Here is a 72,089-nt window from a genome sequence, read left to right as displayed (position 1 = left end):
CATTAGTCGAGTTCATCGGTTCGCCGGAAATCGCGGTTCTACGCGTCCACACGGGCGCAGAGGACACGTTTTCAGAAATACACATTGCTGCACGCTCGTTCGTGTGCTTACGGCGCGTTGCGAATTCATTCGTTCATGCTTTTGGTCTATATATATATATATATATATATATATATATATATATATATATATATATATATATATATATATATATATATATATATATATATATATATATATATATATGTATATATATATATATATATATACTTATGTAAAACCATCTCTGGCTCTCAATGTACCGTATCTTAACAAATATCAGAAGCAGGGTATTCATTTTAACAAAGTCTGTAAAAAAGAGTTGCGCGACTCTTTTATGTCTGAACTGTACAAACAGCGCTATCTGTTCTTGCCACGACACATTTCTTTCATTGTAGCACTGAATAATTGTTTAAATACTTTTGCTGCAACTACGTATCGATACAAACCTGTTAAAATCAGGCATGTTCAGGTGTACGTATTGCGACCCGACGTCATTATTTTAGATGCGAAGTATCTTAAGGTCGAGCTCAATCCGGCGGTGGTGGTGGTGGTGGTGTGCGGCGCGACCACCCTTACTGCGCATGCGCATACCCTCTCCACACACCTCCTCTCCACTCACCCTCTCCGCTTCCCCTCTCCACTTTCCCTCTCCCCTTCCCCTCTCCACTTTCCCTCTCCCCATCCCCTCTCCACTATCCCTCTCCACTTTCCCTCTCCCCTACCCCTCTCCCCTACCCCTCTCCCATACCCCTTTCCACTCTTCCTCTGAAACGCGGGCTAGACATGCCGAAATTCTCTCCTGCGCAACGCCGCGATGAGCTCGAGCACATGCGCGTCCCCTCCCCTTCTCTCTCCTCTCCTACGCTGCCCCCCTCTCGCCCGCCTGTCGACCGCGTTCCCCGCTCGCCCTGTGAGAATTAACGGCCAGGCTAGATGGAAGATACGACGGGCGTAGCGTCCCTCTTCGCGTTCCACGACGCGAGGTCGGTAGCATGCCCAACGAACGCCAACGGAACGCGATCGTGCAAGTGCTCCGGCTTCGCATCGCCTCATGGTCCCCTTTAGCGGGAGATGGTGTAATTTTTTTTAGCATACTTACCTTTCCGTTTATGTATGCACGTGTATAGAGTGCATATATGTATGTCTTACCTTTACCGCTGTTCTATGTCCTTACTCTGTTTCTACACTACTTTAAATATCCTTTGTTCATTAAGTACGCTCATGTTGCCTAAAAATGCATTTTTACGCTGCCTACGGACCCCTAGGCACTTTCAAGCTGCATTTCGCCGCTTTTCGCGTGGGCGACCCCCCAACTATTTTGTCGGAAATAAACTTTCTTGATTCTTCGTCTTCATATACACGGCGGTTTTCGGTTCCTGTCCGCTAGCTATACACGCTTAAATGTTGAAATTTCAGAAGTTGTTGAACTACTTTAAACGTATGGATTCTACAGTATTTTTTGCATTTCTGAATATGGCCAACACCTTCTAGACTAGCTAAGGCCCATATGGGCCTTAGCTAGTCGGCTTTGCATGAGAGTGCCACTCGAAATTGAGCACCGCAGTCCAAATTTTAGAACCTTTTCAAGTTCTTAAAACTTCTACTTCTAGATTTCAAGTTTTACTCACGAAAATTTTCAGTTTTTTTTTATTTCGACGAGTCTGTGGTGTCCGTACGTATTTGGTATGATTTTTATATTTAGTGAATACTTATTAAACTGCTGTTATGCGTCATTATTGGTGATATTGGTGAGATGCATTTTGCTTTGAATTTGTATTATTGCGTTTCACATAGCACGTGATTTCATTCAATGTAGTGACTTCATAACATTGTGTGATTGACATATTATATAACCGATTGTATAACACATAACACATTGTATGGTATCGTATAACACTGTACAACACTTGTGTGAATTTTATGCCGTAACTGCATGTGCCTGAATTACCGAAGAGAAGTTGGGCTTTTGTCAGGCGCATTGAAACACCCTTAGCCCAAGTTTCGTCGGTCTGCAGTGTATGCACTCAGAACCGAATATAGCTTTCTGCATTTTTTCTTTGCTCGTGGTTATGCGGGCATGCTCAATATACAGTGTTCGTGCGTATGTTTGTCCTAAATCCGCTCGGCGCAGCATCTGACAGTGTGTGCATCGCGTAGAAGTATTTCCACTCGAAGGTCAGGTAGCCTGCTGCCATTGTCTAGTATGTCTCATTTGGACATGCGCAGCTTTCTCAAAAGGCAGATGGCACATTCAACATCTGCCGCACGCCGACATGGCAGCTCTACGGAACTTGTTACAGTCTGACCATGGAGCACAGAAAGGTCTCGCAATATACGGTAGTAGTCAAAGTGGCCTGTTTCGAGCGGTGCAGGAGAGGTCGACTGACCAGTGTGAATGCGTGACATGAAGCTGCTCGTGACCCTTTAATCCCCTTACCCATTTCCCACCAATAGCAGCCAAGAGTCGTCCTTTTCTTTCAATAAAGGCCATACTCATTCATTCAGTCATACGTATGTTTACCCCTGTGACAACTAAATTTTATCATTTAGCACATGTTTCTATAGGACGCCTCTCTAATTAACGTTATCTTTTGTTCCCACTTTCGCTACCTTTGTTTTGTTAGCTGTGTATGTTTCTTCGTTAGCGGTATGTGCATTCACGCGTGGCATGTTATTACGGGAAATGCGATAAGGTCAACTTTTGGCATTGTATCTAGGGACAGCACAGCTTGCTGGAACGTATATACACTCTATCTGCTCGGTTATGTACGTCTGATAAGCAATACAATACGCCAGTCACACGCGCTTTGGTAATATGTTTAATGCGACGCAGCTTTCATTCTTCCTTGCGATAATAACAATAACTGTTGGGGTTTTACTTCCCAAAACCACGATATGATTATGAGAGACGCTGTAGTGGAAGGCTGCGGAAATTTCGAACACCTGGTTTTTTTTTTTTTTTTTTTAACGTGCACCTAAACCAAAGCGCACGGCCTCTAGCGTTTCGCCTCGATCGAAATGTGGCTATTGCGGCCGGGATTCGATCCCGCGACTTTCGTGTCAGCAGTGAATCACCACATCCGCTAGACCACAGCGGCGGGTATCCTTGTTTGCGAATAAGGGTGATTTCGCGTGGGAACCCTTCGAAAGTACGTAGCACACGACCACAGAAAGTCGACGACGGAATGACGAAGACTATATGACGATGACGTAATAAAGATGACGCAATCACTGCAATAACAGCACCATCAATTCGATGTTGAATGCTTTCAAGAACTAAAGAAGAGAACAACGCAAGATGAACGTTGGTCCTTCTGCGTTCCTTTTGGGCTGCTCTTAGCATAATCGTCCCGTAGAGAAAGAACTGGAAAGACGTAGGCGTCTAAAACATGGCGACCATGACCTGTTTCCGGCGTCCGGCAATTGGATCCGGTGCTTGCAGTACGCAAAAAGCAGAACCTCTAAGATTAGTGGTGGCTGCTACTGCAGAAGCAACCGTCGCTTGGGATACGGGTTTGAAGATCACCTGTGCCCACGGTGTAAGAAAAATAATTTAGGTGTGGACACTCCGCCCGACGGCGCGTCCACATAATGTTCGCCTCTTTCCTCCTCTCGGCCCCCATGTCGCAGCGCCTCCCACGCAACCGCGGCCGGCGCATGTACTATAGAAGACGAGCTGCGTGTCCGTAACGGCGTTGCGCACGTGAGAAGTCAGCGAGCAGAAAGACTGCTCACGCGCTCTAAGCAAGACGCCGCGCTTTTACGTAGGCAACGTCGTCGGGTGCGCCGTTTACACCGTGGCCGCATGAAAACTCGCCGTGAAAGAATGCAATGAGGTGAAAAAAAAAATGAAGAAAAACGCGCGTTCGCCTCGTCGCAATATGTTTCTTAAGCCCCCATGTCGCAGCGCCCCCCACGAAACTGCGGCCGGCGCATGTATTAAAGGCGAACATTATCTGGACGCGCTCTCCTTCGCGGCGGGCGGAGAGTGTCCACACCTAAATTATTTTTCTTACACCGTGCCTGTGCCCAACAATGTTAAGTTTACGACGAGGAGGGTTAACGGCTACAGTCCAACAGGCTGCATTAAATGAGCACCGTGACGTCTAAGGCGAAGAAAGCCTTAGACGCCTCATCAAAAGCGAAAAGTGACCGTCGGCGGCGTCGGCGTCAACAGGAAGCGATGCAAAATATCATCATCATGCGGTGACGTCACAAATCGCCAACCTTTGTGACGTCATCACAACAGCACTATGACGCCGGATGACGTCGCCACGACGTTTTGCAGGACCTCCGGGATCGACACACCTATGACCAAGCGATGACGTCATCACGTGACGTCACGTGAGGACGTCATCACTTGGTCATAGGTGTGTCAGGTGCAGAAAGCTTTCGGGGGCATGAATGCAATCGACTGCGAAAAGAAAAATAAGAAGAAGATGACTTTCGCCTTCGAGTTATCTATGCGTAAGGGACCCTGTGACATTTTTTTTCGATTTGTCATGTGCTGCGTTAATGCCTAACTACGGGAGCTTCAGAGGAAATGCCTGCAAATTAGGAGGTCACAGCGTTCCTTAACATTTTACAAATATACGCACCTCAACGAACTCTCGTCTAGGTTTGGGTAAACAAGAGAGTACAATTATTTGTAGTGTACCTCCATCATTGAAAAAAAGTTACAGTTTGGCCTCAACGGCGAAGCAATGAATGCGTTAGCAAGAAATTTGATTGCCACAGGAAGAAACCATGCGTATATGGAAACAGGAAAGCACGAAAAAAAGATCATGTTACATTTTTAATCACGTGCGTGACGTCAGATAGCGGATTTCCTTGTCTAGCAGATCAAGCGACGGAACGCTTACGCAATGCGCGCCCCTTTGGTAGATAGTAAAGGCCTCTAAGATCTCTCGCGTGCGCTTTTGACGATAACGTTTTAAGAGGGCAACGTCACCTTCGCTGTCTGTGCAGCGCCCTTCGGAAAAACGAAAAAGCTATAGATAGCTTGCACATGACGTCATTGACGCAGCTTCTCAAAGCACTGGCACACCACGATGGCGAATTTGAGGACAAAAGAGTTACGCTTAACGAGCTTCAATGTGATAACGACGTAGCAGGAACACCTCTTAGCAGGAATAATGAAAGAACCTGCGATGTGACATTTTGATAACATTAATGCGACATCGCAAACGTCACGACCCCCCCCCCCCCCATGCTAGTGCTCCGACACCGCGCTTTCAGTGACGTCAGTGCAAGCCATCTACGCCTCTGCTACGGACGAAGCTTGTATAAGCCGTATTCAAGTACACTTCGCAGCAGTAAAGAACAAACAAATATTAAAGGTCGCGTAAGTTGCAACACGTGAAATCAATATCGCCTTTCATCTATCCTCGACTTGTCTCTCTGTTTGATATCCCCTCAAGCGTCCTATTTCTGCAGTTTCGATGCGAGTTATGCCGAACGTTGTCTTTTGACATTGACATTGGCTATTTAAAGGTATAGGCATAAAAGCCTACTGATAAGCGGTCCGCGACTAAAAACGGGAATAAGTTTACCGTGCCCGGCCAAGGCCGATATCAACAGCCTCCCACGCTATCGAGGGGCTGTTGTAAACGACTATGTATAGGTGTTGTGGCATGTTTATTATCGCCGTTGTGGATTCCTGGAAGGCTTGCACGAGTTGACGGATTTCCGCTGCATTTCCGAATGCCATGCTAACGTTTCCGGCCGTTACCTCATACCCTATATATGCTACGGCTGCCACAAGCACATGTCGTGTTGTTTCAAGCGACACGTGTTGTTTGTTACCTGCCGTAGGCGTGCGCCCAAGGAGGGCAGGAGGGCAACGACAGCCCTCTCGCCCCCCCCCCCCGCATCCCCCCGCTAGTCGTCTATAGGGTGTGCCAAGCCTGCCCCATGCCTTTGAATTAATAACAAAAGAAACGACAGTCGTTTCTGTCGTTTCTTTTGTTCGTCCTCGTTCTTTCCAGCTGTTTATTCATTCAAGGTGGAATCACACCAATTTGCCCAGTTATCTATTTATTTATCTATTTCAGAAGGACTGCCGGCCTCTCATATGAGACCTTAGCAAGGAGGGGGCGATACGTAAACGGAAACCGGCATGGAAATACAACAGGAAAAACAAATATAACGCAGAACTTGCAGCCGCCGCGGCCGGGATTCGATCCCGCGACCTTCAGGTCAACAGTCGAGCACCATAACCACTAGAACACCGTGGCGGGTGCAATGAAGAATATATTAAAGGGACACTAAAGGTAAATAACAATTTATGTCAGAGTGAAAGCCCAATGTATGACAACTTCTAAAACGGCAATATTATCAACAGCAGTGCCCTACTTACCGAGAAATTAAGCTAAATGTATCACATGATGAGCGCCACGAGTGGGACATTTTCGAAGTGATCCCGATGACGTAGGGAAGTCGGCCTACAATAAATCACTAGTAATCAAACTAGCAGCAGTAAAAAAAGAACTTTCCGAGCATCAAAAGACGTAATAAATTGCTGTTTGTTCGTTTCCGCTTGATTCATGGAAAACAAAACCTCCGTGGCGTTGCCATGGGGAACGGCGCGCGTGGTTCAAAGGTTCCGTTTTCGCCGAACTGCGCCTCGCCCGTCTCAGTGGTAGTTTCGGGATCGCGTACTGCCGTGCGTGTTTTGCGCGCTCGTGAAAGTCACTCTGACAGAAAGTTCGACAAAATGCCGCATGCGTGTGATATTGCCGGATGCCCGAATGGTGTACAACGCCAGTGCTGCAGCAAGGAAACCGGTGTGTCTTTTCACTGGGTGCCGCGGAATTAACCCTTACGCTCGAAGTGGCTTAGTGTCATGCCATTGCGCCAGTGTGCTAAACAGTCAAAACCTCTGCGTGCGTGCTCGCTGCACTTTCGTACTGAGGATTACGAGACCAACCGCAACTTGTTGAAGGCTTTGAATGTGCCCATCCGAGCAAGTCTGCCGCAGCGCCGTTGTTGCTACTGTGGGTCCCACTACTTCCGCTCGGCTGCTACTAGTGTCGGCGGCCGCGCAGTAAAAGCGGGCAACGTTGGGCACGGCAGCAGTGACGTATGAAAGTCGTATTTTCAGGCGGGAGATTTGAAGCGCGCTAACGCGATGCGGACCACTAAAAACGTGATTTTATTTCAAAATAAGCACTTCCTTGGCACAAAAGCAGCACTACGAGGTTGCTGGACCGCTATTTCAACAATCAACGTCGACTTAATATTTGCCTTTAGTGTCCCTTTAACAGCAACAAAGCAGAATCTACCTATATCCCAGCGTCCCGTGTCATCAATAACATCTGTGTCAGTAGAAACGAGACAAGAGTTTACAGGAAGATGGAGGCTAGAAGTATAATGCAACTTCGTCGAAGGACGAATGCCGCTGGTTACAACGTTTCGCCAAGAAGACTCCTCTTCGTCACGACATTAACGCCCTGACGAAGACTGACGAAGGCAAGTCATATTGTATGAGCCACTGCCAGCCTGACGAAGACGCGTCATTTTGTCAAAACGACGGCTCAAGCGACATTACCTGCTCAGCGAATTCTCACATTTGTGTCACCCAGTGGCGTATTAAGCTATTGAGCGTCGCGAAGTTCTCGTTTATTCGGTAACGTGAAATTTATTAACGCTATATAAAGCGCGCCCTTTTCTTCGCTCACCACCCTTTCCCTTTTTCGTCTCATTGTAAGCCTTAAATATGTTATATAAAAATCACAAACGAAATAATAAACGTGGTCAGTCACGTCGTCATGCATAAAATTTAATAGCGCTGTGTAATGCGCGTCCTTTGGTTCGCTCGCCGCCCTTTACATCTTTCGTCTCATTGTACGCATTACATATGTGTTATAAAAATGATAAACGAAGTAATAAACGCGGTCAGTCGCGTGTTCATACGACTTATGACGGTCACGTTATCATATGACGTGGTTAGTCACGTGGATAGACGTGGTCATAACTGAAAGCATCCCGTTTTGTGGCCCTGCGTTCAGTGATGTGGCCATCGAGTACGCGTATTCGGGAATGGTGGATCCAGTGTTGCCCATCGATCGAATGGAGGTTCGAATCTGAGCAACCTTATAGGCAGCCGTCGACGAGCTGTAATGGCTTCCGGCACTACGCCGTGCGCTGGATCGTCGACAAGGTTTCCCTGGTGGCCACTGGGCGGCCCTGTAGCGTTACTCGGTCGCCGCAAGACGTCGCCTTCGGGGTGCACGGAGCGGTCTCGCGGAGCGACGTCGTCCGCATCGACGTCACTCTGGTCAATGTCCGAGGCCGGCACCACGTTCCCAGAGTCCTGGTCCGTCCGTTCTTTGTGGCTAAGCCACTGAACGTCGAAGATAGATATGTAGATATAGATTAAAAGGACTGCAGAATAGATAGATAGATAGATAGATAGATAGATAGATAGATAGATAGATAGATAGATAGATAGATAGATAGATAGATAGATAGATAGATAGATAGATAGATAGATAGATAGATAGATAGATAGATAGATAGATAGATAGATAGATAGATAGATAGATAGATAGATAGATAGATAGATAGATAGATAGATAGATAGATAGATAGATAGATAGATAGATAGATAGATAGATAGATAGATAGATAGATTAAACGCAGCACAAAAATCACGGACACAGGAGCACACTACACAGTGCTAACTATCAACTCAGATGTATTGAAGAACACACAAGCATATATACCCATGAAAACAAACACGTGATCCCAAACAAAAAGAAAAGAGGAGACCTCGTGATTGGCGATGAGGAAACCTAATTCGATATTATGCAGCAGTATTGACGGCCTCGCGACACGTGCTTCACCAAATTTGCTGATTCATGGGTATACATGCATGTGCGTTCTTCAATAAATCTGAGTTGATGGTTAGCGCTGTGTAGTGTGCTCCTTTTATGTGTCCGTGTTTCTTGCGCTGCGTTTAATGATGCTATCGTACCAACTCGCCCAGCAAGACACCCTTCTGTAGATAGATCTAAGTTGCTATATATACTATAACATGTGCTCTATACATTACGCTTTTACAGCGAAAGCTGTTATGAGAACACAGCAGCAGCAGCTCTTGGTGGCGTAGTTGTTCACCGTCGCTGACGACGGTGGTGTCCGTAACCATTATGGCGCACAATGAGAAAAAAAAATATTGAGGACAGAGCGGGATTCGAACCCAGGTCCTCTCGATTATTCTACCTCACATCCACACCAGTGCTTGAATCTCCTTCGCAAGAAGACCCTATGAAGGCGTCATGACGGACAAGGAACCACGTTAACATATGCAATATAGCGTGGTAGAAGAGTAAAACAACAGCCAGGCGTCACACAAGGCGAATTGCGTAACAAGTGGGTGGTTTCAAGCTTCCCACCCATTACAAAGGGCTCAGTCATATTCTTCGTCATCAGCCACAGCATCAACGAAGTGCACTTCCAGAAGCATAGCGGGTATTCCGTTTCTCCGCAGAATGATGAGTTGTGGCTCTGGCACACTGCAGCGCAAAAAACACACAACGGACGGAACACGAAAGACGAACTACTAACTGATAAAGAGTTGGTAAAGTAATTGGTAATTGATAATTGATAAAGGGTTGCTACTAAGTGATAAAGTGTTGGCGTTCCTACGCATGTGTAGTGAACGACGTCTGCGTCGGACAGCATAAATATATGTGAAACTCTTCCAGTAAAGGTTGTTGCAAGTTCAGCGCTCGTCTTCGTCGTTCGTGTTCCGTCCGTTGTGTGTTTTTCTTTTTTTGCGCTGCAGTGTGCCAGAATTATGTACCAACAAGCCCAACTCGACACTTTAATGAGTTATGGCGTAGTGGGCACCCATCAAATGTAATTACAGTAGTCGCCCCAAGAGAGTTTAGAAGGGGCTCTCAATGGCCACTCCTCCAGCTTTCGGTGTGACTGTGCTGGGTGTTTTTCTTTTTCTTTTCCGTGTGATTAGTCATTTAGCCTCCTCTTCCTCTTCTCTAAATCTTGTTAAATCGTGACATTTCCTCTTAGTATCTCTCTCACGTTAAATTTCGTGCATCTCTGCGCTTACCTCGTGTATTCGGCGCTCGAGGCTGCGTCGCTCTGCGGCGTTTACGAGCCACCGCCTGAACTCTGTGCGTGTCCAGCGCTGTATTGTAATGGCGGCGGCCTCTCTCTGCCAGCGCCGGTAATCGGCTCCTCCTGCGCCGCGCATAAGTGCATAGTATCCAATTCTTCAACCTGCGCCTTTCTAGTCTGTAACCGCTTTCAGAGAAATGCTACTGAAAAGACTGAGTCAGTACAAAAGAAAGCTGTACTTTTACATGACGTAGATATATCCGCTCTAACGATATATATTTAACCTTACCTTCCCTCTAACACGCAGCCACATTTAAATTCGAGGCCTTTTACATGCAGGCTAATTAATTCGTTTCATCGTAATTGATTCGTTAAATGTACTCAATCCGCTGGTTTCTTCCCCATACGCGTAATTCGAACAGCCTAAACTTCTGTGATAATTCAACTTGGAACATATATGAACAAACACAGTTTGTTCTTCATTGCAAATTAACGCTGAACTTCTTTGCCCGGAGGCGTTCGTGCATTGTCGTTAAGCGATTCCTCCCTCCAGCCAATCGGCGTGTGGTATTATCCCCGCGAGTGGCTTAGATGCAGCAATGTCACAAGAGGAGGCACACATCTTGCCATGGCGGCCATATCGTTTTCATAAATACGGTGTTCATTTTTAATTATATAAAAACTGTAATGATGTCGTGAAATAAAATTTAAAACCGAGCATTGGTTCCCAGCTTGCGTAATCGCATTGTGCTATTGAGCCTTCTCGAAAACCGGTCGAACGGCAGTTACGATTTCTATACAGTCTTAAACAGCTGAACGGTGTTGAACACAAGTAGACGCTACAAAATTGCCGGCGTTAAATAAACTTGAATGAGCTGCAAACCACCTGCAATGAAGCGAGTCATTTTCTTGTTAATTCCTGTAGAATTCTAACGCAGCACACCTCCTGTCGTGTTCCTTAAAGGGCCCCTAAACCACCTCCGATAATTTTAATGCGACAGCGTTAAAGAGTTCGTTTCGCAGAAATTCGGGCGTCGGCGTCGTTGGTTGGGGGCGAAAAATCAGCGTTGTCCGTGAGCGAAAATTCGAGATACATGCAAATAAATCAATAATAGAAAAATATTCGGCCCGAGTGAGAATCGAACCCAGGCCTTGTGCGTGGCAAGCAGGTGTTCCACCACGGTGCCACACGCCAGTGCTTGAAACTGCTTCATAAAAAAAAGCCATATGGTATAAAAGAAAAGCTGGGTGTATGTCTCCTTAACGCATGTAATATTGCGTAGTAGAATCGTAGAATCGCATCAGGCGTCAAAACGAGTGACTTGCGAAAAGAGTGTGTGGTTTAAAGCTGCCCACCCAACACAACGTCTGCAGCTACGCAGGTGCGCGTGGCACGCTAGGGACAAGTAGTGGGCGCTTCGCCCATTCACAATAGGAAGAATTATGGCGTAGATGGGCGCTTAGCAACTGTGCATCCAGTAGACATTCTAGGATAGTTTGAAACCACCAATGTTAACCACGCAAACGTTGTTTTTTTTTTCATTGTGACGTGGTTAAAGGCGATGCGCACGCGGCCCGATTACGCTATCGCGTTCTGCTCTTGAAGGCGAAGCTCAAGCGTCATTCAAGTATTTTTTTAAACTTTTCTAGTAAACTAGCGCATCGAGTTCAGAATGCCATCACGATGAAGAACGCGAAACGCGTCAGCGATACGAGCCGCGGGCCCGTCACATATTCCAAGAAAGAATTCCTTCTCCTCACCGGGCCTTTCGGTATTCCCCAGCGTTAGCCGTGACGTCACCGTTTTGCGTCTGGTCAGCGCATCCACAAAAAGAACCTGTTTGTCTGCTGGCAGGTACGCGCGCTCCCTGCTTATCCTCCTCGCACGGCGAGGAGGAGAACTCGGCCAGGATGAGAGATGAGCCGATGAACGAAGCTTAGCGAAGGAAAGAGCGAAGCAAGCGAGGGCCGCTTCTGGATCATCGAATGCGTGAAACTCCGCTATTACGGCACTGTTTCAAAAAATTCTCGCGGCTGCGTGTTCGTTGAAGACACGTGCCCAAATGCAACACCATTAATAAATTTCGACCTCTGGGTGGGTTAGGGGCCTTTTAACTGTCATGCAGTTGAAGTATGATGTTTTAAAGATAAATCTCAAGGAAAGGGGGGGGGGGGGGGCACTTGCAATGGGTGTCCCTCCCAGCATGAACACAAGGGGGTTCAAGACCCCCTGACCCCTGACATCTTCCCCCCACCCCCGCCGTGAGTGACGCCAGTGATCCCCACTCCTGCGACTTAGCCAAAGAAGGGCTGCAATACGTGAGAAATAAATAAATGAACAAAACCTAACCTGATTCAAAATATCTGTACGGTTGGTTTCCGGTGGCGGGCGAGGCGTCCTGTCCCAAGTCGAGATACCGGGGGCCGTACGAAGTGTGAGCGGCGGTGCTGCGTGTAATGGAGATTTCCTGGCTCCTATCTCCAAATAACGTAAAAAAAAAAAAAAAAACTGACAGCGTGCCTTCTGCATTCGCGTAAGATGACTCGAAGGCGAAAGTCATCTTTTAAAGCGATAGCATTAAAGAGCTCCTTCCGCAGAAATTCCGGTGTCGGCGTCGTTGGTTGTGAGCGAAAAATCATCATCTTGTATAAAATAAAGAATAAAAAAAAAAACTTCGGTTCGAGTGAGAATCGAACCCAGGCCGTCTGCGTGTCAAGCAGGTGTTCTACCACAGAGCCACTCCATTGCTTGAAACTGCGCTGAAATTAATGCTTCACAAACATACGAGTCCTGTATACAGTTGTCACAGTACGAGATGTAATATCGCAGTAAAACGGGGTACAAGCGTATATTGCCATCGGGCGTCACACCATGTGAACTGCATAACGCGTTGGTGGTTTAAAGCCGGCCACCCATTACAAAAGGCACACACATTACTGCGCGTATTCCCTTACGAACACGTAGCGGGTGCATCGCAACTTCGAAAAAGTATCACGTGCGTAACTGCTGTTGGTTTAAAGCATGCCACCCATTACAAAGGGCATACACATTAGTGCGTGCATTCTCTTACACACACGTAGTGGTACACTGTTGCCGTAAAAGTGCTGTTGAAGAGGGCGGACTATAGGTATGTCGAGTGTGTGTGCGCCAGTGTGTGAGACCGGGCGACTGAACATAACAAGCGAAACAGAGCACGATGAGGATTTGGCCGGATATCGCTATCGCGTTCAGCTCTTAAAGGCGAAGCTTAAGCGTCACCCAATTTTTTCTTCTCAGTAGATGTATCGGTCGTCCCCTGCCCCCCTCCGAAAGCTTTCTGCACATAACGTGGTTTTGCACTGCCTGCAGGATCGGAGGCATTGCTAGCTTTCTGCAGCTCACCTGATTTTGCACTGCCTTCGTGATCGGTGAACCTTTGATCAAGCGACGATGTCGTGATGACGTCATCATGTGACGCCACCGTTATGCGACGTCATCATGACGGCACATGTTTTGTCGATATGTGGCATCATAATGACGTCATATGGTGACGTAATCGCGTAATGAAGATTTTTCGTATCACTCGTATTGACGCCGACTTCGACGGTCAATTTTCGTGTTCGGTGAGGCATATAAGGCTTTCGCCTTAATAAATGAATAACACTAACCTGATTCAAAATATCTGTACGGTTGGTTTCCGGTCGGCAGGCGAGGGATCCTGTCCCCAGTCGAGATACCGAGGGCCGTACGGAGCGTGAGCGGTGGTGCTTCGTGTAATGGAAACCTCGTGGCTCCTGTAATACATCGTAACGGAAAAATCGTTCATTCTATCGGAAGTACAGTAGAACCCGACCATATCGGACTCGAATAAAGCGAACCCTTACATTGAAGTACTTTGGAACACGACAATGTTTTAACGTCAATGCATAGGAATATCTACGGCTACAGCGAACAGAAACAGCTGAGAACACATAACATATCGAATATCGGGCAACGCGAAACACCCCAAAAAGTTGGCTTTCCCTCACAAGGGGTTGGCTTTTCCACGAGGAGGGGGACTTTCCCGCATGCATTTGGACGAGCGGGCGGTGTGATTAGGAGGGCGCTGCGCGGGGCGAGTAGAAACTACCACTTGCCATCACGTTTTTTTGCCCCATGATTTCTCGTCGTTGCGTAGGGTGGCGTCGCTGTTCGCTTCTCAGCTCACTCTGTTAGCACGATGGCTTCCGTAAAACGGAAGAACCTGGCTGTTCTCCTTAAGGCTGACCACAATCTACACAGTGGAACGTAGAGAAAAGAAGTCAGGCGTCGCCACTGCTTACCCCATTCCAAGAAGCACGCAGAGTATGATATTGAGAAACAAGGCCAACATTATGGCCACGGCAGACTAGAGGTTTCCGCTGCCCGACGAGTACGCACAGCTGCGCGTGAAGACGTTGAGGTGCTGCTTACAGTGTAAACTTTATCGCGCTGACAGTAGACGAACGCTACGTAGAAGGAAGGACACGGGACAACAGACAACTTCCTTCTACGTAGCTCTCGTCTACTGTCAGCACGAGAAAGTTTACACTATGAACAACCAACTGGCCCTGACCCGGCTCTTCGTGCTGCTTACGTCGATAGTGCATTTTCTGGCGTGTAACCCGCCGCTGCGTACAACCCGCAACCCAACTACAAATCGCAGAGGAAACAAAAAAACAAAAAAAATAATAATCCATATATCGCCTCCTTCTAGAATGCCCACAACACGACACACCAAGACGCCAACTTAAAGGCCAACTCCGGCGATTTTTTGGCCATGTCAAAGTAATGGTGCTTTTATGTTCCTGAGACGCTCCTGTTACGGGCCCGATAGCAGAAATACTCGGCAAATTGAAGAATAATTTTAAATAAGCCAAAAAGCGCAACACCGAAACCGAAACCCAACCGAGTGTGCTGTCTACGTATGACGTAGATGTTGTTACCAACGAACCGGAAGTCGTGCAAGGCATGCCGGTCACGCTGGCGCCGAGTATGAAAACTGTGACAGCCGGGACGACCAGCGAAGCGCCGGCCAAACCAACGCTGTCTGTCGCCTTGTGCACAGCAGACGCTCGCTGTAGCGGCCGAAGCGCCGAAATTAGCGGTGCCCTCGGCTGCGTTACTTCCGCCGCCTTCCCAATACTAACGTCACAGACGCAATGTTGCCAATAATTGTGGGAAGCCAGGAGGGCGTTTGCAGACAATCTTTAAAATTCATTTGCAAACAATCTGCGCATGTCTCAAGCCTGTAATTTGGCATAAACGACGGAAACGTGCAAATGAACGTACCCAGCGAATTTCATTGAGATCCATCGACCTCGAAAAATCGCCGGAGTTGGCCTTAAATCATCGTTAATGACATTAGACCACACACCACTAAGCTTAAGGAAATGTTTCGGGCCCGTGGCCAACAAGGGATTTACAGAAGTGTGCTTTAAAAGCACTGAAAATTTTTCTTGAAGACAGTGGCATTCTCGGTCGTTACTAGCGCATTTAAGCTTTGTTTTATTTTAACGTCACAGTGTATATTTATGTGCGTGTTGAACCATCTTTGTCTTGGTTATCCTATGCAATCGTTGCTCTTCACTTTTTAGGGGCGAAGCTCCTTAAAGCGGCACCCGTTCGTCCCCGTCGTAGTACGTAACCAGTCTTAACGCTAGTACCAGATCTTGACCTCCAAGGTGGTGCCGGTGGGAGATTTCTCCTGTGCGTTGTTGAACAATAAAAAATTCGCAGCGTGCGCGTTAACCAAAAGCCGAATTCTTCTGTCTCTCATTCCCCATTAGCAGCCATTGGCATGTTCCAGTAGGAAACGTTAGTAGAAGTAGAAGTGTAAGTGTTAGCTAAAAGCCGACTTCTTCTGTCTCTCATTCCCATTAGCAGCCATTGTTTACCTCCAAGGTAGTGCCTGGTGAGATTTCTCCTGTGCGTGATTAAACAATAAAAAGTTTGTTCAAAACGCCGTTGATTGATGAAATAAACCAACGAAAGACGCCAGATGTTTTCTAAAAGCAAAACGAAAACACGCCAGCTGCTTAACGAAAGACGCCAGATGTTTTCTAAAGCAATGGTCTTCTAAACAATGAAAATTCACAGCGTACATGTAAAATTAAAGTGAGCTGCAAGTCGTCATAACTCTCATCGAACCTTTAGTATAAACGCGCCCGATCTCACGTCGGTGATGATGTACTGGGCAGAATTCACGGAAGATTTACGGTTTACCGATGAACCTCCGCAGCTTCGCCCACTCATCATCATTCACTCCGTGGATATGCTGTGATTTTTTTTTAAACATCACCGTGTATACACGTATATGTGATTGTTGAATATGTTGTTTTGACTTTTATGTCTTGACTGTTATGCGAAGTTGCATGTTGTATGTGCTGCAGGTTAGTTATGCTTAGAAATTTGGACCCTATGTGCACTTTGTTAGACACCACACCTCTAAGAGCTAAGAAGTAACCGGTGCCTTACTTGTGCGCCAACATCTCCTTACATCATGTGAATAAAAATAAATAAATAATCCCCGCGTATTGCTGTGAAGCAACCTTCCTTGCATTATCGTGAAGAAGTGCCATGAAGCCAACTTGCGCATCGAAATTCGCATCGAGAGCATGGTAAATTCTATGAACGTTTTGCACAAAATTGAACGATACATCGAACTAATTCCCGCTCTTTTGCGAGTTAGACTGCAAATAAATAAATGAAACTAACCTGACTCCAAAGATCTGTACGGTTGGTTTACGGTCGGCAGGCGAGGCGTCCCGTTCCAAGTCGAGATACCGAGGATTGTACGGAGTGTGAGTGGTGGTGCTGCGTGCAATCGAGATCGCATGGCTCCTATTTATGTCGTAATGGAAAAAAAGTCGTTCATTCTCTCGAAAGTAAACAGGATTTTCAGGAGCAGTAGCAGCACGGGCGTCAGCAGGATTTTGTCTTGGGGGTGCTTACCCGTGTTGCGTCGCGGCTGGGGGATGGGGTGGGGGGGCTTAGACCATACTTTATGCATGTTCGTGCGTGCGTTTGTATGTGTGCGTATTTATATTCACATGCGAAATTGAAAATTTTCGGGGGGGGGGGGGAGCCCCTGGCTACAACACTGACACGGACCGATCCAGAGCTTAGTTCTTCATGACGTCACGTGAACAGACTTCTGGCGTCAGGAAATGTGCCGAAATGACGGGAAACGCGAGGAGAGAATAACGTGCTCGTTCATCGATCGTATTTCCAGAGGTTGTTTAGAGTCCCTTTCAAGTACATTTCTGCTGCAGTGGGCCCTACTATTCGCGTCTTTCTTGCTACAGTTCAGCCTTTCGAAGAAAAAGAATACTTATCGTATTTACTCGTATATAGTTAGCGTCCCTGCCTTTCCATTCTTTCCAGTCTCGCTCTGCGTACGGTCCAAAAGCCTTACCCTCCGGTCCATGGACGTTCACGTGCTCAGCTGCTCCGCCATGTCCCGTCCCGGGCGCATCGACGACACTTCGAACGACGTTGCCGATCGCCGGATGGTGAAAACGCGGATGCGTTATTGAAACCCTAGCGCCCTCTCGTCGTAAGCCTCCGCTATAGTACCTGCGTACAGGTGGTAGCGCACTTGACGCTCACGTACAACGTGACGCTCTTCAGTTGAACACATTGAAAAAAAGCTAACACCGTCCCTCATGCATTTGCCTAAGACGACTAGAAGGTGAGATCCATCTCCTTCCTTCTCAGACGATAGCATTATCAGCATCTATCAATATTTTTCTCCTGGTCACGAAACTACCGCGTAACACCATAGGAGAGCTCGTGGCCTCCGCGCCTGGCTCCAGCAACGCGCCTTTTGAGAAACGGCGCGTTGCCGGAGCTAATCGCAGAGGCCACGGAGAGCTTCACACAGCGCCCTCAGTCATACAGCGTCCGTAGCTAGAAGGCGACGCTGTTAGCGTTCTAGACGCTATCTAGTACATTCTACTATGGCGCCCATATATGGACTCTGCGTGTTGCGCTGCGTGCTTGTATTTCTTACACCTTGCCCCGTCACGGTGGTCTAGTGGTTATTGGCGCGCGCGACTGCTGACCCGAAGGTCGCGGGATCGAAGCCCGGCCGCGGCGGCTGCATTTTCGATGGAGGCGGAAATGTTTGAGGCCCGTGTACTTAGATTTATGTTCACGTTAAAGAACCCCAGGTGGTCAAAATTTCCGGAGCCCTCCACTACGGCGTCCCTCATAATCATATTCTAGTTTTGGGACGTTAAATCTCAGATGTTATGATTATTATTTCTTTCACCTCAACGTGGCTCTCCGTGTGGTGACATCGATGCCTTGGTAGCATCCACAAGAACATTCGGCATAATATAATCTTAAGATGAGGGACGTTGGTCTAAAGGATATGAAGCCAGTTGAAAGTATTTTGGCATTACATGTTTATCTTAAGTTTGGCCCAAATAATATGTAGACGCACTGGCAAAACCATCAATGTAACCAGAGCCTGTACGCAGGCTTTTCACTATGACATATCTTTGCAGTTTCTATTGCATTCGGCTCCATTGACAGCAGTACTGCAGTGTTGTGAACAGTCCACGGTCTAATATTTCTGCTCGTAATCGGTCAGAGTAAATCGTGATCCCTTATGGTGCTTATGACGCTACCACTTATAGCGGCATCAAGTTCCCCTGTGGAGCACCACAGATTCACCACCGAGTGGTGCTGTCCATAAATTCCGAAAAAAAAATTATCTCAAAACAAATATCCGTTCACTTACACTGAGTGCATCATTTCATTAGAGGGCGCGAGAAGGGCTGACGTCACTCCGTAGTGTTCGCCGTCCCTCTCGCCCAGTGACGCTCGCGTCGCGCGCCCACCCATTGGCCCACCCGGTGCTCCCGCTTCGTGGTGACGTAAGCGCCAAGTGGTGTGTAAAGGCTGTTTAACATGCCGCAATTGCAGCAAAAAAAATTAAGGCAGCTTCGCATTGGTGGTGCCAAGCCTGAAGGAACAGCGGAGCTACGCGGCCTTCCTTAGCATACCAGCCAAGCCTAGCCTAGAGGTAGCCAGTTAAGCCTAGATATGTATAGTCACACGAGCATGGAGAGGGGCAGTTAAATCAAGGAAAACCAAGCTCAGCTTAGGAAAGCCAACTTGATTCTGTCGCTCTTTCGCTTTCTTTTATCACTTTCCTTCTCTCTCCGCCTATTTCTTTCTCTTTCGCTTTCTTTATTTCTTTCTCTGTGTTGATTTCTCTCTCTCTCACTGTTTCCCTTTCTCTCTATCTTTTTCTCGTTGTCTCGCCCATAGCAAAGCGATCATAAGGTCCCCATAAATGCTTGTTCCTCTAGCGCGCTTGGATAGCCGAGTGGTTACGACGCTCGCCCTCGGACCGTGGGTACCCGGGTACAGATCCCGCCTCGCCAAGAAACTTTACTGACTTCTTCTCCTCCTCCTCCTCCTCTCCCTTCTATTCTCCTCTCATCCAAACAACTCCGCTGTTGAAAATCACTCCGTTCACTCTGTTCGCAACCGTGGGTAATGGCAGTTTCGTTTCACATGGGCTGCGAATGGCCTGCGGTTTTCGCTTTCCGACTGGCGCGGAGCGCAAGCTTGCTTGCTATCCGTTCTTTGTGGAAGACAATGCATATTTTTTTCAAATGTAATGTAAAGATCTGTGCGTTATGATATTTTTAAGTTTTCATGAACGGTAGCGAAGAGCACGCGTGTTCTTTCCAATCTAAACACTTTCCAATCTAAGTTCAATTCGAAGTGCGCACGAAGTGCAAGACAGCGGCAATAACCAAAACAAACACGTCAGCGCAATTTCGACGGGTCCCGAACAAAAAATCGCGCCGCCGCTGCGAACTGAGTGAGGAAATTACACATCATCTCCCCCTACGGGCAACCGTGGTGGGATGCGAAAGCATCGCGGGTGGTGCGCATCGAGTTTTCGTTTCTCTTATGTGAATTATGAGACGGTGGTTGTCGAGCCGTTCGAATTAGCGCTTGCCGACGCTGACGTTTACGTTCGGATTCCCGAGCCTTCCTCTGCTCCGCGGCGGTGGCGCTGCCGCTGCAACTAGCGCCGACGTTGACGTTGTTCATGGCGCTTCGCACAGCGTTGCACAGAGAGAGAATAGGCACTTTTAGCTGGGCATTTACGATCCGCTCCGGTCAGACCGGCGAATGCACACGAACGCGTAGAAGGATTTGTAGCGCGCGTGACTCAATTAACACACAAACACGTTGAAAGAACTGTAGTGCGCGTGCGCAGAACGATCGTGCGACCGGCGGAACGTAGAACGCATCGCTCGCTCCGCTCGTGAAGCCAACTGACCGGAGCGTGAAGGTGCGTCCACTTGGTTTCGCGGTCGTTTTGCAGCCAAGCTCACCGCGCCTCGGCAAGACGCGCTCGTCGAAAGCACGAAATACATGCAGTGACTTGCACTCTCTCGAGAAGCTACATCTGGGAAGGGCTGAGCGTAAGCGACGCTCAGATAAAAAGTTGGCCGCGTATCTGCGTGCTTCGCTGCAAATGTCGTCTAAAGACGATAGAAGAGGCGCTGCGTGAGATATGGACGCCATCTGGAAATATGTCGGGAAACATCAGTGCTGTGTTGCGGGCTGGTAGACCCGGCGCAGCAGCAGACGAAGACCGGCGGTGACGAACACGACTGGCGGGGACGCCAGCCAGCCCGAACACGCGGTTTGGCGCGAAGCGCTGAAGCATAAGAAACGTCCGCACTCAACGAGTACTCTCCACACACTCTTTTATTTACACGTCGCCTGGGTAAAAGGAATGCCAGAGCGGCGCCCCATGGCATTCGTACAGTGCAATACAGAACCGAAACCGAAACACAACAATGAGCTCGTGCAGAGGGCACGGAGGAAGTCAAGTTTAACGCGCAGTCGCATTTTCAGCGCAGCTTAAGAAACTAGGGTCTTTAGAATTACGTATGTATGCATTTTCTATTAAAGGAACACACCACCTAATACTTGCCTAGTGATGTTGCGCCTCAGATATGCGTAATGTTTGCTTTTTGATCAACAATGTACACAAGTATGAACCTAGTCAGCCGTTCAAGATGGCTGGCCCTTGGGCAAGTGGTTCAACTTTGGCCGGGTGGCTGAATCGAGGGACGTGCCGACAAACAGAAAGACAGACAGACAGAAAGAAAGACAGACCAAAATTTCTCCGTTTAATTATCTCAAGGAAGACTATCGTCTTTAAAAAAGCCTAATGACGGAAGCACAGCGACCGCGCGCTTTCGCAGCCTCGCAGCTTCGAGATTCGCTTGCCGGCGTTGCCGTTTACGTTCAGCTTCGCGAGCGTCCATAGCGCCGTTGCGAAGGACGGTGCAACGCTTGCCGGCGTTGCCGTTTACGTTCAGCTTCGGTGCAACGGGAGCGAGCGCGCGTTGCATTATATACGAGCGCACAGCTGTGGCGGAGAGAGAGAAGCGGGAGAGGAGAAATGAAGCGGAGGCAGCGCTCACGCCACCTCCTCCACCTCTTCGCGCTCACGCGAGGAGAGGGGGAGAGTTGGCGCATGCGCAGTATGGGTGCGGACGCCGCAGAATGGACACTGCCCCGAACATAAGACGCTTTCGCATCTAAAATTTCCACCATGTTGGTCGCTCGCCGCTGACCAGCGCGGCGAGAGAGATCGCCCGTTTTAAGGCGAAAGCCGTAGATGCCTTATGAAACGCGAAAATTAATTGACCGTCGGCTGCGTCAACACGAGTGATGCAAAAAAAAAATCATCACGTGATGACGTCGCCGCATGACGACATCACGACGTCACAGATGACCAATGACGTCACTTAACGTGTCACGTGATGACGTCATCATATGACATCGTCACTTTGCCAAAGATGGGCCGATCACAGAGACAGTGCAAAACCACGTTAGGTGCAGAAAGCTTTCGGAGCGGAGGTGGAAGGAGGATCGATACATTACCTGAGAAAAAAAATGAAGATGGCTTTCGCCTACGAGCCGTCTTAGACGAATGCATAAGGGAGCCTGTGAGTTTCCTTTTAGATGCGAAGTATCTTAAGGCGGAGCTCAATCCGGTGGTGGTGGTGTGCGGCGTGACCACCCTTACTGCGCATGCGCATACCCTCTCCACACACCTCCTCTCCACTTTCCCTCTCACCTCCCCCTCTCCCCATTCCCCTCTTCACTTTCCCTCTCCCCTCCTCCTCTCCCATACCCCTATCCACTTCCCCTCTCCCCTCCCCTTTCCACTCTTCCTCTGAAGAAGAAGAAGAAACATTTATTTATGTCATGCCTTGGAGTGGTTAGGGTGGGTGGTGCCCCTCTTCCAGGGCCCCACTGGCTACAGCGGCTCGCCGGGCCTGGTCAAGGGTCGCCAGTTGGCTTCCCATTTCCAGTTCCGCGAGCCACGCCTCCCACGACCAATTCAGGGAATCGTTACACAGAGGCGAGATGGCAGCCTCCGGACGTTGTGTACACTGATATGTTATGTGTTCCAAAGTCGGTGTTGCACCGCACCAGGGACATTTGTTGCTGCATCTGTGAGGGTACATTCTGTGTAACCTGTGTAAATGTGGGTACGTGTTTGTTTGGAGGCGACGCCAGTCCCGTGCTTGTCTCCTGTTTAGGTTAGGATGAGGTGGAGCTTTAGTTTGCCTACCTAGTCTTTGAAATTCGAGGATTTCTCTTGGCGCGCCAGGTGTCGAAGTGTCCTCCCGGGTGATGTGGTCCGCGGCTCGGCCTGTCATGCCTCGAGCCAAACGGTCCACCCGTTCGTTCCCCTCAACTCCTGAGTGCGCCGGGCACCAAGTCACACCATGATCCATTGTGAGAGCCGTCCCCAGTATGCGTAATACGCAGTCCGGTAAGACCCCGCCAAGGAAAAGACGGCAGGCGTCCTGAGAGTCCGTCAGAACAAATCTGAAACGCGGGCTAGACATGCCGAAATTCTCTCCTGCGCAACGCCGCGATGAGCTCGAGCGCATGCGCGTCCCCTCCCCTTCTCTCTTCACTCCTACGCTGCCCCCCTCTCGCCTACCTGTCGACCGCGTTCGCCGCTCGCCCTGTGAGAATTAACGGCCAGGCTAGATGGAAGATACGACGCGCGTAGCGTCCCTCTTCGCGTTGCACGACGCGAGGTCGGTAGCATGCCCAACGAACGCCAACGGAACGCGATCGTGCAAGTGCTCCGGCTTCGCATCGCCTCATGGTCCCCTTTAGCGGGAGATGGTGTAATTTTTTTTTTATTTAAGCTGCTAGCGAACTCGCAGCCTGAGAATCGCTGTGTTCGCTCTGTACGCAACCGCTGCTAACGGCGGTTTTGTTTCAATTTGGAAGATGCTTAAATACATAGAGCATTAAGGTTTCCTGAAGCATATTTTAACTTGCCATCGCATTCTTGATGCAGCGCTAAAAGACAGACACACTAAGAAGGAACAGTACACAGGACGAACGCTGACACGCAACTGAAAAATTTATTTGAAAAGATCATCCAAGAAAATAAGAAGAACAAAGAAAGGCAAGTTCTTTGTTCTTCTTGTTTTCTTGGATGATCTTTTCAAAGAAATTTTTCAGTTGCGTGTCAGCGTTCGTCCTGTGTGAATGTTCGTTCTTAGTGTCTCTGTCTTTTAGCGCTGCACCAAGAATGCATTTGTACCAACTAGTCCAACTTCCTATCCTGTTGCCATAGCAAACAAATACAGCGTGGAATAAACGAGCCGAAGAAAGACTGACGTACACACAGCCCATGGTCTTTCTAGGTCAGTGTTTCTTGTCCCCTTTATTTCGCTCTTTCTTTGTTTTGTAATGGATGGATTACAACACACGTAAGCTTCCACGCTAAACTGCCATAAGCAGCGATGCCTAACACTTGCGCTGTGCAAGGCTGCCGCTCTGGATACAAGAGCGTAGACGAAATTGCGCGGTATATGACGTCATCATGTGACTAAGATATATGACGGCATAGTGACGTCGCGATGACGTCACACACTTTGGCGATCTGTGGTGTCACATGGCGACGTCGTTACGAGATGCTTTTTTTTTGCATCACCTATGTTGACACCGCGGGACGCCGACAGTCAATTTTCGCGTTTGATGAGGCATCTGAGGCTTTCGCCTTAACCGAAGCACTTGATATATATCGAACATCGGGCGGTGCGATACGTCCCAAGAAGTTGGCTTTCCCTCAGAAGGCGTTGGCGTTTTCTTGCGGAAGGGAGCTTTCCCGCATGAACGTGGGAGCGCGAGCAGTTCTTGGGCGGACTAGAGGCTTCAAGTTCAGGCGCACGACGAATGCGCACAGCTGCGTGTGAAGATATTGAGGCGCGGTTTACATCGATACTGTATTTTCTCGCGTATGACTCGCTCCTGCACATAACCAGCGCCCCGAACTGCAAACCGCAGGAAAATATAAACTATAAACACGACGTCTTTTCACTATTTTTACCTGATGTTACACAGGTGTACTTTTTTTGTTCCAGTTTTGCCATTTGAGTACCTCTTTGATCACCCTTTATTTTTCCGTAGCATTGTGTAATGTTACGTTTTATTCTTTGCCTTTGTTAACTGCTTATGTTTTTTTACGTGTAATCTCATTTTTGGTATTTGTATTGTTACATTATCATAAGTAAACATGCACTTCCTGTAATGATCCCTGCCGGGATCAACAGTATAAATAGATAAATGAATGAATAAATAAATAAATCCCCACGTATCGCCTTCCTTGCATAATCGTAAAGCTGTGTCGCGAAGCCAACTTGCGCAACAAGGTTGGCATCGAAAATTTTTTAAAGTTTTTATATCGAATAATACGATACAATTCACTTTTTTTGTGGGTTTAGTACATGAGAGTTTGACAGTAGCCCCAAACTTTATCGTCTCAGTGCCGCGAAGAAGTTGTCTAACTCCTATCTTGTTAAAGGGGCCCTGCAACACTTTTCGAGCATGCTCAAAAAGCGCTGCCGATCAGTAGTCGAGGCTCCCGAGAACACGCGAGCCAAATATTATAGCGATGCGCACGGCCTGGAATTTACAATAAATTCCCAAAGTCAGCTGAAAATCGCTCCCTCTTCTCTCGACAAATGATGTATTAGTCCGCAAAATATGACGCGATTGTCGGCAGTTCCACCATTGGCTGATGTTATAATCACGATAACACCCTCATTATTACTTTCGTTATTAGTTTTGAGTTCAATAAGTAGATAATATGTATGTTTATATTATGTTATCGCGTTAAAAACACCGAACAAACATTAATATTAGCACTTCCGGTCTCACCGACAGCTCGTCTGCTCGTAGTTGCGTGGTTCCGTTTTCTTCGCCATGCGCAGTGCCGAAAACGTGAAATTTCTGTGCTTTTGACCATCGCCGGTTGCCGTTGAGAGTGGCAGCCGTTCGAGTGTTGCCTCGTCAGCTGAGAACTGCATCGTCGGCACGTTCTCACGACCGACCGAGGCACGGGCGCAGCGTGTCTCCGATAACAATGCTGGCGTCCGGTAATGGCGGCGCTTCGGGGTCGTCTGCCAGTGCCGTCTTACGAGGCGGTGTATCGGAGTATGGGCCGAAACCGATCTCAGCTGTCATTCGTTCCAAACGAGCGCGCACGTTTGCTTCCATGGTTGGCAGAGCGATGAAAACACTACGGCGTTCGAGGTGCACACCCAACATTACCAAACCGACGCGCAGTTTTCAAGCACGCGCGATACACAGCGCGATCGACTCCGCTCGACGAGAACGACGCAAGCCGACCGGAAGTGGCGGCACAGACCACGTGGTTGCGCCGAGACGCCAGAGAGAAAAAAAATGAAAAAAAAAATGCCGCCGGCGCTGACGCAACACCACCTAGACTCCTCGCACCTCCGCCCTCCCTCCCACCCCTCACGCCGCGCGCTGCTTTCCGCGCGCTCGCTGCGTTGAGTTGAGAGAGAAAGCTGCGGAACGTGATCTCTATAATTTGGTAACACCACTTAGACTTGACGGATTCGAAAAATTTTTGCGGCATATGGCTCGTGAAGAGTCATACGTCAATAATGGGACTATTCCAATATAACAAAGAAAGGTGTTGCAGGGCCCCTTTAAAGAGCCTCTTGTGGGTTTCCTCTGTATGCAAGGACATCCCACACGAAGGGTTGGACACAGCAAACGTTTAGAATATATTTTAATTCACTTCCAAAGTGTACCTAAATGCCCATTCTCCCGATCGAAACCCATTGCTAGCGCGCCAACACTGACGTAGATCTGTAGGATGGGCAACGAAACTTGCAGTGACGTCACACCAAATCTGCTGTAGTAACGTGAGTGACCTCCGGACCTCCACCACTTCCGCAACGTACGTACCGACTGTAGTGAACTAGAATATATTCCAGTTCACTATAGCACCGGCAATGCATCGGTTGCTACATCACTCGCCGAGTTTCAATCGCTTCCTGGCTAAGTGCGTCACAGCCTTGTGTGGTCACGTGACCACGCCTCCTACACTTCTACGTCACTGCCCAACCTCGGCGCCCAGAAACCGAAACCGAAAGTTGTCCACATCCAAAGGCGATATTAAATTATTTAGCGACAATACATGAATCTTGGTGCGTGCATCATGCTTCCTTGAGCTATAGGCTTCCCAAGCAACGCTTAGCGGCGCTGCTGCTCTTGACAGGCAGCGCCATCTCTGGCAGAAAAAGAGAAACTGGGGCGTGATCAGCGAGCGCTTTCCCTTCTCGCCACCGCGTTGCCGCTAGCTTCCGTGCACGTGCAGAGCTCTCGCGGTGCACTTGCGGCGTCTCACAATGTACCGCGTGCAGTGCGGCTTCAAAAGGAGCTTCAAGCTTGACTGGCACTTCCGCAAAGCGAACTTGATAAAATGAGGAAGGCTCGTGAAGAGCCTTCCTCAACGGTGAAGAGCAGACGATTGACGACAACCACGCCCGACTCAAAGCGAAATGCATTTCCCAAGTCGCGATTACACCGTGTAGGACGTATATCTCGAGGTAAGTCTCATTCTGTCACGTTAAAGGGACCGACAACTGCTCAGAACATGAAATGAGATGACTGCACTGATGGAAAGATTGTCCGTCGCATTGACTCAAACCAACCCTGTTTATCTCGTGAGAGGTGGATTTATATTTTTATTTCTTCATTGAAAGTCGCGAAAAATGACCTTTGGCGCCTCTGGCGGCAATATCATAAATGGTCCGATGAAGGCGGTCACGTGACCATTGGTTGTTGTATGCGTTCGATGACTTTTCTGTTAGTACTGAAATATTGTTCATTTCTTTATATTAAAAGATATTACTCCATAAAAATGTACATATAGGCCTGCGTTAGTTGTAGGCAACAAAGAGGCGCTGCCTTCGCTTGGCCTAATGATCCCATGCCGGGACAAACCACCCATGTCAGAGGCGCGGGCAACCTTGGGCGCAGGCGCACACAACGCTGTACAAATACCGAGAAGGTGTATAAAGCCACATCATCTCATTGTAACAGCTTGCTATTTTCAAAAATGGTTTGCAAGCTCAAAATAAAGGTGGTTAAGCATATATCCACAGTAACTCCTGCGAAAGCAGAACAACGACAGCTTTCACAAAGACTAGCGGCATCGCTATCAATTCTCAGCGTTGCTGGAGCAAGCCTTCAAGCGTGTTTGGAGCCTTTCAGATCGAAAAATACTGCTTATAAAATAACTACGTGCTTTTAGGATAAACCACTGCAGCTACAAAGGCTACGAAGGGTAAGCTTCCTGTCGCACCGTAAAAAACTGGGTCGAGAAAAATCAGTTGTCGGTCCCTTTAAAGATGAATAATGGTCCACATGCACTCCGAAATGAAGCCGTACACGCTATCGATGTTCTGCGGCGTGGACTACGAATCATATGATTGTTGTTTTGATATGGCATGCTTAACAGTAGCAGTACTGTACTTTCGTGAACAAACGTTTGCGGCGTGCGAAAAAAAAGATTATACGGCCATGGCACTGCTTCCTGAGAAGGTTAGAGTCAAGTCCTTCGTGCCGCTGGAGAATCACCCGCCGATTAAGACGCGAGGCAGCTAGCTGAGTTTCAACCACTGTGAAGCAAGATGAACTGCTCCCCTCGTTTTTTCGGCTCTCGCGTCATGCTTGCAGTCTCTTTTTATGATACCGACTTGACAGGCGTATAAAACCTGTTGCGTTATCGCGGCTAGAAAATCGCACAAAGTCAGAAGGTGGTTAATTCAAGGTTGCAATTGCAAAGCATGTATGAAGTGCCAGTTATATTTAGCGGCTTAAATATATATCACCCCAATAAAGTGACAAAAACAAAGCAAACCTGCAGAACGATGTCAGAGCTTGCTGAAAATGCACAGACGTCCGTTCCGGCGTGATAAAGCAGCCTTCCCGACGCGTGAAATGCAGGCGCCGAACTTCTGACAATGTGCGGAGTTCGGTTGAATTCAACCAACCGCGCAACGCTAACGGTATAACGCGAATGTGAACGTTCAACAACGACGGGTAGGTCTCACGAGCACGGGGAATCAAACACAAAGTTGCTTCACCTACAACCGTAACTGAACTTTAACAATGCGAGAAGACAGCGAGTAATCATTACTGTAGTCGCTGCGTGCATGCGCCCCGTTACTTACCGATTCAGGTAGTCGGAACGAACGAAAGCGATGAACTCAGACAGCCAAAATAGAAGGCGAGACAGCGCTGTCAGCTATCCACGCTTGCCGCCTTTATTTCTCGTGCGACACGCCCGGGAACCGATACAGTTTAATACGTGAATCGTGTGCCTTGTCTGCACTGTTGTGGCTGGCCACTAAACCGCAATACTTCGGACCACGCTTGCGCTTCCGCGGGGTCGCTTCTGCCATCATGGAAATGCGCAGCTTCGCACAGCAAGCCTCTCGGTTTAACGTGCCGAGTTGACGGCCCCACAGTTACCCGCACCGAGAGAAGAACGCGAGCGCACGTGCGCTACCGCTACCGTGAAAGGGGCTGAGTCGGCCGCGCGACGGTTCAGAGTTTTCCGACAGAGCCGCAGCGCGGCTGGCGCGGCGCTGTCGTCGCGCCGCAAACTTGAGCTTGGGTTCCCTATAGGAAACGCTTACAGAAAAGAACGCGCAAGCCACAAATTTGGTGGCACCACCCCTTTAAGGCGAAAGCCATACACGCCTCATGGGTCGAACAATTCGTAGTCTCCAACACGAACGGTACGAGAAGTATGACGTGATACACAAGCGAATGAATGAAGTGAATTACTCTGTATGAAAGTTAATTAAAGTGAGCTCAGAGTACATCAAAGTACAGAAAAGTTAAGTGAAGTGAATTACAGCTTCTTAGGGTTGACTGAGGTGCGAAGTTGCATGGAGTAGGTGTCCAAGTACATCGAAGTTAACTGAAGGTAATTACAGTGGCTTAAAGTGAATTATAAGGTGGATTAACACTGAATTAAGGCGGGTTAAGGTGGAGCTTTTGCCTTAAGTCGTCTTAGCGTTAGTTGAGGGACGGAAGAGACTTTTTTAAACAGCGGGGCTGTGTAAGTAAGGCCGGCGTCGTAGGCCGAAAACTCGGCGGGTATTGGCCACAGAAAGCGGGTATGTGCCAAGCAGCTCCTAGCATAGTCATCATCATCATCATCAGCCTGTCTACGCCCACTGCAGTGCAAAGGCCTCTCCCATGTACCGCCAATCAACCCGGTCCTGTGCTTTCTGCTGCCACGGTATACCTACAAATTTCTTAATCTCATCTACCCACATAATTTTCTGTCTCCCCCTCACGCGTTTGACATCTCTTGGAATCCAGTCAGTTACCCTTAATGACCAGCGGTTATCCTGCCGACGTGCTACGTGCCCGGCCCATATCCATTTCTTCTTCTTGATTTCAACTATGATATCCTTAACCCCCGTTTGTTCCCTGACCCACTCTGCTCTCTTCCTGTCTCTTAAGGTTACACCTATCATACCTCCTAGCATAGTATAGCCATGCATACGAGTAGTATAGCATAGCTGTGGGAGTGGGAAAGGAAAGTAAGGGTGAGGAGGAAAATGAGGAGGGGTGAGGGTAAAGCTTAGCATATAGCTTTGTATAGTATAGTTTAGCGAGGGGATGGGAAAGGAGAGTGAGGAGGACTTACGTTAGGGTGAGGAGGATGACGAGGAGGAGGTGAAAGGGTAAACCATAGCATCACCATTCACAGTAACGCATAGAAAGTGGTGGGAAAGAGAAGTGATGGCGAGGAGGAGGGAAAGGAGGAGAGAGGGCAATATAGAAATAGATAAAGACATATATATGAAAGGAAGGAGAAGATGCAGAAAAAGATAAAGAAAGAAGCATAGAAGAAAGAAGAACACGAGGCAAGATAAAGAAAGAACCCAATATGCGTTCGCCTGGCGGTGGCGCTTCCTTGCCAGCTCAGCTGTTTACTGAGATTTCACAGGCGTGGAACTTACTCTAATATTTTTTTAAAGTGCGTAGAACATCAGGGGCCCGACTTGTCGTCCATCCGTAATCTCATGTGCGTGATCACGATCAAAATAAAGTATATGTTAACGACTTCAGCTATCAGGTGTGTTAAAAACTTCAGCTATCAGGTATATGCCAACAACTTCAGCTATCACAACGGTTAAATCATGATCAAGGGCGTTAGTCGTCGCGATGGAGATGTGCCACTAGGCGTCAACGTGGGTGCGTCCGCGTCGAACGGTGCTATAGCTGCCAAACACCAATAGGCATTGTACAAGCTGTCATATATCACTACACAATGAGCGCTACTTCTGTGAAGACACGTTTCACTTTCGTGTTATACCGATTCCTATGACGGAGGGATCAGCCATGTTTTCTTTCTGTCATCCCACTGTTTTTTTTTTCTATGTCTTTTTCTTTAGGATGCCGTTCACTCTGTAAGTAATATGCGGTCGTGTCACTGCCGTACCTGGCGATCCAAAGGCCGAGCAGGAAAGGTGCCATCGCCAGACACACCTGCCAAAAGGGCGCGTCCGACCGCAACCCGGTCCAGCGTATAAGCTCGGCGTAGGGATGGTGTCCGCGGACGATGGCCAGCGCCTCGGACGCGATGTCGACCGCAGTCACGACCCACTCCGGAACTGTCGCTGGCACTGAGAAAGAAGGAATGACCACCTTTGGTAGCTAAAATAAACCACGTACGGTTCATCGACGACTGCACTTATCGACAGTGGCCAGCCTAAACACCGACAGAATTAGGATCTGCGGTCAAGGGCGGCGCTCGCTCCACTTGTGGTGGCTCTTACATGTTAACATCGGCGTGCGAACGGGGTGAGGGGGGTTCCCCCCCCCCCCTAACCACCTAAGGTTGGGGGCGCAAAGTCTGCCTTCCTCAGTCGAACTTGTTCCGCCATTGTTTAAAGAGCAGGGTCGTGACCTATGACCACGCAGGTTTTTGACGATAATGGAAACAGAAGGCCCGCGATGCTGCATTCTAAAAACTGTTTGCTTCCCATCATTACTGCCGCAAAGTCAGTGACCAAAGGCAGGCGCCAGTGTGAGAAGCACTTGATCGCTTCATTTTCATTTTTTCATCCATTGTGAAGTGTGTTGTCTTTTGGACTCGACCAACAGTGAAATGTGTGTACGCCTGGTTAAATATGGTTCGCCTTCGTCGATTAAAGTACGGTGTAGCAAGGGACATAAAGAGACCTCAACTTCCGCCGACGAAGCTTCATGACAGTGACGGATATCAGAGCTTCCGGCAGGGTGGCATAATCACTATTAATAAACTTAAGGTTAACTAATAGACGTGTTTAGTGGCGACTCGAAGGGCATATGTTGCGTGCGCTATCACCCCCTGTTTTCAGGTTAGCTTCGGTTAATTAGTCACACCGTACAGAACACGCGCGCCTCGAATCTATTCCATCGCAGAGAAACAGGAAGCATCATCGCGACACAGAACACAAAACACAGGCCACGCGTTCATCACTTCACATGCCTCACCCTCCAGAGCGAACAATACCCTGACAAAGGTCACCCTGTATCATGACATTGTTAATACAATATGACGTGCGTCATGTGGGATGTGGTCTATGTCATACAGACATACAGCAACAAAAACTCAAAGGGTTCCTTATGCATTCCCATTAGGCGACTCGAAGGCGAAAGCCATCTTCTCCATCTTATTCTCAGTCAACGTAGTGATCCCCCCCCCCCCCACCCACTCCTAAAGCTCTCTGCACCTAACGTGGCTTTGCACTGCCTCCAGGATCGGAGGCATTGTAAGCTTTCTGCGCCTGACCTGGTTTCGCACTGATTTCGGGATAGGCCCACCTTTGGGCAAGCGACGATGCCATCATGTGAGGTCACGTTATGTGACGTAATAGAGATGTCATGCCGGCGTCACAAATATTACCGATCTAATAATAATTGTAGTTGCGGTTTTAAGTCTCAAAACCACGATATGAGTGTGAGGGACGCCGTGTAGTGGAGGGCTCCGGAAATTTCGACCACCTCGGTTTCTCTGACGTGCACCTAAATCTCAGTACAAGGGGCTCAAGTATTTTCGCCTCCATCGAAAATCCGGCCGCAGTGGCTGCGATTGGGTCCCGCGAACTTCGCGTCAGCAGTCGAGCACGATAACCACTATAAACCACCGTGGCAGGTGCAGAAATCTTGGCGATCTGTGACGTCATGTGGCGACGTCATCACGTGGTGATCACTTTTCGCATCAGCCGTGTTGACGCCGACAGTCGATTTTCGCGTTTTTGATGAGCCATCTAAGACTTTCGCCTTGGAGGCGTACACTTTCGCCTTGGAAGCTGAAGCCTTTCGCCTTGGAAGCTTGGAGGCGTACACCTGCTCTGAAGGGCTCGGCTCGGCTCGGCTAACACGACGCGCGCAGGTTGTCACCCGTGTCATGGTGATGAACATCTAAATAACATGAAGATCACGACACAGGTTCGAAGCTCTCTTGTCACGGGATTACTTACGAGCCAACCTTGTGTCGTCGACACCGATTTCGTGCCTTACGGCGAGTTCCGAGGTGCGTACCACCGAAACTGCGGAGCTGCTGTGAGACAGGCTGGTGCTGGGGCCGCGGCTCTCCGCGATGACGTCACACTCGGGAGCACTGGCGTCGCCATGCGCACTGCTGCAGGTGTCCGTCGTTGCTCCGCTGGCAGCGTTGTCCGCGGCAGTTGCCACGTCATGCGCGTCGTTGCCGTCCGTGCTGCGACAAGGCAGAAAAGATAATAATATAATATTATTACCTAAAGCGAAAACGAAGGGTAGGTTTATTTATTTATTGATGGCACCTTACAGGGTCCAATAGGGCATTCAGTAAAGGGGACAAGTACTAAGCTAATATAAGAGAAAAATACACCTATAAACACAGGATAATTACTGAAACAAATTTAGAGTGCTGTTATTCATAAATTATTATACAGGGCAAAACATCAGAAAAAAATACAGTGCAAAACATTCTCAAAGAGAGAAAGAACATTTCTTCTTCAATGGGAAAAGAGTAGTCTCCTATTCGTGCACACGCATTTCTTTAAGGTGAACTTTCGACAGAAGTCTGTCTGGTTGGGAAGGCACTTATGGTTCAAACCGGATACCATAAATAATAAAACCACGATATGACTATGGGGCACAGCGTTGCGGAGGGCTCCGGAATTTTCCAGCACCTGGCGTTCTTTAACGTACACTGACATTCGCACAGTACGCTGGCCTCTAGCATTTCACCTCCACCGAAATGCGACCGCCACGGTCTGGGTCGATCCCGCGACCTTCGGGTCAGCAGCCGAGCACCGTAACCACTATACCACTGCACCCGCCACAGTGGTGTATGGTTATGGCGCTCGACTGCTGACCCGATGGTCGCGGGTTTAAATCCCGACCGCATTTTGGTATAGACATAATGCTGGAGGCCTGTGTACTTAGATTTAGGTGCACGTCAAAGACCACCAGATGGTCGAAATTTCCGGAGCTTCCACTGCGGTGTCCCTTATTATCATATCGCGGTTTTGAGACGTAAAACCCCAGCAATAATTATTATAACTATTCCACCACGGTGGACACGCGGCAGAAAATTAGTAGGGAGGTACGGTTGAGCCTCGTCGTCATGGTCGCAAGTTCAGTGGATGCGAGAGGTAAGCAAAATCTGACGCGTCATCAACGTACCAGTCCACAGAGCCTACGGCGGTCGGGGGCAGACGGGAGTTTGCTTCGTCATCGTCCCCGCAGCTGATGCTAGGCAGTAACGGCGCGACACGATGATCGACGTACCAGCCTACCAACAAGAGACCGAGCATCGCGGTGAAATGCAACGGAATCATGGTGCAGGAAGGAGGCGCGCCGACTGCGGGTCTTAATTGCTGCAGTGGCGGCGGCGTCCAGCAGCGGATGGCCTGCGGAGCAGCCGGCCGTAGTGCTCGCTTGCTTGTGCCTTGTTTCTTGGCTCCTACCCACTAAGGGGGATTGGCCACGAAGGAAGGAAGGGAGGGAGGAAACAAATCGAGAAGGCAGGCAAAAAGGCAGGGTAGCCAACCAGAAAGACTTTCGGTTGGCTACCCTACACCGGGGGAACGGGACAGGAGAGTACAAAGCCGCTGTCACTGCCACTGTCCCCGATTTGCCTCGGAGAGAGAACTACTTTCCAACGCATTGCGACGACTGGCTTGTGCGAACGCCTCTGACTTGTGGTGCAGTATCGTACGCTGCAGTGAATTCACTGCCTCTTCACCCTCCCCACTTTCAATGCCCCCACCCTCCCCAGATCTTTGCGAGAGAGGGGTCGATTCCACTTGCAGCACTTTACCTTTCCGCTACCGCACCGATTCAGGCGCTCTGTGAGCTCGGACAGTTTGTCGGAGGGAGCCGCACACTCGGAGAAGCCGAAGGAACGCAGTGTCTATACTGTGCGACGGAAATCGGCGCTATAGGAAGACGTGAACCGGCGCGAACCATACGAAGGCAGTGAACGGACTGCCCGCGGCTGCTCAGGCCAGGCTAGACAGAGATATCGAAACAAAACAAGATAAGGGACTTCAGCTGAATCGGCTATAGCGCACTTGCCCGATAAGCGCGATGGAATCTATCAAACCCCGCGTTTTGTTTCAGGCGCGCAGTTTGAAAGCCAGCGAGTGCTACGCCGACTTACCAACCCTTAGTTCGGACAGGGTTTCGCGTTTTACTAAGTAGTACACAGAACAGTGTAAGCAGCCAGCACGTGTGCGGCTCTCCAGCCACGCGCTTGTAGGAGGCACATTTTTAAAGGTGTGCTCTTCAGCTAGCTTGTGGCGCAATTATTGGCGTTTCGTCTCTAGCGGCCACAACTTCAAATACCGGTGTCACAACGTTTTCGATAGCGGGTCTGCGGCGGCAGTTGCGATTGCATGCCACTCGCACGTGTTCGTGGTGTGACGCCACCCGGTTGCATACTTGTTTGGCCGTTCCAAATGTCCGCGAGGTATGCAAAAAAAAAATGCCGTGTTTAATATAACATTACGTCCGACATAATTTCGACAACAACGCCGGAAAGCAGGGCGAAAAGAAACATTTTATTGGGATTCAACCAAGAACCAGCAAATGCACTCGCTTTCGAAGCTAAACACAGCAGTGAATACGCAACCAGAACCGCAATGTTTAGAACGTACGTAAGCGTTCGACGGGCACCGGTCTGATGCTAGGTATGAACTCACGAAGGCGACCTGTGTAACGAACACGTCTCTTACGGTTCGTAGCAAGGTCGACAGCTGGGCTAGTTGGTGAGGTTCCATAATATTTAAAGGAGCGCAAGTGACAGAACAAGAGGAGAAGAAGTTCACACAACGAACGCTTACTCGCAACTGGCAGGTTTATTAGAACAAGAAAAAGGTAACATACGAAAAAGTGACCCAGGTGATCTGCGCAGTCGCCGCCACGGTTCGGCTGGTGTGAATTGCAATCGGAAACTAATGTTTATAAGTCCGTTTCCAGAAAATTTAAGGACGACAAACAAAAGGTGGAAAAATGGCATAAAGGTGCACGACCGAGGCTCCTCAATTTACGCGAACTCTACGTTGACATAGAGGGCACCTCTGTCGACATACCCTTGAAGTTCAATGTCCTCCCAGCTGTTCCAGTCCGTCCACGTGACACAGTTACAAGTGTCGACATTGGGTTTCTTCACTGCGTCGTCGTCAACCATGGATACCGGCAAGGGGATGTCTTTTGCTGGATCCCTGGGGTGCATGATGAGCAAGGTTACTTGCTTTTCAAAGGGCCAATCCACGTAGCTGTCCCATTCGCCGTCGCGCAAAGAGATACCAAAATTCACGGATATGTCGCCCTCGCCATTGGAGAACTCGCACTCGAGCTTGAAGGTGTAACCTCCGAGTGTGTACGTATCGGCGGATTTCCTCAGTTCCGTCACCTCCTCGTTCAGCGAGTCGACCCCTGCGCTAATGTCGGCGAATTTGCACGTGGTGATCAAAACGCCGGCCTTGGGTGCAGCGCGGAGTGGTCCCTGAATTACACTTTCCTTTTTCGCATCAGCGACCGAATGCTGCTCGTTGCTGCTGCACAGTTTCTGCAGTTCGAGATACTGACGTTCGAGACTGGCTACCCTGTCTGCCAAAGAGTTGCTGCAGCGGCCGGTCCTCACGGCTTCCAAGTCGACGCCTTCGCTGGGTATCAGCTCCCGCAGGCTTCTCTCGCCGTCCGCCACCTTGGCAGCGAATCCCTTGGAGGCACCTTCGTCATTCGACGTGTACAGAGGGCCGCGGGTGCAGCTCCGAAAGTGGTCCACCGCCAGGTTGCGGGAGACGGGTCGCCGGCACTTGCAGCACTTTACCTTTCCACCACCGCACCGAGTCAGGTGATTTGCGAGCTCGGACAGCTTGCCGGAGAAGCCGCACGCTTGGGATCCTACCGAGCAGACGATGCGGCGTTGCTCGAGTTCGCACCACTCGGTGGTCATCTGGTGAACGTCAGAGTCGGTGAACTTCTCATCATCGAATGGGCAGTAGAAATGCTTTCCACACAGTAGCTGAGCCTTGCAGCTCTCGCAGAAGACGTGGCCGCACGGCAGTAGCGCCGTTCGGCAAGGCAACAGTCCGCAGAAGCCGCAGAGCCGGGCGGCGGGCATCGGCTCGGCGAAGGTGACTCGACGCATCTCGAGGAACTCGCCGAACCCGGTCAGGGTGTACTTCCAGCTGGAGCCAGTGCCACGTCGTAGGTCCGTCATTACCACGCGATCGATAGCTGTTAAAACGTTGAGCTAACGAGAAGCTTCGGCGCGTGACTGTCACTCCGGTAACACAAAGGTCGAGCGTCCGAATGCAAGTGTCGAGACAGGATGGGGCGAGGTATATAAGGAGCTTGCATGTGACGTCACTCCTATCTGTCAGACCGTTTTGCGCGGTGGCCATGATCAGAAACCACTGCGACGACCGTGGCTATACGACACACGCTTGCACCAGTGCAGATTCTTCTCCGCTGATCGACGTTGAAACAGCTCCTGACGAAGTCACTACAAAATCGCAACTGTGATCGAGCTGACTGATGAAAGGCTGACTACGAGACGACTCCGCAAAAATACGTACTTTTCTTAGGTTTCACGAGCGAAAATCACGACATGAGTATGACGCGTGCCGTATATATGGCGAACTCCAAATTAGTTTAGACAAGATGGTTTCTTTAACATACACCGGAGTTTAAGCACACAAGCGTTCTTGCACTTTACTCCCACTAAAACACAGTCGCCGTGAAAGGGAATCGAACCTACGTCCTCAAGCTTAGCTGCGCACTGCCGCTGCGCCTTAGCCGCTAAACTATATACCACGGCAGGTGATGAACACACTTCTACTTGGAGATATAGCCTGAAACATTTCCTTACTTCTAAACCTCTCGGCGTGTTCGCTGCAATATGTATTGTCAGCAGCTGTTTCATTGTCGATCAGGGCAAAAAAGATAGATATAGACCAATTTTTTCATGATGACCTCGGAGACGTTAGCCTGGTTCATCACCTAGCTTGCTTCTCTATGCAGGTGTCAGGTGTTAACTACAGTATGTGCACAATTGTCCTGTGTGATTCTTCTCGTTATGGCGCAGAGGAACAGATTCTAAACACAGCACTACCAAGGGTGTCCGCAGAACTTTTTGCAGCGGGGCGCATTCGCAGCGGAGCATTGGGGAGGGGGGGAGGGAGGTATTTTGAGGATTACACACGTCATCGAAACTTTATCTGCATTAGTGCAAGCGTGTGTCGTATATAGTCATGGCCGTCGCAGTGGTTTCTGGTCATATCTACCGCGCAAAACGAGCCGACAGAGAGCAGTGACGTCACACGCAAGCTACTTGTATACCTTGCACCCTCCTGCCTCGACAGTGCTTTCGCCCAACTCGACGTCGCACACTGGAACATTGTGTTGCTTAAGCGACAGTCACGCGCTGAAGCTTCTCGTTCGCTCGACGTTTTCCCAGTCCGAGTCCGCCTGATTCCGCATCCTTGTCTCACGCGTGGTCATGACGGACCTACAACGTGCCACTGTGTCCGGCTGGACGTACACGCTGACCGGGTTCGGCGAGTTCCTCGAGATGCGTCGTGTCGCATTCGCCGAGCCGATGCCAGCCACCTGCCTCTGCGGCGTCTGTGGCGTACTGACTCGCCGTACTGCGCTACTGCCGTGCGGCCACGTCTTCTGCGAGAGCTGCAAGTCTCAGCTGCCGCGAGGAAACGACCGCTGCTGCCCATTCGACGGGAAGAAGTTCGCCGACTCGGACATTCAGCGGATCGAGCTGTGCGAGCTGGAGCAACGCCGCGTCGTGTGCTCGGCCTCCCGAGTATGCGGATTCTCCGGCAAACTGTCCGAGCTCGCGGATCACCTGACTCAGTGCGGCGGCGGAAAGGTGAAGTGCCGCAAGTGCCAGCGATCCGTCTTCCGCGGCCATGCCGTGAATCACTATCGCAGCTGCACCGGCCCCCTGCATGCGGCGAACGCTGAAGCGGCCGCCAAGGCAGATGAGATGGCGGACGTCGAGAAGAGCGCGCGGGAGCTGATGTTTATTAAAGGCGTTGACTTGGAAGCCGTGTTCAGCCGCTTTACGAACACTTTGGCAGACAAGATAGCCAGTCTCGAGCGTCAGTTAGTCGAAGCGCAGAAGAGGTCCAACAGCAATCGGCAGCCGGCAGTCCCTACTGAGAAGGAGGCGGCGGTTATCCAGGGACCGTACCGCGCTGCTTCCAGAGCAGGCGTTCTGATCACCACGTGCAAGTTCGCCAATGTCTGCGCAGCGCTCGACTCTCTAAACGAGAACAAAACGCAAATAGTGAAACCAACTGCTACGTATTCGCTGGGAGGTTATACCTTCTGCCTCGCGTGCAAGTTCTCCAAGAATGGAAGAGAGATCAACGCGGATTTCGCTCTCTTTTTGCGCGACGGTGAGTGGGATAGTTACGTGGAGTGGCCTTTCAAAAAGAAAGTTACACTGATTATGATGCACCCCAAGGACGCAGAAAAAGACGTCCGCTTGCCGGTAACCATGGCGGAACACGATATGGTGAAGAAACCCTATGTTGGCTCTTGGAACACGAGCTGCTTTGCAGACAGTTATAAGAACTGGAAGGACATTGAACTTCATGGTTATGTCGATAGAGGTGCCCTCTATGTAAACGTTGAGTTCGAATAAATTCCTCGTGCGCGTATGTGCTCCCTTGCGCCCTTTGTCTGTCGTCCCTAAATTTGTGGAAATGGACAAGTTTTTGATTGCGATTCGCATCACGCTGAAGCGCAGGAGACATGTTCGTTAGACAAATCGGCTTTCGTGAGTTCATGCAGAGCTCCAACATGGTGCCGATCGAACGTTTACTTACGTTCGTAACATTGCGTTTCTGGTTGTGTAATAAACTGCATCAGGATGGCAGACTGGACGAGTCGGTTGAAATGCATGGTACAGCGATAAGCACTATAAGGGTGAACACGCGAGCGCGTGGCCGACGGCACTGTCAGCGCCGCGTAAGAGCCATCGTTGGAAACATTGCAGATGCGCAGCATGTGCTCTGCGATACACTCTTTCCACCGCGCGCACACGTCATGGATACGCTTCTCTGCGCGCGATGGACAGATCATTTCGTAGAACGCATGATGCGCATGCGCGATGTTTACAGCGATGACCGTTTCACCGCGCTGACAGTGCCGTCGGCCACGCGCTCGCGTGTTCACCCTAACAGTGCTCATCGCTGTACCTGAACAACAGCGCAAAAGACTGCACCAAGAAGTGTGTCTTCTCTTTCGTGGTCCCGTCTCTTGCGCTGTTGTTGAAGTACCATGGTTCTGTATTTACTGCTGTGCGTAGCTTCTAAAGCGACCTCATTTGCTTGTTCATGGTTGAATCCCGTTAAACCGTTCATTTCGGCCCTGTTTGCCGTAATTTTACGCTAAACGCGTAGCGTAGCGTTTCTTTTGCCACCTCGCGGGTACATTGAACGAAACGTTTTTTTTTTTTGCAGGTCGAACCGTTTCGCCCACGTGACTATTGCGACGACGTCACCGTCTACGTCACTGACGACGCGTCACGTTATTGTCGGGCGAGTTTTCCAGGCTTTCCGTGCGAAGCCAACCGATTGGCCCTAGTGGCGCAGCGGTTAACGTGTCGTGCTCGAAACTGCGAGGACATTGGTTCGAACCTCGCTGCTGTGCCGTTTTTAGGGGCGAAGCTCCTTAAAGCGGCACCCGTTCGTCCCCGTCGTAGTGCGTAACCAGTCTTAACGCTAGTACCAGATCTTGACCTCCAAGGTGGTGCCGGTGGGCGATTTCTCCTGTGCGTTGTTGAACAATAAAAAATTCGCAGCGTGCGCGTTAACTAAAAGCCGAATTCTTCTGTCTCTCATTCCCCATTAGCAGCCATTGGCATGTTCCAGTAGGAAACGTTAGTAGAAGTGTTAGCTAAAGGCCGACTTCTTCTGTCTCTCATTCCCATTAGCAGCCATTGTTTACCTCCAAGGTAGTGCCTGGTGAGATTTCTCCTGTGTGTGAATAAACAATAAAAATTTTGTTCAAAACGCCGTTGATTGATGAAATAAACCAACGAAAGACGCCAGATATTTTCTAAACGCAAAACGAAAAGACGACAGATGTTTCTAAAGCAAAACGAAAAGACGCCAGCTGCTTAACGAAAGACGCGAGATGTTCCTCCTCTCCTACGGTCCCCCTAGCGTCGCGAGGCAGCGTCGCGGCAGCGTCTTAATTGAAAAAATCGACCGCTCGCGCTGCACAACCGTTCACTGACCACCCCGTATATATAGGCACTGGATTTTGACCTCCAAGGTAGTGCGTGTGTGCGATTTCTCCTGTGCGTGATTAAACAATGAAAATTCACAGCGTACATGTAAAATTAAAGTGAGCTGCAAGTCGTCATAACTCTCATCGAACCTTTAGTATAAACGCGCCCGATCTCACGTCGGTGATGATGTACTGGGCAGAATTCACGGAAGATTCACGGTTTACCGATGGACCTCCGCAGCTTCGCCCACTCATCATCATTCACTCCGTGGATATGCTGTGATTTTTTTTTCTTTTTTTTTTCTTTTTGTTCCGGCAGGGTATTGTTTGGTGTTGCATTAGTCTGTTACCAGACTGAGAAGCGCGAAGCGGCTCGTGGGGTACGTGCGCCCCAGTGACACGGGCACACCACGGACGCTGGCACGGACGGGCGCCTGCCCCGAAGGGGCAGGCGCGCGGGCTAGACAGCGCGTGGCCGCGACAGCGGCCAGTAGCGCGTGACGGAGACCCTGCCAACCGGCCATTGAGCGTTAGCGAAATGGCCGCACTCGCGAAGCGAGGGCGAAGCCACGATTAGTTTTCCGCGCCCGAAGGGCGCAGAGGGCCTTCACTGAGCAACAGGAAAATGGCCCTTTAAAGTGACGGTGACGGCGCCATGATCGAAAATCCCTAGACGACGCGTCGTCAGTGACGTAGACGTTGACGTCGTCGCGATAGTCACGTGGGCGAAACAGTTCGACCTGCAAAAAAACCGTCCCACATTGAACGACCAGCCGAGTAGAATACCGAGCGACGTCACATCAGACACACGCGAGTGACATCATGCATTAGCGAGTGACGTCACAGACAAGATATCAAGAATGTTCCGACACTGGGATTAGAACTTTCGGCCCGAGGGGCCGACGAATTGATAGATAAGGCTGTATACCCGTCTTCTTCGCAGCGCCCCCCCCCCCTTAAATCCAGTGACAACGGAGCGGAGAAAGACAAAAACAAGCTCACTGGCCGATTCTTCAGTCCGGGCTGCCCTTGATGGACCAATAATTTCGGTACTCCCAGAAGTAAAATACATAGTAGTGATCATATATCGAAAATTAGCAATTTGTACAGATATGATGGAAACTATAACTAAATGGACAGAATATCAGCACCTTAAATTTCCATGGAAACCTCAGTGGAGTCAGTCTAGAAAGTTTGAAGTTATTATTACCAAATTTCGATGCCGTGTGCCCCCATTAAACTTATATTTACACAGAGCTGGTCTGGCGATATCACCCCTTTGCCCATTTTGCAAAGAAACAGAATCTATTGAACATTATTTTATATCATGTCGCAAGTATTCAATAATCAGGAAAAGACTTCTGATTATTCCGTTTTCGACGATAGGTTTAACTGCAGAAACTGTTCTAAATTTCGGTGCCTCTGTTTTGGGACATTGCCACAGAGATGTTTTTGATGCTGCATATAATTTCGTTCTAGCCACTAAACGTATTCCAACATAATGTCTACTTTAAGAAATACTGAAAAAATACTCGTGAAATAATTATAAAATGTGATTAAAGGTAGGACATACAGTCGAATTTGGTCGGGTCAGGTAAACTCAGCTGCCTGGTCGGCTCAAAATTTCAGACTTCCGTTATCGTAATAGCACTTATTTCCTTCCCTTTAATTTAATTTTTTCCATAGACGAACAGAGCATGCAAGAAAATCCGGAAGACCAGTGGGAGGCGTTGCTGACGTCACTAAACCCTGAGGACCAGCTCAGACTGGTGGACAGGGCTCTGGCATCAGCTGCAAGCCATGACTACCTGGAATAAGGAAGTCACCCACCTCTGGGCGAAGAGAACGCGCGCCTGGTCAGACAATAAAGTTTAATTCTCTCTCTCTCTCTTTCTCTCTCTCACTTTATTGCTCTTTATCTTAGTAAATTTTTTTAATACTTTAGTGATAGGGAGGTAAACATATAATCTAGTTATCATCCATTGATTACAATACGTCTTCTTGGCCAATCCCCCAGAGTGAGTATGTGCCAAATTTGACAGGCTACAAACAAACAAACAATGGATGCAAAAACGAAAGTTCCGGCCTTCAGGCGATGGAGGTGGGAAGTGAACAGCTCTTGTAATGCAACATCATTGGTCCTCGGCCACCATTATCGTCAAAAACCTGCATGACCATAACCTTGGACTCTAAGCAATGAGGGCACATCTATACGACTGAGGAAATGTATGGAGCAGAATACTGTCTTTGGTTTCAGAATGTTATGACCACGATAGCTGCTGGCCGTAAATTTCCAAGACTGTAACCCTTGTCATTGTCGCAAGTTTCGTCCACACAGTGTACACAGTCTAGTTACAATGTTTACATAAGCTCCTGCCGACACAAGTGGTCTTATGGAATGTCTAGGGACCATTTGGGCTGCATTCCCATTACAAGTTCCTTTAGCGTGAAAGGAACTCGTTCCAGTTACATTTCAAAAATTGGAACGTGTCGTTACATTTGAATTTTTAATCAAAATATAGTGCCGGATAAGCCTGAGGCGAAATAAAGTGAGCAATTTAAAGCTAACATTGAGCTGCATATATTTTACGAATTTGACATCGCCGGAAATAGGTTATATGTAGATAAAATAAATCTAAAGAAACGCTCCTACACAAACTTTTTTTAGACACCGCCGCCCATACTACAGACATGTGTCTAACTGCAACTTTCGTGCTCGTCTATTACAAATCCAACACATGCGGCACTTTCCACGTCACTCTCCAGATGCGCCGTCACAATACTGCGCTTCAGATATTCAAATAGAAATTCCCACACATGCACCAATATAAATAAGTTTCTCGCACAGGAAACCACATCGAAAAGAACAATACATAGGCGTTTAATGAGTGCTGATTTAATATCGCAGTGTGAGTAGAAAATAATGTCCAGGATACATGCTCGCAGCTTAGTAAAATCCCTTGTTCGCACTCGGCAAGAGTTGCATCTCGATGTTGGTATCCGAATGAGGAACCTGTTTTCTCGTCAGCACTTCGTTGGCAATGTTGAAGAGCCGTTCCATCAAGTGCTTGATGGTACTGCTGTGTTGTACGCAAATAGGGACCACACTCCAGTCAACCGTGGTCGTAGGGGCGAGGGCAGGCTCAGCGGGCGCAGCAAGAATGTTAGCGCTGAATGTACCCGTATCGTTTATTGTATGACAGACGTTATCGGCGCGGCGACTGTCGAACTGAACTATAATAAAAGTTATAGACCGATAGCCGCGGAGATAACTCGCATGTTGAAGGGGTGCCCACCCAGACGAAACCATCGAAGGCACCGAACAGGCGCCACTGCAGCACCAGCGTCCGCTTCGTTTCGGTCCTCTTCCCGCTATCCACGCAACCGGGTGTAAAAAGACAGATTTGTCGATACCCCCGCCGCGGTGGTCTAGTGGTTATGGCGCTCGATTGCTGACCCGAAGGTCGCGGGATCGAATCCCGGCCGCGGCGGCTGCATTTTCGATGGAGGCGAAAATGTTTGAGGCCCGTGTACTTAGATTTAGGTGCACGTTAAAGAACCCCAGGTGGTCGAAATTACCGGAGCCCTCCATTACGGCGTCTCTCATAATCATATGGTGGTTTTGGGACGTTAAACCCCAGATAATATTATTATAGATTTGTCGATAGCTGCCAGCGGCACGCACAAGATACTAAGGGATGATCGAGCCAGCCGGTGAAGACCGCGCGACGAGAGAAACATTCCCAGGAACTACGCCGAAGCTTCGCAGTCGGCAGCGCGCGAACATAAAACCAATAAAACTTCGGAAGAGTACGCTTCACGCGGCAAGGCGCTCACTCCCAAGGGGTAGAGCCAGTGTAATTTCGCCACCGTTACGTTGGGGCCGAAGACCATCCACGCGCAGTGGGAGGCCACCGCGAGGGATTTCGGTGGTTAGCACGTCGGTGCTTCACTCATTCTCTGCGGCCTCTGGCGTTGTGATTGGTTCCTCTGTCCCATACGCGTTAAACCCCATTCAGATTCGCGACGATCATTCCCGCCGTTCGAAAACTCCGCGGAACTACGCGTAGGCGCCTCGACTACGGTAAGTCGGCTTCCCCACTTTTCCCTATGCTGACAAGGCCACGGGGACGCGCAGCAGAACCGCCCAAATACACAGCCCTCCCCCCCCCCCCCCCCCCCCCCTACCCAAAAGCTACTTTCGAGTTGGCCGAACAAAAAGGTCGCCGAGGTAAAAAAAATTGCGTGCCCTTTCCTGGAGGCCGCCTTGCAATGGGGTTGGATGATTCTCGAATGTCCAGTAACAGTTCTCCAAGCTGTGCCTACACTCCACAACGGCCCGTGATTGCTTTCAGACTGGCTCAGACAAAAAATTCGGCAGATCTCACGTACCGTGGGAGTCGATGTTATGCGAAGCATGCGGCGGGTAGGTGACTGTGGCGTAACTTTTTTTACTTAGCGGCACGTTACAAAATGACGCTAAAGATTTGTATAAATTTTCTACGCACGCATATATATATGTTGAAGAGCCGCATATGTGTTATATAACCGGTTGTTTATGGTTGGGTAACGCTGCCAATGGCAACGTGGGTATTACTAACATCAGAAGCGGTAAGCTTATATGTAGTGCTTATAAGTGCCCCGAGAACGCATGCACGTTTCACGAACCCGTGTGCATGTGTGCAAGACGTTCTTGACAGTTCTTCAACAAGGGCATCATCACCGTGATCAGTGAGCACCAGCAGCTGGTCATGACATGTTATAGGATCCGGTCGCGATCGTGGTGACCATAGGCGTGCGCAGGGGGGGGGGGGCAAAGGGGGCGAGAAGGGGGGGCGCAAGGTCAGCCCTATACATTGTAGGGGGGGGCGATAGGGGGGGCGCAAAGGCAGCCGCATACATTGACATAATAGGGAGGGGGGGCGCTGCGACGAACCTTCGCCCCCCCTGAAGGGCAACCCTGCGCACGCTTATGGTGGTGACGAGGGATCTATGTGTAGTGAAGTATGTGGTATAGTAGAGCTGTTGGAATTCGTGGATGCCTCGGTCATTTCGTCGACAAATTGTCTGTCGACAGAGCCGGCGACATGTCGGAACCTGAAGCCACCCTTCGCGTTGGTGAGGTCTAGGCCGTCGAGGCTGGTAGGCCTGGATAGTGCTACGTAGACCAACATCAGTGGACGGTGTTTGTCGTATTCGTAGACTACCTGGGCGTATGTGGCCTACGTAGCCTAGCCTACAAAGCGGCTATCAATTAATCTGGCATCTTCCTCGGCCAGCATGAGGTCATTGCCCAGCCTCGTAAGAAATGAAGAGGACACTGCGTCATTCTAGTGGACGAAGTGCACTTTACGGTGCGGTGATGTGGATATCATATGTAAATTTCGTTAATGTATTCCTCCGGGGTCGAGCAATTCTTTAATATAGCTTGCTCAATCATATGAAAACAAACGTAATGTTTATTAGACGGCTATAAAAGCGGAGCCAACACTGGAACTACAGACGTTAATCTGATATGACGCCTGTATCGTAGGAGTACACATCGTAGGAGTGTCATATAGTGTTTATTGCTTTCTTGTAAAATTAGATAGCCAGCACCACAACCACAATTGACGTTGCACTGCTATTACGCCTGCGTAGGCTGTTTTTCCAAACCAGTTTATAGACCTGGCGTGGCTCAGTGGTAGAATACCTGATTGCCACGCAGAATGCTTGGGTTCGATTCCTGCTGGGATCCTAATTTTCATACTTTCCATTCGTTTAGTCAACGCTGCCGATGTTAGTTTTCCTTAACGCTCTAGCATTTAAGTTACCAATGTCTGTTCTCGCCGTTCCTGGGTAGATATAAACTGTCAATCACCTGTGGCGCATACCCGTACACCGCGGCCCGTGGTAAACGGGTATGTGCCACACGTGTCTAGTGGAAAGGGTTTGACGACGTACGCGACAAAATTTTAACGTTATTCATGTCATGACCCGGCAGTCATATTCGTCAAATCTTCTTACCCTCCAATGCAAATTTTGGTCTACACCAAGTTAAGGAGGCGATCATGAGAGCACCCAGACGTAGGCGGCTAGATAGATAGATAGATACGTAGATAGAAACGCTCAAAGTGCCAGAGGTTCGCTAAGAAATGCATCGCATTTAAAAGAAAAAAAATTCGGCAGATCCCACGTACCGTGGGAGTCGATGTTATGCGAAGCGCGCGGCGGAAAGGTGACCGTGGCGCAATTTTGATTACTGGCGAAACGGCACAAAATGACACTAAAGATTTATATAAATGTTATACGCACACATATACGTTGAAGAGCCGCATATGTGTTATATAATCAGTTGTTTACAGTTGGGTAACGCTGCCAACGGCAACGTGGGTCTTACCAACACCAGAAGCGGTAAGCTGATATGATGTGCATATACTTGTCCCTTAAGATGGGGAACACACGCACGTTTCACAAACCTGTGTGAAACGTGCGAGCACAAGGTCATCAACACCGGGATCTGCGCGCAGGAGCCATGACTTGTTATAGGAATCGGTCGTGATCGCGGTGACGAGGGATCCATGTGTAGTGAAGTATGTGGTATAGTAGAGCTGTTGGAATTCGTGGATGCCTCGGTCATTTTGTCGACAAATTGTCTTTCGATAGAGCCGGCGACATGTCGGAACCTGAAGTCATCTTTTGGGTTGATTAGGTATGGGCCGTCGAGCCTGCTAGGCCTGGATAGTGCTACGTAGACCAACATCAGCGGATGGCGCTTGTATTCCTAGACTACCTGGGCGTATGTGGCCTACGTAGACTAGTCTACAAAGCGGCTGTCAATCAGTCTGGCATCATGCTCGGTCAGCATGAGGCCATCGCCCAGCCTCGCAAGAAATGAAGAGAACACAGCGTCGTCCTGACGGACTAAGTGCACTTTACGGTGCGGTGATGTGAAGATCATACGTAACGTTCGTTCATGTACTCCTCGGGGGTCGAGCAATGCTTCAATATAGCTTATTTATTCATAATAATACAAATGTAATGTTTATTAGACTGCTATAAAAGCGGAGTCAACACTGGAACCAGAGACGTTAATCTCATATGACGCCTGTATCGTAGGAGTACATATCGTCGGAATATCATGTAGTGTTTATTGCTTGCTTATAAAATTAGATAGCAAGCACCACAACCGCAATTGACGTAGCACCGATATTACGCCTGCATAGGCTGTTTTTCCAAAGCAGTTTAGACACCTGGCGTGGCTCTGTGGTAGAATACCTGATTGCCACGCAGAGTGCTTGGGTTCGATTCCTGCTGGGATCCCAATTTTCATTCTTTACATTCGTCGAGTCAACGCTGCTGATGTCGGTTTTTCCTAACGCCCTCGCATTTAAGTTACCAATGTCTGTTCTCGCCGTTCCTGCGTAGATATAAACTGTCAATCACCTGTGGCGCATACCCGTACACCGGGGCCCGTGGTAAACGGGTATGTGCCACACGTGTCTGGAGGAAAGGGTTTGACGACGTACGCGACAGGATTTTCACGTTATTCATGTCATGACGCGACAGTCATATTCGCCAGATACTCTCACCCTCCCATGCCAATTTTGGTCCACACCAAATTAAAGAGGCGATCATGAGAGCACCCAGACGTAGGCGGCTAGATAGATAGATAGATAGATAGATAGATAGATACGTAGATAGAAACGCTCAAAGTGCCAGAGGTTCGCTAAGAAATGCTTCGCATTTAAAAACCGCACCTCCCCGAAGGGAATCGTGAGGAAATGCGAATGCATTTGGGTGCACCCAATGAGTGTGCGATTAATTAATGAAGAGAGACGAGAGTGTGCACGTAGAGGCGTAATGCTCGAGTTGCATTGTGTTACACTTCGTCCTAGTGGTATCGTTGCCGCGAGAGATTCGACTTCACCGACTTCCATCGCTATCAAGACACCAAAGCGCGCGCTCCCTGCATGATATATATTGGCCTCGAGGCCCACCACTGGAAACGCCGGCGCCACCGTCAGCGTGACGTGCTTGGCAGGATCACGTGGTCTCAGCGGCTGCGTCGGCCATGGAGGAAGGAATACTAAGGAGAGCATGGAGGAAGGAATACTAAGGAGAGGCCCTGACGTCACACTCGTGAAGCCGCCACATCGCAAACACCCGCATCGCCTCCTAGCGAAGGCGCAGCGAAACTTTTCGCGACTTCCGTTGCGACGTTTGCAAGCGCATGCGCGCATCGCGAAACTTTGCAGCCTTTTTTTTTTGTTTGTTTGTTTTTCGCCGTGCTAGCGGTGTAGTCGATTCACGCATGCTGCTCTTTGTGTGTGTTCTTTAGGAAAGCTACGCAATGCCCAGCTGTTGCGTATACCCTGTGCAAATCGCGTGCACTGCGCACAGTACCGGGTGTCACTTTTCATGTGTACGTATACGTTCGTTTCATTACTGATCACTAAGGCATGTTATTTGCACGCGGAGCACTCGGATGTGCGCTTTGTTGCTTCTTACTCGTTGTGTCAACTCGGAACATACGTGAAATTTTGTTTTTGGCGTCTGACGCGCCGTACGTACCATGCGCTGAAGACATCGTACGTTTTAGAGGCTGTGTCGTTCAAGCGAAAGGGCAATAAACTTTTGTTGTTGTTATCGGACTACGTGATGTATGTATCGCGCGGTGTGCGCTCGCTGCGTGCTTGTGTTGTGTGCGCATTGGAATTACAAACTTTACGTGCACGATCGCGTATACAATACGGCGGTGTCTTCTTTTCGACGTGGAGTTACGTCAACTATAGGTTGGCGTTGCGCCGAATAGCTACTGCGCTCACTCCATATACACGAACAAAGAACCGCTTATCGGGCTAGAAGAAAGGAAAAGAAAGGCCTAACGCTCAGCAGAACGCGTAAGTCACTGCTAGGTGAGTTCGAATACGATGAGGCAGGGGCAGAATGTTTTTGATTACGGCACGTACCGGTAATTTCTGTACTGTTGCACAAAAACGCTCCTCGAAGAACTTCAGCACGCAACGCTCGGGCCTGCCGCGCACGAACAGCCTGGTAAACGTCTGCTTGCAACATTTTACTGCGAGCGAACCGCACAATACGCGCTAAGTTTACGCCGGGACTACAAATCCGAACAGAACCGAACCACCGCGGAGAGCACGCCGCGGGGCGTCTGCTGTTTTGTTTGCCCCATATCGGCTTGTTTGCCCCATAAATCTGACGTCACTTCCGCCACACTTTTCTCAATGCATTGGGATACGATAGGGCCTCTCCTAAGGAGAGGCCCTGACGTCACATTCGTGAAGCCCCCACATCGCAAACACCCGCATCGCCTCCTAGCGAAGGCGCAGCGAAACAATTCGCGATTTCCGTTACGACGTTTGCAAGCGCATGCGCGCATCGCGAAACATTGCAGCCTTTTTGTTTGTTTGTTTGTTTTTCGCCTTGCAAGCGGCGTAGTCGATTCACGCATGCTGCTCTTTGTGTGTGTTCTTTAGGAAAGCTACGCAATGCCGAGCTGTTGCGTATACACGGTGCAAATCGCGTGCACTGCGGACAGTACCGGGTGTCACTTTTCATGTGTACGTATACGTTCGCTTCATTGCTGATCACTAAGGCACGGTATTTGCGTGCGAAGCTCTCGGATGTGCGCTCTGTTGCTTGCTACTCATTCTGTCAACTCAGAACTCACGTGAACTTTTGTTTTTGGCGTCTGACGCGCCGTACATAACATGCGCTGAAGGCAGCGTACGTTTCAGAGGCTGTGTCGTTCAACGAAAGGGCAATAAACTTTTGTTGTTATTATCAGACTACGTGATGTATGTATCGTGCGGTGTGCGCTCGATGCGTGCTTGTGTTGTGTGCGCACTGGAATTACAAACTTTACGTTCACGATCGCGTATACAATACAGCTGTGTCTTCTTTTCGACGTGAAGTTACGTCAACTATAGGTTGGCGTTGCGCCGAATAGCTACTGCGCTCACTCCATATACACGAGCAAAGAACCGCTAATCGGGCAATAGATCTGGAAATCGGGCTACAAGGAAGGAAAAAAAAAGGCCTAACGCCCAGCAGAACGCGTAAGTCACTGCATGCTAGGTGAGTTCGAATACGATGAGGCAGGAGCTGAATGTTTTTGATTACGGCACGTACCGGTACTTTCTGTACTGTTGCACAAAAACGCTCCTCGAAGAACTTCATCACGGAACGCTCGGGCCTGCCGCGCACGAACAGCCTGGTAAACGACTGCTTGCAACATTTTACTGAGTGCGAACCGCACAATACGCGCTAAGTTTACGCTGGGACTACAAATCCGAACAGAAGCGAACCACCGCAGAGAGCACGCCGCGGGGCGTCTGCTGTTTTGTTTGCCCCATATCGGCTTGTTTGCCCCATAAATCTGACGTCACTTCCGCCACACTTTTCGCAATGCATTGGGATACGATAGGGCCTCTCCTTAGTTTTTCCTTCCTCCATGGCGTCGGCTGCTTGTGGCGCACTGCCGCGTGCTTTGAAAACGAGTTTCAAATCCCACATGCGCTGCGGTCTGTTCATATTCGGAAGTTTTCTTTCATTTTCTACTCAATTGAAACCATTGTAATAGAGTCGCTGCCTCCGAAGGCGACGAACATGGGGCTCTACCACTCGGTGCCGCAGTGCCGCGCTTACGCAAAGGAGCCGAGTGTCAGCCTGCACTCGTAACCGCGGGACAAGAAACAGCGTGATGCATGGGTTGTAAGGCTAAGAACCGGCAAATAGCCATCCGCTACGAGTCTTGTGTGCAACAAGCACTACCGCGACGAAGACTTTTGTTACTGCGTCGGGCCTGCGATGTTCGGTGAGTAGCAGACAGCGCGCACTGAGACGATGGCTCGCGCGCGCTTCCCGCCGGCAAATGACGCTTATCTGCCACAGGATGGTAAAAGCGCTACCTTTTACCACGTGCGATGCCATCTCAGAACCTTCCAATGCGACCTCTTGATCGTCGGCCCCGTGCTCCGCGTCCACAAAATCGGCTGCAGATGCGCAAGTCATTGTTTAGATACGTTGAATTAAAAAACGCACAGGGTCCCTTATGCATTCGTTAAAGATGACTAGAAGGCGAAAGCCATCTTCTTCTTGTCAGTCGATGTACTGATTCTCCCGCGCCCCCCTCCAAAAGCGTTCTGCACCTAGCGCGGTTTTGCACGGCCTCAATGCAAAGCGACCATGACGTGTGAATACGTCATCATGTGACGTCACATTATGTGACGTCATAATGACGCTACATATTTCGGCGATCTGTGACGTTATGATGACGTCATATGGTGGCACCATCACGTGACGATTATTTTTTGCATCACTCGTGTTGACGCCGCCGACGGGCAATCTTCCCATTTGATGAGGCATGTATTGCTTCATAAGCTACATAAATTTTGCATTGCCTCCGTGATCGGCCCACCGGCCAACCCCATGTATTTTCTTAGAGCCTCATTTATTTACGTGGGAAAGATGTCACCCTGTTGGCGTTAGACACGACACTGCTGCCAAAATCGCTGGGGTACACGCCAAATAATTACTATCCTGTTTTGCGGCTGCTGGTTGCTGCAATACCTTCTATTTTATTCACCGCTATTTCAAGTTCATGTGGGTCCTAGTTCACAGCCGACGTTTGCAGAACAAGTCCGGCAAACGTTACTGTATTTTCTTTCTTTTCCTAGGCGTCGCATGCTACTACATGCTCGGTCTCGTAGACTGGTTCTTCTTCCACCAGCAATCTCGAAGTGGTGAAGCTTTGGTCTATGAATTTGTTGATGACAGAGAGCGGCAAGTTCACTGGAATGCAAACGGAACGATAATTAAGGAGCATTAAAAAAACATGGCTGATCCCTCCGTCATAGGAATCGGTATAACACGAAAGTGAAACGTGTCTTCACAGAAGTAGTGCTTATGATAAATGAGAGCTTGTATAATGTCTATTCGTGTTTGGCAGCTATAGCATCGTTTGACGTGGATGCACCCATGTTGACAGCATGTCTCTATCGCGACGACTAACGCCCATGATCATGATAAAACCGTTGAGGTAGCTGACGGTGTGAACATTTATTTGGACACAGCGAATCGTGAATCGCGCGTAAGGATGATATCAACGAGCTCGTAATCAACACTGGTACCCGGTATGCACTTCTTCAAAGCGTCGTCAATTAAGGAGAGAAACGGCACGGTGTGCGCTTTCTAGTAATGGGTAGCCGACGCCTGTGCTCATGCATACATAACACACGCTGCACTTCAGCAACGCGGGAGGTAGAGGTTCGTAGCCTGAGCCGCAAACGCGTGCGTCCCGCTGGCCTCTGTCTCGCAGGCGCTGCTCTCGCTCCACCAAGGCACGACATTCGCCCGTCGAAATCGCGTCCTTTCTGCAACGCATATTGCAGCAGTTTTGTTAGTCGGTGCTCTCGCATTTGAAGCAGTCGGCGGCAGAGAAATCCCGTTCGTGCACGTGGAAGCTGCACTACTCCGATGAGCCGACGCACGCTAACACGAATCCAAAGGCAAAGAACGTAACTGCGTCAAGGGTGCCTCGGCGACGCCAGCGCGGCCGGTCTACCTCTCTGGTATCGAGACGCTTTAACCATGACCTCCGATATCACGTGCAATCTCGGAGTAAGCGCTAGTCAGTGTCGATCGTGAAGCATTACTTCTTTCCACCTCTCACAGACGGCGGCACCGCCCCGCCCCGCCCGCCGCGAAAGAGAATGTGTGAAAGATATAAGGCGCGTTCGCGCCATGCCTAGCATCTCCCGAGTTGGCTTAGTCGGTAGAGCGTCGGGCGCTTGCCGTCGCGGCCGCAACGTCGTGGGTTCGATTCCCAGCGGGGTATCTTTTTCTTGGTTTTTTTCTTTCTCACCCGTTGGCGTCCATTTTATCAACGTCATATCCGTGACGGATGTACTTGGCGGAACCCGGCATAAAACACTTTCGTGTTAAAAAGGGTTGGGGCTCATTCGGCAAGCATTATCAAATCATGAATGGTAATCTACCACTATCCCTCAAGAGGAAGGTATATAACAGCTGCATCTTACCGGTACTTACCTACGGAGCAGAAACCTGGAGACTTACAAAGAAGGTTCAACTTAAATTGAGGACGACGCAGCGAGCGATGGAAAGGAAAATGATAGGTGTAACCTTAAGAGACAGGAAGAGAGCAGAGTGGGTCAGGGAACAAACGGGGGTTAAGGACATCATAGTTGAAATCAAGAAGAAGAAATGGATATGGGCCGGGCACGTAGCACGTCGACAGGATAACCGATGGTCATTAAGGGTAACTGACTGGATTCCAAGAGATGGCAAACGCGGGAGGGGGAGACAGAAAATTAGGTGGGTAGATGAGATTAAGAAGTTTGCAGGTATAACGTGGCAGCAGAAAGCACAGGACCGGGTTGATTGGCGGAACATGGGAGAGGCCTTTGCCCTGCAGTGGGCGTAGACAGGCTGATGATGATGATGAGAAAAAGGCGTCGCATTTGCTCACGTTTTGTGTGAGCACCAAACGAAACGAATGCGCTGAGTAAAGAAACAGAAGCAGCGGCATTTGCCCTCTGAGAAGACCGATCAATACGCAGTGCGGGACAACTTGTCAAATGACATTGAAACGTACCCGAATTTAGACCGAAAAAGAAAAAAACAAACACTCAATCGTCGGGACGGCAGATCACAAAGTTGCCATGCGCACCGAAGCCGCAGTTGTAAGGAAATTGTTTTTGAACTGCTCTGATAGCGTCCGCGCAACAGTAGTTGTTTGTTTACTCACAAATTCTAATATTTTGCGGCCTAATGTTCACAGCGCGGTGCCAAAACGCGCTCGTAGCAAAAGCGAAACCATCAGTACGAACATACATGCAGACGCTCATACATGCAGAGGCACCGTCAGTCGTCGCGAACCCGTGCGATCGCTGTCTTGAGGCTTCTTTCTGGTATGCTCCGTTTGGTTATACAGGCAGTCTACTCTAACGAGATATATTTCACACAGTTTGCACTCAGCGAGTGACTACCTTTCACACAAGAAGCCGGTTCAGGGGTCTCCAACGCGGTGACAGCGTGAAGCGGGTACTCGGTTTTCTGCAAAGAGACAGCGACTGTAGACTATCTTGTGCTTTCAGTTCGTCTAAAATGATTATTTTGACAGTAAAGAACACAGTTCATTTCGAAAGTACTTACAGGAATGCCCTGGAGGGCTTCCGCGAGGTGTTTTTGTAGAGCGCCGACAGCAAAATCTATGGGGAGCGCGGCGGCGGTATCCTGCCTAGCACGCAATCGAGGCGCGTCCGATAGAGGGCGACTTCGTAACTCCTCGAGGCCAATAGGTCCGAGCGCGGTGGGGAGGAGCGCCCGAGCTCTCTGCCGAGCGAGCTCCGCGATGCGAGCACCGTCACCGGGTACGCTCCTCCTCTCCCTTACCCTCCGCTGCTCCGCGACGCGAGCGCCATCACACGCCCACGCGCTCCTCCTCTCCCTTACCCTCCGCCGCTCACCACCTGCTCCGGTTGCTAGGCGCGGCGCAGCTGTTGCTAGGGGCGAGGAGGAGCGCGCGCGGAGAGATAACACCTGTGCGCACGCCGGCCAGGGACGCAGGACAACCCCCGACTAAGAAATGCATTCGCATTGTAAAAAAATCAGCTGTTCCTCCCGCGCGTGGTCGGTCTCAACATCGCGCGCTTCCCTGCGCCCCCGGCGGGCGCCTTAAAGTGAAAACCAGGATGCAGCATAGTCAAGTGACAGGTGAGCGGAAGATTCTTGCGCCTCACGCGGTCGCCCATCCACCCTGTTCTGCATGATGAGCTGTGTGGGAGCGCCTGTTCAATGCCGAGGAACGTAGAAGGAATGCCGTTCCCTATGCCGTTCCTACGTAAACGTCACGAGCTACCGTTACAGTTCCACCGATCCTCAGTGGAACGGTGGCGTTCCTCCGTTCCTCCAAAAAGAAACTAGTTCCTGGAACGTCGTTCCGTACAACACTGGTTGCTAATGCATGCTGGCAAAGGGAGGCGTACATATTTCCATTTTTCTTGTTTTTCTTTATATATAATAATAATATATGGGGTTTTACGTGCCAAAACCACGATATGATCATGAGGCGTGCCGTAGTGGGGGGCCTCAGAAATTTCGACTATGTGGTGTTCTTTAACGTGCACAGACATCGCACAGTACACGGGCCCCTAGCATTCCGCCTCCATCGAAATGCGACCGCCGCGGCCGGAATCGAACCTGAGACCTGCGGGTCAGCAGCCGAGCACCGTTACCGCTACGCCACCGCGGCGAACCTTTTCTTTTATTTTTTATGGCGAAGCCGTTTATGGGGACCCTGTACCGTCGGCATCGTTGGCGTGATCGTGCTAAAGAGGTCACGTGATGATGGTGGAGAGGAGGGGGTCTAATGAGAGGAGGAAAGAAAAATGGGTCACGTGATGAAAATTACGTATAAGGCGGGCGATTCAAACAGCGCACTGAAAGCCGGGGTCACGTGATGAATATTACGTAAGGTGGGTGATTCAAACAGAGAGAGAGAGAAAGAGAGGAGGAAAGGCAGGGAGGTTAACCAGAAGAACGTCCGGTTTGCTACCCTGCACTGTGGTTTGAGAAGGGGTCACGCGATGAAGCATACGATAGGCGGGCAATTCAAAGAGTGGGCGAAGGAGGGGGGGGGAGTCACGTGATGAAGCTTACGTAATGCTGAAGGACAGTGAGCATAACACTCACACCGAAATGTTTTCGTGTTTTAGATTTTAGGGCTGAAAGTTAAGATCTGGAATCACCAACAACCCAATCAACCACGCTGATCTGTTCATGAGGCACCCTACGTCGGTTTCCCGGAATTGCACGTTGCCCAGCATGATGCTGCTACAATGGCTCGTCAATACTTTCTTATTAAGGCGAATGCTTTACATGCCTCATCAAACGGGTCGACGTCAACACGAGTGATGGAAAAAAAATCACCTGATGACGTCACCAAATGAAGTCATCAAGACGCCACATAATGCCAAAATGTGCGACGTCACACGATGACGTCATCACAAGACTTCACCGCTTGGTCAAATGTGGGCCGATCACGGAGGCAGTGCAAAGCCGGCAGAAGTGCAGAAAGCTTGCAATGCCTCCGATTTTTGAGGCAGTGCGAAACCACGTTATAGGCGCAGAAAGCTTTCGGAGGGGGGCGAGGGAGGATCAATGCATCGACTGAGAGGAAAAATGAGATGGTTTTCGCCTTCCAGTCATCTTGGGCGAATGTGTGGGTTTTCTAGTACTTTATACATAAAAAGGTATCCTTGCTTTAAGCCATGCACAAATCAAAGCGGCGAGCATACAGGCGAATAGCTGTAACGAAAGAAAAAAAAAAGTAGCGCAGGCCGGCGTAGCCGCGCTTTTCGAACAGTGAGCGCCTACAACAAAAGCCGGAAATTATTAGATAGTATTGTACTCATCAGGCAGGTGCGATACAGGAGATTCAGCTGCAGTACCCTCTCTTGCTCCGTGTCCCTTTCTCTGTCGCTGGCATGAGATTCCAACGGGCAGTCCGCAGCCTGCCTTCGTATCGTCCGCGTCAGTACACGCCTCCGTTACGCCAATTTGCGTCGCAGAATAGGCCATACTACTGGGTGAGCGAAGCCAGAAAAGGCTTTCGTTCACTCGACGTTCAACAGGTGGGAGTGTAAAAGTTTCGCTTGATTCCGCATTCATATCCCAGCCATGACAGCCCAACAATCCGAGCTCCCAAACGGATGGAAGTACACGCTGACCGGGTTCGGCGAGTTCCTCGAGATGCGTCGAGTCGCCTTCGCCGAACCGATGCCGGCCACCCGCCTCTGCGGCATCTGCGGCATGCTGCCTAGCCGCACATCGCAGCTACCGTGCGGCCACGTTTTGTGCGAGAGCTGCAGGGATCAGATACCGCAAGGAAAGCACCGTCGCTGCCCGTTCGACGGGAAGAAGTTCGCCGACTCGGCCGTTCACCCGATGAACATCGAGCTGTCCGAGCTCGAGCAAAGCCGCATCGTGTGCTCGGCAGGATCCCAAGTGTGCGGCTTCTCCGGCAAACTGTCCGAGCTCGCAGATCACCTGACTCAGTGCGGCGGCGGAAAGATAAAGTGCTGCAAGTGCAATAGACCCGTGTTTCGCAACCATGCCGTGAATCACTATCGCAGCTGCACCGGCCCCCAGCACGCGGCGACCACCGAAGCTGCCACCAAGGGAGATAAGATGGCGGACATCGAGAAAAGCACGCGGGAGCTGATGCTGAGCAAGGGCGTCGAACTGGAGGCCGTGCTAAGCCGCTTCACGAACACTTTGGCAGACAAGGTGGCCAGTCTAGAACGTCAGTTGCTCGAAGCACAGAACAAGTCCAACAGCGATCAACAGTCGGCAGTCGTTGCTGAGAAGGGGAAGGTGGTTATCCAGGGACCGTACCGCGCTGCTTCCAGTGCCGGCGTTCTGATCACCACGTGCAAGTTCGCCGATATTTACGCAGTTGTCGACTCACTGAACGAGGAGCAAGCGGAAGTGAGGAAATCAACCGATACGTATTCGCTAGGAGGTTACACCTTCAAGCTCGAGTGCGAATTCTCCAAGGTCGAAAACGAGGTGAAGGTGCGGTTCATCCTTTTTTTGCATGAAGGTGAATGGGACAGCTACGTGGATTGGCCTTTCGAAAAGATGGTCACCTTGATCATCATGCACACTAAGGATGAAGCAAAAGACGTCCGTTTGCCGTTAACTATGGTGGATCACAGGGCGGTGAGAAAACCCCGTGCCGGTGTTGAAAGGTGGGGCCACTGGACAATCAAGAAGAACTGGCAGGACATTGAACTGAAAGGGTATGTCGACAGAGGTGCTCTCTATGTGAACGTTGAGTTTGAATGAATTTTGGGCAGCCTCCCTCGTGAACGCATTCGCTGTCCTGCACCTTTTGTTTTTCGGCTTTAAATTTGTGGAAACGGAACATGTACGCCATATAGTTTCTGATTGCCAAAAATACCAGCCCAAGCCTAAGAAAGGTGTCCGTGAGACACTGATTGCCTTTGTGAGGTCGCACGAAGCAGCAGAACCCTGCTCATCCAACGTTCACATGCATAGGCGTGCGCACGGGAAAGGAGGGGGGGGGGGGGCTGTAGTTTTTTACTGAGTCGGACCAGTCCCGTCAATGTTTAAAAAGGAATGTTATGGCCAAGAGGGCGTTTCACGATAATGGCGGCCGAAGGCCTCTTATTTTGTATCCCAAAAACTGTTTGCTTCCCATTTTCACTCCGGAAAAGTCAGGGACCAAATGCAGGCCATTGTGAGAAGCGCGTCGTTGCTCCATTTTCATTTCTTTTTTTTTCATTCATTGTGAAACATGTTGTCTCTTGGGCTCGACCAACGGGGTGGGAAGTGGGAGGGGGCTGCGATGAAACATAACCCCTCCTAATGGGGAACCCTGTGAATGCCTATGCTGGCAGATATTCAAAATGTTAAGCTTCTGGTTATACGTCGTCTGCTATGTAAAGTTTCGAGAGTGAACGCTGTTGCTGGTTCGTGGTTAATTTCCAATATAATGTTCATTTCCACCATATTTATCGGCGTCCCTGTCCAAATCTACTTGGCCGTAATTTTATATCGAACATGTGCGGCATTTCTTTTGATACCTAGCAGCCATTGCCATTGGGAACGAAAAGCCAAACCGATGGCGTATGCAACCCAATCGGGTTGTATACACCTCATCGGCATACACCATCGGCACACATACGCCAGTGCCGTCAGCAAGCGAAAGAAGCGATCAAACAGGGTATTCCCTGCGTGGTAGGTGTCCATATGTGCCTTGTGTCCGCATGTCGTTCCGCGCTACACATAAGTTATTCAGATTGGTATTCCCGGACAGGGAAGTAGCCAGAAATTTTTTAACGGAGGAACATGAGCCGGGTTCTAGCCCTCTTTATGAATACATGTTCGTTCGTGTGTTTTTATGCGTGCGCGTATTCAGGGTGTCCCAGCTATCACGCAGCATGATTTTTAAAAAAAAGAGGAACGGCGTTACGCGAAGCAAACCTATATCGTTTCGAATACACTTGAGTAGCCACTACTAATTTTTTTCGTTAATGAGATTAAGTTAACTACAGTCGTAATGATATTTGTAACTAGATAAGTATTCGCCAAATTATCAAAATGTCAATGGGGCATATGTAGGCGGGTTCGAATAACATCGAACTATGCTATTATGAACAACGTACTAAATGCGTGCTCATTTTTTTCTTTTTCGGTTGAAAAAGGAAGCCCGCGAAATCTGAAAAGTGACACGTGATTACATTGCAGCGCGCATCAGGAAGCAGCGCCATCAAGCAAGCTCACTGTGAGGTATTTAAGTCAAGCTTTGGTCTTGAGTCAGCCATAATCTGAACAGTGCTCCGGCCGCGTTATCAAAAAGAACAGTCGCCAGTGAGATAAGGGCAGTGATTAGCGGCGTATACAATCGAGCGGAAGGAATCCCCCCAAAATTGCGACGCATGTTGTTGGCGCTCGCCCTCTACCTTGCGAAACTGGGGAATGCTGCCTCTGGCAACCGAAAACAGGCAAAGCGGTTGCTTACAGTGAGCTTATTTGAGGGCGCTGCTTTCTTTTGTTGCGGGTGGGAGCATAGCCATGTGTTATTTCTCATATTTCGCGGGCTGAGCCGGGAAAGATGAGCATGCAATTGGTACGTCGTTGAAAATAGCGCACATGGAACCCATTCGAACATGCCTACATACGCCTCATTGACATTTTGATAATTAGGTGATTACTTGTCGAGTTATAACCATAATTATAACTAATCTATTAAGCCTCATTAACGCAAAAGTTAGTAGAGGCTACTCAAGTGTACTGGGAACAATGTGCGCTACACTCGCGCACAACTTTTCTTGGCAATGAAGAAAAGTCGAAAAAGCCAAACTACGCGTGTACTACCCCTGAAGAATAAAACACATTTGGTTGTTAGTCAGCGCCGTTATTTGTGTCCTTTCTTCGTCCCGTCTTTTAGCGCTGTTTTCTACAGTTATATAAAGGTTGGCGCAAATAGCATGATAACGACACAGGAGGGAGTCTACATTCGGGTGGTTGTTTCGGAGTGCACCGGAGGCTCTGAAAAAAAAAAAAAATTGATGTAGACGAGCAACGGAGCCTTGCTACTAAAACAAGCGGGCCAACACACGATAAGAAAAGAGGAACTTGACTCGCACGCCTGCTTGTTCTCGTTGTAGAGCTATATATAGAGCTGTTGAATTCACCATTTTAAAACACAGTCAGAGCGCTCTCAAAGTTCAAACGACCACGCGAATGTGCCGAAACACATGTGCCACTCTCGCGACTGTTCAATCATCAGGGAATCCGTACGTCGTGTCACGTCGTGCAATCGTTGTGAGTAATGAAAGACAGAATTAAGAAATCAAGTAGGCGCTCGCGGTCGTCATCGTACACTTTTTTTTAAAAGTAGCGCTACTTACTAAGTTTGAGGCAGTAAGCGCTTGTGACAATATTTACTACCTACTAGTAACGGAAGGTGGTAACTACAGAGTTAGTAACTTTACTTCTATGGGCACTTATAATATTTACAGTTAGTACCAAAAGGGATGTAGTAATACAAAGTTAGTAACCTAACTGCCCTGACAAGCTCACATAGAAGTCAGACTGTATGGTATTGTCTCTTCATGTGACACGGTAAATACACCCCACAGTCACGCGCAGAACATGAAGGCGTCTACGCGACGCACACTCTAAAGGCCCGAACACACGTACGCGTTGCAGCGCGTCAATGCGTGACTTTCTGACGCGGCGCCGCGCCCTCTCCCTATGGGGAGAGAGGGCGCGCGGCTACGCGAAGCTGTGCGCCCTGTCTCCCCATAGGGAGAGGGCGCGGCGCCGCGTCAAAAAGTCACGCGTTGACGCGCTGCAACGCGTACGTGTGTTCGGGCCTTAAGAGTAACCCGAAGGATATATATATATATATATATATATATATATATATATATATATATATATATATATATACAACTCGGATTTTTATACCGTACTACATAAGTGTGTCATGGTGTATCATAAAACTCTTATTCCAACAAAATTAAGAAAAGCACAGGTTGGCTAAATTTTTCATTACATTGTCACGCTAACACTGTCACATACCGCAGTCGACAGAGATGGTAACGTTTACTAAACCGTCGCGTACGGTAGTAGTAACCTCTACTAATCCTGACACTCTAATAGTAACGGCAAATGTACATACCTCTAAAAGCGCGTTTACACTAGAGCGACACGACAGCGATTTCGGTCTGCCGACTGTCGCCGGGAGTGTCTTTTGACCTGTCGTCGTCCTATCTACACTGCTACGACGCCAACAGTCAGCCGATCGTCTGAAAAACGCCGTCCGCGTCTTATCGTGCTCCCAGGCTCTCGTCGGCCGATTCTCTTGTCACACAGAAGGCGCGCACAGCGACACCGACTAAACTTGCTCGCAAAAGTTGAAAACAAGGGAACACCTGCACCTCATTTAAGCCGCCTCCCTCCTCTACCATTCTCCCTCTCGGTGTAGCGGCGCGGCCCCCGCCACCCCTTCCGGCGTCGGGGAACGGGGGTGCGGACAGACAAAGGGAAGCAAAGAAAATACGTCGGAGGGGTGAGATGCCCATTGTCAAATGCCCGAGGATGTAGAGGGTGTAAGGAGTGGGGTTCGGCGGGTCTCGTTACGTTACGGCAGCTGGCTCCCGCCGTCCGTCCCCATAGCCGATGATTCCCAGTGAGGAGACGAGTTCTTTCAAGAAGGAACGTAGATTTATTTACATGATTAGGGGATTGGAGTGAAAAGAGAGAAATAACGTCAAAAGTCTTCGGCTTTTATAGCCCCGAGACTATCACTACAGAAGCACAGGCAAACCGGTGTCATCGTCTCCCGCCAAACCGGTGACCTGCCGTCCTGGCGTCCGGCCTCCCGAAAGGAGGCAACGAGTCACACAATACACTCGCCACCCCCCGAAGACTCGTAGGTGGGAAGGTCGGCGAGGAGTTTCAGTCCAAAGGGGAGTTGGGGGTGGAGAGCCGATGACCTCCGCTTCCACTGCCGGTAATACTCGGAAGAAGCGTTGAATGATGGCTGCCTCGGGTGAAGGGCCCCACGTGGGTTGATGGGAGCGTCTTCAACGGCGCAGTCCCACGCTGACCAAAACGCACGATAAAGCGGGTGTGTCGAATTTCGGAAGACACGCAGACCGCTCCCTCCGGCACAGGTTAATTTTCCCTGCTGCGGTAGGGTAGAAGGCAAAAGTGGCTGGGTGAGAATCTCTCCCGCGGTGCTATCTCACGCAGAGAACAACAAGCCAAAAAGGGGTCTCCGAATTCCGACGTCCTTTTTCTGGGAAATCCATCCACGGCGACCTGCCCGCTCGCTCGGCATAAGCACCTCCAGGAAGAATCGCCGTTCCATGTATCCGTCTAAGCGCCGATACGCGGGGGAGACAGCATTCTGGCAGACAGCTGTACGCTCAATGGCGTCTGCCTCGATGAATTTTAAGGCCAAACATAACAAGGGGGATCTCCCCCAAGATTTTCCCCTTCGACGTTCAAAGCAACGACATGAGCAAATTTTCGCTCGGCCACAGATCTCCTGACAACCTGCCGACGACACGTCTGCCGATGCGTTTTGCTGATGTTTTTGGTCTGCCTTCATGTTACACTACTACGACATGCTGTCTTTGGAGGCGTCGGCGTCGTTGTCGGTCTAGTGTGACCAGAGGGTCCGGCGGCATCGTCGGCCGACCGTCTGCGTGGGTGTCGTGTCGCTCTAGTGTAAACGCGCCTTAAGGGGTATTCAGACGGGGGAGGAATGCTCGGGGAAGACGGGGGGATTGCGTATCACGTGACCGCGACGTCACGGATTAGCGAGTGGGCGTGACCCCCCCGCGCCTCCTCGGAGGAGACGGGGACGTTTTCCCCGAATGGACAAACGATCCCCCTGCGGTGGGGGATGTGGCGGAATTTCGGGCTCTTGTTTGGCAACATTGTTGCGCTTGCTCCTGCAGAGAGCGGCAGTGGGTGTCCAGTCTGCAGCTGGATAGTCGTCTGCAGCTCGTCAAACGGGTGGTGCAAGCCTCCAGAGTAGTCTAGTAACACTGGTCTCCCCCTCCGTTTGCCTCGTCCGTGTGAGTGGGGGGCATTTGTGGAGACTTCTCCTCGCGAGTTGACGTCACTAGGCTCCGCCTTTACCACCCGAGCATTTCTCCCCCGTCTGAATACCCCTTTAAAGGAGAACACGTTAACGAAAGGTAGTGAACTTCATATAGATAGATAGATAGATAGATAGATAGATAGATAGATAGATAGATAGATAGATAGATAGATAGATAGATAGATAGATAGATAGATAGATAGATAGATAGATAGATAGATAGATAGATAGATAGATAGATAGATAGATAGATAGATAGATAGATAGATAGATAGATAGATAGATAGATAGATAGATCCAGGTTAGAATTTTAGTCACGTGCGTGACGTCAAATAGCGGATTCTTTTGTCGCACAGATCAAGCGACGGAACGCTTTAACTTCTAACCTAATTTTTTTTCATGCTTTCGTGTATCTACATATTCTTGGTTTCTTCAACAAAAGTTTTCAGTCAGCAGTCAGTGCCCGTCCTTCTGTCACCTTCCTTCGTCTTGCGCTAGCGCTGTTTTTTTTTTCTTTTTTTAACTTTTGAGTTGTGTACCAACCAGTGTTGGCGGTAACGCGTTACAAGTAACGGCGTTACCGGTAACGCGTTACTTTTTTCAGTAACTTAGTAACGTACTCGTTACTATTTCGAAACTGTAACGGGTAACGTACTTTCGTTACCATTTTTCGGTAACGTGAGGTGTCACGTTACTCGTTACTTTTAATTCCAATTATCCTCACAGTCTTACACAAACTTCATACGTCTTCTAGGAGCGCCTTTCTAAAAGCTCGCCCCGACGTTATTTTGTCGCTGCGGCAGACTGCTGTCGGCCCGCCAAGCGTTGACAAAGCGACCCCGCACAGGGTCCTTTTTTGCGCGGGCGAAATTGCAATGGGGAGCAAATTGCTGAAGGTTATTAAATGGATCTGCTAGAGTTTCGGCTATGTTTCTATCGAAGTTCAAGTTGTCGTTGATCATGTGAAGTGTAATGCATTCCTCGTAACCGTCAAAAGCTAGCTGTCCAGACCTGCTCGGCTTGTGGACACCAAGACTCGGTGTGAGCTCCAGCGCAAAGGAGGATGACTTCTTCGGAAATGCCTTCTGAACGTAATCGCCAACTGAAGATGAGCGACTGTCTCGGTATCTTTGATGCCACATGGCATCTTCATGAGCGGGCTCAAGGAAAACTTTCCGCGCGTTCGCCGGCTCTTCCTTAAAGTGAATACAGGAGTAAGATATTGTGCGTCCGTCGAGCTCCTATTTAGCGTAAGTGCGGACGTATTCACTAATAAGCGACTCAGGCTTTGCGATTGAAGCTTTGAAGCACAGCTGTTGCTTATATTCAGTGGTTTGTAGTTACATTAGAAAACTGTCCCTGCAATACTCTAGCACTCTTTATAAACTTCATAATCAAAATTAGTTTTGCTTCTTGCTATTTGCAACTGCGCCTACGTTGCTGGTTACTGAACTCCTGAGCAAGCGAGGCTGTCCTTGAACACTGTCACCTACACGGTCGCAATATTTGCGGCAATATACAGGTCAAATTGAAAAAAAAAAAAGAATCTTGTTGATGTGGGCAAATAATTTACCCCACATTTATGCCATTTAAGCATTCCTTTATTGCTGCAAAATTTGCGCATTTATTTTGGCAGTAGAAGCGCGCCGTCAAAGTACTGCAAGTTCAGTGATCTTATCATTGCGGAGAGCGTTGATGATGAAATCGGTCACTTCGTGTTTAATGACCCGTTCCGAAAAATAGCTTCCCCATGTGCCACAGAGTTGGAAGCCATCACATACAGGCACCTTTAGGCGGCTATAGTACGTATAATGCGAACATACGGCAGATTTGTGTAAATTGTTCTCGTTTGGTCAGTATTTCGGGTAAAATTCTTGTTGGGGCGACAACTTTAATCTGATATATAAATATGAGTTTTATAAAGTTGCTATTGTAGGTTCCTGAGGCTAGGACGCACTGACTGAGGTTTCTGACTATGGGTTAACGGCAGAAGCAGGCCCGTAGCCAGGGGGGGGGGGACAGAGGGCACCGCTTCCTCCCCCCCCCCGAAATTCTGATGGATGGGGGTGTTTTATAGAAAGAAAATGATAAAAATAGGTGTTTTTCAAGGCTTTCACCAAGTGCCCCCCCCCCGCCCCCCCCCCCCCCCCGAAAAGAATTCCTGGTTACGGGCCTGGGCAGAAGTAACGTCCGTTACTTTTTTTCGGTAACGGTAATGGTAACGCGTTAACTTTTTTTATGAGTAACGCAGGGTGTTAACGCGTTCCTTTTTCTTCAGCGTAACGAGTAACGTATTTAGTTACTTTTTTTCGGTAACGCATACAACACTGGTACCAACTAGCCCGCCTTTCGCCGCTTCTCCAGTTAGCGCTCCTCTCACGTCTCTGCTTTCCTCTACCTGCGTGCTGCGCGATATCCGACACTACCAATAAACAGAGCCAGCTCGACTCTCGCTCTCACTATTCTCCTGCTGGCCAATCCTTGCTTTCGGCTTCTTCGTTGTATACTGTCGTGCGTGTTCTTTTTTTTATGTATTGCAGTTTGAACGAGCGGAGCGAAATTAGGAAGCAAAGGAGGAAGGAAGTCCACGTCAGAATTATGGTGTCTCGGGTAGCATTCGGACCGTACTTGGCCACTTTGAACACCTTTCCTTGCCTTTCCGCCGGTTCCTTTGAAAAGGGAACATTTTTTTTTTACCTGAAACAAACTTCGAATTCGATCAACTTTCGCCTTACAGCGGCAGTGCGGGCGTGCCTGCTTGTCTGGGCAGGGGGAGTCCAAAGAAAACACGTCGACATGCCCCATCAAGTACAAAATATAATAATACTTGTTGAGGTTTTACGCCCCCAAACCACGACATGATTACGAGGGCCGCCGAAGTGGAGGACTTCGGAAATTTTGACCAGCTGGGGTTCTTCAACGTGCGCCTAAATATAAGTACACGGGCCTCTAGCATATCGTATCCATCGAAATGCGGCCTCCGCGGCCGGGGTTCGGGTATAACCACTATATACTCCCACGCGGCGCGTAAAGTCGTGCGTCAAGTCGACCTTATTAAGTGTGGCACGCGCGTCTACTAGTGATGCAGAACTATCGGTAAGTTGACTATCGATAGTGTAAACAAACTATCGATAGTGCAATCGGTAATACCATCGTAATATTACTGGCAATATTACTGCCACGCGTGTTTATTGCTTTGTTTTGACGTATTCGGGTTTCACCCACAAAGACTGTTAGCAACGTTTGACGCAGACCGCGCCGTTATTCTTGAGAAACTTCACAATTGTTTGATATCATTCTGTTAAGATTACGCGCCGGACGAGAATGGTCAAGTTTTTTCGAGAGATTACGCGAGCGCCAGCCGTAACGCTGGAAGGTTTGATGACTGATGTATAAAAGGACGACGCGTTCCACCGATGATCAGATTACTCAACGACTGACGACTGCTTCCGCCGCTATCAGTGCGCAGCACGTATCGCTTGTATCTTGAGCTTTGATTTTCTGGGCGCAAGATCGCCCAAATGAAGAGCTCCGTATTAGCCAGTCTTGCTGCAGCATTCTTCACCGTCACAACCGCCGGACGATACTATCTATAGTGGTGTGAATAATGATACGGTTGCTGGCCGGTCATATTGCGAAGATATTTGCGATAGCCTACTACCAGCTTCGCTTAATTTATGAGCAATTTTTTGCAGAGAAATTAATTATTGCCGCAGTGAAAATGGTGGAATATGGTGGAAAATGGTGGAATATAATCATCAATAAATTCGCAAAAGCAACCAGTTACACCTTACAAGTAACTTCTTGATATTGTTTTTTCGAAATCATGAAATGCAATATCAATTTGAAGCCGCGCAGACCCACCACATGTAAAGGCTTCCTTTCCGCTACAGCTGAACAGTTTCACTTTATAATCATGTGTTAGCAAAGCACTCTGGTGAAGAACTCAATCATGTCAACTTTCTTGCCCTTCAGCCTGCTACTCCGGCTCCACTATGTACCACGAGAGCGGGGAACCAAGTTTACTCTGCAGTGAGTCCGCACTATTGATTTTATACTATCCATAGTACCATCGAATTTTTTACTATCGATAGCGCTATCGATAGTATTTTTCACCATCGATAGTTCGATGGTGACTCAGCTATCGATAGTATCGATAGTACCATCGATACCGTCTACTCCTCATGTTCATTCTTTCTCTGATACTGAAAGCCATGTAAGGAGGCATTTGTTCAGGCTGTTGCGCCGCTTCGCCACGGCACCCGCTTTCACAGTGGTACGCCTAGTTAGGTTACTGTATATGCTGCCTTTAGGCAGAGGTCACGCGCCTGTCTTCCAAACGCCGCTAGTGCATTGCGGAGAAGCTAACGCTCGGGCCAATTTTTTTAAAATTTATTTCTCGACGCTGCTGCTGCAGCGGACTGGATTCGCACAAGCTATCGACAGTCCGGTTAATCGCCGGTCTTCGACACGCCTTGAGACGTTATTCAACTGTCCGAAAAGACGAGGACACAAGCAAGAAACATACGGAACACCATGTGCGCAGCGTTCGCGATGTTCTGTAGCAAGAAGGAACTCGAGCATATATGGCCACGGCGAGAAATGCCAGACGACTTCGCGCGTTGAAGCGCCAGCCACACGCTAGCCCTATACAGACATAGTAAGACGATCCACCAAAGGCAGGCTCTCGGAATACGGCGCCAACACAGAGAGCGCTTGATCGGTTGGCGCCGCCGGTGTTCCGTCACAGAACACCTAAACAAACGGGTTGCGTCGCCGCGCCGCGCGTCCTCTCCTGCTCTTCTGTCGGGCGATTCTTACACGGCCGCTCAGTGCGCTTTGCGATTTGGACTATATATTGCAGACTCCTCTGTTGTTCTCAGTGGTTGTTGTGTATTCATTTCACAGATACTCCGCCGAGCTCCTGTGGATTAGGCTGGAGACATTTCGCTGCCATCGTATCCTGCGCGCTGAAGTTGGCGCTTTCGCTACGCGCTGCGGCTACCTTCGCGCCAATTTCCCACACAACAGCGGACCATTGCGTCGCGTCAAAGTGGATACAGAAACTCTTTGTTGAACGTTTCTCACAAGTTGGAGCGAGAAGTTCCGCTCGAATACGAATTCCGTCTCACTGCCATGACGACGACCAAACAATGCCAGCAGACAAACGGGTGGAAGTACACGCTGACCGGATTCGGCGAGTTCCTCGAGATGCGTCGAGTCGCCTTCGCCGACCCGATGCCGCCCACTCGCCTCTGCGGCGTCTGCGGTTTGCTGCCTAGCCACACGTTGCTGCTGCCGTGCAGTCACGTTTTGTGCCATAGCTGCAGGGATCAGCTACCGCAAGGAAACGACTGCTGCTGCCCGTTCGACGGGAAGAAGTTCGTCGACTCCGACGTTCATCCGATGACCATCGAGTGGTGCGAGCTCGAGCAACGCCGCGTCGTGCGCTCGGCAGGATCCCAAGTGTGCGGCTTCTCCGGTAATCTGTGTGATCTCGCAGATCATCTGACTAGGTGCGGCAGCGGAAAGGCGAAGTGCTGTAAGTGCAACCGGCCTGTCTTTCGCAGCCATGCCGTGAGTCACTATCGGAGCTGCACGGGCCCTCTGTACGCGGCGAATGCCGAAGTTGCCTCCAAGACAGACGCTGCCAAGATGGCGGACGTCGAGACAAGCACGCCGAACCTGACTCCCAGCAAGGTTATCGACCTGGAAGCCGAGTTGGGCTGCTTCAAGAGCGCTTTGGCAGAAAAGCTGGCCAGTATCGAAGGTCAGTTGCTCGAAGTGCAGAAAAAGTCTAGCAACGATGTGGCCAGTCTCGAAGATCAGTTGCTCGAAGTGCAGAAAAAGACTAACAACGATGTGGCAAGTCTGGAAGCACATTTGCTCGAAGTGCAGAAGAAGTCTAGTAACGATGTGGCCACTTTCGAAAGTCAGTTGCTCGAAGTGCAGAAAAAGTCCAGCAACGATGTGGCCAGTCTCGAAAGTCAGTTGCTCGAACTGCAGAAAAAGTCCAGCAACGACAAGAAGAAGTCTTCTGTCGCTGCTGCCGCGAAGGCGGCGGTAATCCAGGGACCGTACCGCGCTGCATCAAAAGCCAACGTTTTGATCACCACGTGCAAGTTCGCCGACATTTCTCGACTCGTTGAACGAGAAGACGAAAGAACTCAGGAAATCGTCCGATGTGTATTCACTCGGAGGTTACACCTTCATGCTCGAGTGCGGATTCTCCAAGGAAGAAAAAGGGGTGAAGGTGCGCTTCATTCTTTTTTTGCGTGGAGGTGAATGGGACAGCTACGTGGATTGGCCTTTCAAAAAGAAGGTCACCTTGATCATCATGCACACCAAGGATGCAGCGAAGGACGTCCGTTTGCCGATAACTATGGTGGATCACGTGACGGTGAGGAAACCTCATGGAGGTGCTTGGAATTGTGGTAACTGGACGATCAAGAAGGACTGGCAGGACATTGAACTACAGGGATACGTCGATAGAGAGTCTCTCTATGTGAACGTAGAGTTCGAATGAATTTTGGGGAGCCTCCTTCGTGAACGTATGTGCTGCCCTGCACCTTTTGTCTTTCGTCTCTAAATTTGTGGAAACGGACATGTGTGCCTTATATATCTTCAGATTGCTATTCGCACCAGCCGAAATTTAAGAGAAGTTTGTGTGAGACAGGTCACGTCTGTGACTTGATCGAGCATTGAATACATCCAAAACATTGCGCTTCTGGTTATGTATGTCCGACTGTGTGCAGTCATGGCCTCCGAGATGGCGGGCGCGCGGCGCCGCGCGCCCGCCATCTCGGAGGCCATGGTGCAGTATAGCGCGCAGCTGCTGGTCCATCGCTGAATCCTAACAAACCGTCAATTTCGAATGTTTTTGTCAACAGCTAGCCTTTTCATAATGTAATAGGCCGTTATTCTATGTTGTACTACTGTCTTCCGCTTTTGAATGTAGCTGCGGACTGTAGGAATAAAACATTACGTTTTATGGAGAGTTTTATAAAAATAATTTCTGCATTTGATCGAGTGCTGTCTTTTGTAAAAAAAAAAAAAATCCCGAAAACACGACAATTTACTAAACTTTACATACGTGCTAAGGAGTAAAAATATAAAGCTACTATAAGGAATTGTCCTCTAATGAAATCACGATGCTCGAAAAACGCAAAAAAGCAAGGGTTCAAAGAATGCCTGGAACGGTCAATTTATAGCGATTTCTTTTTGTTCGTACCTGGTTTTCGAAACAATTCGTGAAGTTCAAGTGGCGCTCACGTGCCCAAAAAATTGTTGCCGCCCGAATTACATTGGGCGAATACTGTAGAACTAACGTCTATGTGTGTGTGTAATTTTCTGAGATTTTTTTAGAGAAATTGATTTTTGTCAAGCGCCCCGAGTGGGAGTGTTGGCGTGGAATGACCCTTCGTTCCTTCGCCTCTATGGCACAAGCCTATACAGCGTCCTCGCATGACATAGTATAGCTTGGTCAAAGGTGGGCCGATCGCGGAGGCAGTGCAAAACCAGCTGAGGTGCCTCCGATCCTGGAGGCATGAGAGACCACGCTTGGTGCACAAAGCTCTTTCCGGGGGGGGGGGGGGGGGAGGGGGGGCAGGATAAATACAT

The 72,089-nt window shown here is 49.4% G+C and overlaps 2 protein-coding genes across 2 annotated transcripts; both read left to right on the top strand.

Moving 5' to 3' along the window:
- The first annotated feature begins 38,412 nt into the window (after positions 1–38,412).
- On the top strand, positions 38,413–39,950 carry LOC119372606 (uncharacterized). Its single transcript, XM_037643083.2, has one exon. It carries the CDS (start codon positions 38,538–38,540, stop codon positions 39,699–39,701), a length of 1,164 nt encoding a protein of 387 aa, XP_037499011.1. The 5' UTR covers positions 38,413–38,537; the 3' UTR covers positions 39,702–39,950.
- Positions 39,951–57,997: 18,047 nt separating this feature from the next.
- Positions 57,998–59,167, top strand: LOC119406293 (uncharacterized). The gene has a single exon (XM_037673027.1). It carries the CDS (start codon positions 57,998–58,000, stop codon positions 59,165–59,167), a length of 1,170 nt encoding a protein of 389 aa, XP_037528955.1.
- The last annotated feature ends 12,922 nt before the right edge of the window (positions 59,168–72,089 follow it).

The sequence above is a fragment of the Rhipicephalus sanguineus genome, chromosome 10, assembly GCF_013339695.2.
Source record: "Rhipicephalus sanguineus isolate Rsan-2018 chromosome 10, BIME_Rsan_1.4, whole genome shotgun sequence".
Taxonomy (NCBI): Eukaryota; Metazoa; Arthropoda; class Arachnida; order Ixodida; family Ixodidae; genus Rhipicephalus; species Rhipicephalus sanguineus.
Note: the sequence above shows the minus strand (reverse complement) of the source record. Positions and strands in the feature narration are given on the sequence as shown.

Bases quoted from the DNA above. Each gene is read 5' to 3' on its own strand.
- LOC119372606 (XM_037643083.2), top strand. From the start codon at position 38,538: ATGACGGACCTACAACGTGCCACTGTGTCCGGCTGGACGTACACGCTG.
- LOC119406293 (XM_037673027.1), top strand. From the start codon at position 57,998: ATGACAGCCCAACAATCCGAGCTCCCAAACGGATGGAAGTACACGCTG.